The following is a 71,438-nucleotide window of genomic DNA, read 5'->3' as shown; positions in this document are numbered from 1 at the left end:
CTGGACAACTGCAGCTCCCTCCTGCCTGGTCTGTCTCTGGTCTCTCTCTGGTCTGTCTCTGGTCTCTCTCTGGTCTGTCTGGTCTCCGTCAGGCCACCAGGGGCCCCCAAAGCTACCCTCCCCTGACAGCACGTCACTGATCATATATGGGTTTGACTTTCTGAAATGAGTGACAAAATATATTTAACATTTTCATGATTTTCATTTGCTTCCATTCCATTTGGGCATGGGTCACATCCTGCAGCAGAAGGGAAAGTGCGCAGAGAAAGTCATCACTTGTGTGCAGCCAGTGACCTGATGTGTGACTGTAACATATTGAAGAATCCATTTCAAACTACATACTGCAGAGAAATTAAAAGTTGGTATCAAAATTAATCCTCAGCCGACTGATTCAATTCTTCATTGTCAGCAGATGCAGTAAATTGTGAAGCAGCAGATATTGTGACTCATTGCAACAATATGAATTAAATTTAACTGAGTTAACCTGTATCACTGAAGCATACAAACCTGTTGAGCGCTTTCAGAGCCTCGCTGGAGCGTGTTTTGGCTGCTCTGCTCCTCCCACACAAGAAACTGTATGAGCAGCGAGATCAGGGAACAGACCAGGAAGTGCTTTTCTTCTCCAGAGTCTCCACACCTGAACGCCACTGGTAAGCCACACACTCCCAAACTCTTTGACTCAAGAAAGGTGTTTTTCTTTGCACAATAATAACTTCACTTCTTTTGTTCCATGTGTTGTTAGGAGCAGAGCAACTGTTCACACTGCTTGAACCGTTTTGAAGTGTTTTTGTCTATTTTACAAATGTGCTATTTGAAGTGAAACATACATCTTAACATTGGTGCGTGTATTTAACTCTCAGCGTCCTGAAATACAACAGTTTGTTCTGGAGCAGCGACTGGACCACTCCTGCTTCTCCACTCTTCTATGTGAATGTGTTGGATCATTTCCATCCCTGTTTGTATGTCCAGCTCTTTGACAGGACAACAAATGGCAGCAATCATGAACGACGAGGTCTTCAAGGTTTTTACCACTCACGCCACGATCGTCCTCGGGAAGGTTTTACTGATGGGACCTTTGACTGCCTACTACCGCTTCTCCAGAGGGGTGACTGTCTCTCACTTCTTTATCTTCAGAAATAAGTATTGACTTAATGAGTTAGTTATTTTGTAATGGTGCTAGCTCTGGACAGTTTTATCAGTGAGGTTTAATATGATGGTTTTTTCCCCCCCCTCTTCCTGGATTCATTACATGGATCTTTGACCCCTGGTTCAATTTACGTAGCACCAAATACAGAACAGCCATTCCTCGGTGCTTTTAACAGAGAAAAGAGAAAAACCCAACGGATCCTGGTGACTTCTGATGTGCAACAGCAACAATTGTGTATACATGAATTCTCTCTCTATCTTTGAAGGCCTTTGCAAATGAGGAAGATGTGGCCCAGAAGACTGCAGAGGATGGAAAGGATGGAAAGAAGCTGCTGAGGACTCATCCAGATGTAGAGCGAGTGAGAAGGTTGGATGATCGAGGCTGCAAACAGACACAATCCTTCTCTGCTTATTCAATTCAGTCTGTGCACGATCGACGTGTTTCACCCAGATTTTCTCTGGCTTGTTTTCAATGTGCAGGTGTCACCAGAATGACCTGGAGACCGCTGTGCCCTTCGTGCTGGTGGGCCTCCTCTACACTCTGACTGGACCTGAGCTTTCTTCTGCCCAGCTTCACTTTCGCCTCTTCACCGGGGCTCGGCTCCTCCACAGCATCTCGTACCTGGGCGCTCTGCCGCAGCCCTGCAGGGCCCTGTCATGGATGCTGGGTATGGGGATCAACTTCTCCATGGTGTGCAGGGTGCTCTACACAGTCCTGGTTCTGTAGAGACCAGAAGACTTGACACACACATCCACAGCAGGCTGTTTCTTCCTTTATAACCGCTGCAGCTTTTGTACCATTATCCATCCGTCTTTGTAATGAATTTCAGGCTTTGTTGATACAGCCTGTTTTTATTGCAAGAGCAGTCACATTTATCTATTCACACACACAATCATTCACACAGTCTAAAACAATGGTCGCTCATTCATACTGAATGTGTTCAAGCCTCTTTTTCGAATGAAGGCTGTCCTGCCACACCCGCCACAACACCTGGCACCACGCTAGATATTCACCATGACTCTGCAAAAATAACGTTTGTGTAGATTCCACAGCCTGGCAGCTATATGATCAATCTAATGATGTGTTTTTGATGTGATTTGATTTCAGATGTGATCAGTCTGTAACATGTTGTGAAGCTAAAATGAGAAATTAAATGCTTGCTGTCCTTTACCTTTGTGTGTGTTTCATGTTTGCACTTGACGCTAACGCACCAGGCCTGAAGCACCAAACACATCGCTTCGCCTCACTTCATTTCAACGCTCTGATTTTGTTCACATCTAAACCACAGACCCAGAGTGTGACACATTTTAAAAATGACTGAAATGCATTTTCAGCAACATTTCCTCATTTTTCAGTACGTGGCATATTTTTTTTTGTTATAGTATTTAGCGTTTAAAAAAAACGTGTAGTTCACTGGTTCTTCTAAAGAATGAACTCATTACTATGGTGGATTGTGATGAATTTCGATGATTTCATTCTTTATGTATTTTTACCATCTTTCATTCACTTGAATGAGATCAAATTAAGGACAGTCATGAAGATTCCCTCAGCTGGTGGTGAAGACTGATGTTACTTTGAACACAGATGAAAGCATGAATAAAATCAAAACTGTAATTCATTAAATTGAAACAAAAGAGCTCCAGAATTCATTCACTATTCATGTTCACTTCTCTCCATTCAAATTCAGTTTTACGATTCAATGTTTTGTGCCACACATCCAGGACCTGCGCGCTCCAAGCGAGGGAGAGGCCCTGCTGCAATACTCACAAAACAATGGTTGAATGATTGAAAAAAAATCAATCTTGCTGGAAAAAGGCATGACTGATAGTCGTCCTGCTGCTTCTCTCCTCTAAACGTCCCTGGCATCCCCTGGGGGGTTTCGCCCACACTTTGACAACCACAGTGTCAGTGGGGGATTCCAACTTGGCCTTAGTTGTTAACTTATGACCAAATGATTGTTCTTTGTGGGGTTTTTTTTTTTGCAGTGTAAGACCTGTGGTGGACAGATGACCTGCTGCAATACTTATAATACAATTCACAAAACAATGTTTGAGTTCTGGTGCTTCAGTCTCCTTCATTCTGAGTTGAATGTGTCATCCTGTATAAAGTCTGGTTATACATTATAGAAGAGCAGCTGCACGATTGAGCTTCAATCAGCAATAGATGTTTTTGTTCATGAGAGAGAAACTGCAACCTGGAGACTGCACACTACCCAGGTTTTCTACATAATGTATTTCATTCAAAGGCACCTTGTAGAGAACTGCTAATGAAGCCTGGTGACATGTTCCTAATCGTGGCACCCTGACCTTTGTGCTTTGTCTTCAGTGTCTGTCAGAAGGACACGTTGATGTGGTCAGAGAGAGAGAGAGGAAAAAAGACACACACCAATGATTAAATGGGGTGATGTCTGGTTTGCCAAGCATGAAGAAGGGAAACACTGAAGAAAACACCTCAAGTCTAACCTGTTCTTTTCACTTCAGCTTGGGTCAGATGTCGGGGTAGTGCCACACTTAGACAGGAGATGGAGCCCAACATAAGAGGAGGGCCTGAGCTCTAAGCTCCTCCTGTGTGACTCCTACCCTGATTTAAAATCGATCGCACCTGTGTGGTTAGACACTCAGAGAATGCAGTGGAGGAGCTCAGAGATGTTGTTGGTGAGTGGCTTCAGATTTGGTGAACTATTTTGATTTACATGTTAGTGATGGGTTGATGAGGCATCATGAAGCGTTTCGACCCACTGCCACACTGTATTGATCGTGTCGATACTGTGTCACTGAATACTGCCCCCTGCTGGACCTTTAAAATCCCTACAGGCAACCAAGGAAAAAGATTCAACTGACACTGATTTGATGACCGAGTATATACAATAATATAACTTAAGTCTTTGTATTTTATATTATTTCATGTCTTCATCTTAATTTAAAATATCTTTGATATTTTTAGGCACAGTCAATAAATTATGTGAACATGTATCATAACATGAAACTCTAAGTGAACGCGTTGACGATGCTCGGGGACTGGGATTTTTGTTTTTGCACATTTTTATTCCAAAATATAAGTTTTTCCAATGTTTTGAAATGTAGTCTGTTGCGCTTCTTTGACACAACTTCTCCAGCTGTGGAAAACACCAGAGAAACTGTAGTGACAGGTGGAAGAGGTTTGGGTAGTGTGGCTTTTGGTTGTGCCAGTATCGCAAAGGATCCTGGGACCTGGCAATATTGCCCTCTGCCAGGTCTCTCTGCTCCTCCTGGACGGCATCAGCTGTGGCACTTTTGGTCTGCCTGCCCACTTCCATGTCAAGATGTTGCCAAAGGTTATCTAAAGTACAACAAATTGGCATTTTAGTACATGATTTACAAACAACAACAAACATTGAATGCTGAATAACATGCCTGAAGTGGGTGCAGACTGCTGTTGAGAAGACGGTCCTGGCTGGGGCTCAGTTGTGCGTCCGATTACAGACACACATTCTGCCTGCAGTTGACTGACGGCCTCATTGCACTTGGAGGAACTGCGGAACCCGAGTGATTTAAATCTGGGGTCCAGAAGTGTTGCTAGGGTAACACGCTCAATGGCTCCAGACTGGAAGCAGTGTCTGTGACTCCACGCTTCAGCTGGTCATGGAGGTGTATGGCTGCCTGTGTGTGCAAGGTTGAAGCATTACGCTCTAGTGCAACATAGAGCATTTTCATCATCGGGATGACCTTTGACCCCGACACTCGACTCTCTTCAGACAACTCCACTGTGGCTTGATGGAAAGGAGCAAGCACAAGAAGTGTTTCTCCTATGATGTTCTGCTCATCAGCTGTCAGTGAAGTCACATCTGTTCTGAGAGGCCAGAGGTTCCACACTGGTTCCTCTCATCATGGAGCCTTGACAGCATTTCATATGTGCTGTTCCAGCGTGTCGGCACTTCATTGATGAGTTTCAGGGTTGGTCGTCCCGTCTGTTGCTGCACTTGAGCAAGCTTCTCCTTGGCTGTTGTGCTTGATCTAAAGTATGTGACAATGTGCCGAGCTCTGTGTCTAATGGATGTAAGTGTGGGGATCTGATCACATGATTTTCTAACCAATACATTTAGACTATGTGCAATGCAAATTGAGTGCCGAATTTGGAGCTGTCTCGTGGATGCAATCATGTTTGGTGCTGCGTCGCTCACAAGACACTTTACTTTAGTGGTTCTGACCCAGTCCTCCATCGTGCCCCTTTTGACTTGGGCCAAATTGTCAGCAGTGTGATTTTGTGGAAAGTACTGCACACCCAACACAGATGTACACAACTGCATGTTCTCATTAATGTAGTGACAAGTAAGAGCCAAGTAAGCCTCCATGTTCACAGATGTCCACAAGTCAGCTGTTATACTCGCTGCCACAGCTTGCTGGACTTCCATTTTCACTCCTTCCCGTTCCTCCTCATACTTTTTGGCCACCATTTGTTTGATGGTCTGAAAATTACACAAATGAATATATTTACGTTCAAGATTAAATAAATTGGATATATCCACAACTGCTTTAGATAATTTCTCCACAAACCTTTCTGGTTGGCAAAACATATGAGGGCTCAAGGACCTGAACCAGTTCCCTGAACCCTTCACTCTCCACAATGCTGAGGGGCCGGCAGTCCTTCAGGAGGAAGTTCAGCAGAGCCTCATCCAGAATCTGCTTCCTTGAAGCTTGATGGTTACAAATGAAGTAAAGAATAAATTAATAGGAAGTGATTATCAATAAAGGAACTGAGTAAGTTGTAGAATAGCTGTATAGTATGCAGTTAATCCTGGGTGTATCTGGGACTTCATCCTCATGCCGAGCCCTGTAATGCCTCAGCATTGAGGAGGTGCTTTTATTTAAATACGAAAGTTCTGTCGAACAAATGCGACATTTAACCTGCAGAAAATAAGATGAATAGTAAATTAAGAGTCACTTTGAAACGAATTTGAATTCAGATAGATCAAGAGGAAACTCTGAGAACAGGATGAAACAAGAAGGATTAAATTAAATTAAAACAAATACCTTATTTTCCCATATGACATCAAAATGGTCCCACACAAGAAACCTTTCTTTTCACTTGAGGCTGCTCCATAACTCCAGGTGAATTTGACGCTGAACCACAAAAGATCCAAGATTCTTTTGGCAGATGCATCCCGTTGACAGACGCGCTTCCTTATAAACACAGTTTGGCGTCACTGTCAGTTCCAAACAGTTCCTGTATCGGTCACGTGACTTTCTCGAAGCGACACGCGCACCGACGCAGGGTTTGCTTCTAGGAGCTCGACGCGTCTATTGCCGGACCTTCACTACTACATGTCATTTGACCCAATTTAAGGATAAACTCTACTACCATAGTGGTTGGCCTGACCAGTCTGTTTGCAGAGGCTTAATTTAGGCAAAATTCACCGTTACTGGGTGCTGTCTGGTCCACTTGAGATACATATACATATTGTGATTTTATAGTGCAATTTATGTTAAAACAATGAAGGATACAATTACTAACATGTTAAGAGTAATGGTTTTTGGTTGAGTTGGATAAATACATTTACATATAGACTCAAATAAATAAATACGTTTATGGGTCAAATGCATTGTAAAAAGTTAGACTTTGATTAAATGGTTGAAATAAGTACGTTTAGGTACATGATTTAATTGTACAAATAGAAAACATTTTAGGTTGAAACATGGTGGTAGATAGCAGATAATTCAGTTAATAAATTAACTAATAAAAATGATAAGAAGCTCATGGTGTTAGTTCATTGGAAACATTTGAACATAGCTTATTTCTTCCTTCGTCTCTTTTTTGCTTTTTTGTTTAAGGTTTTCAACCTGTTATATAAAAAGTTTATTTTCAGCACTTCCATGCGCTCTCCTGCTTTCATACTGAAGCCAAGTCTTTCATTATAGGGCCTCTGCTGCCATCTACTGATGGATGGTAAGAATGGCATTTATTCGTTCATATCAAGTGTTCTTTTTTTCTCACAATAGGGCATGGGCCAATAGTAGAAAACATTACATTTGTTCACATAGTGTCATCATTTGTCTCTCAGTGTGTATGAGCCCAAATTACATTAATGTCCCTGCAACTTTTCCTGACCGGGTGAATCCAGCATGACTCAACCCCGTCCTTTGTCCCAAATATCTCCAGGAGTTTTGGAGTGTACTTGTCCAGTTTTGACCAAAAGGTTTGTTCCAGATGAGGTTCACTGCGATTACCCGTGTATGTTTTACTTCCTGGTGTCAGGTAGTAAAACGATATTTACAAACTGACAGCATGACTTTGAGGCAGTATCACCTGCATCTCAGCTCAGGACTCAGTGTTGCTTTATGTCTGTTTCTCTTAAGAAAGCTGTAATAAAAAATAAAATGCTATCACGCATTTTTTTTAAATGTGTTTTGTTCTTTATTTTTATTAAGTGGCATGACTGACTAACAAATGTTGCCCTCTCATGGATAAAACAGTGGCGTACAAAATAACAGAATAGGGAGCAAAACAAAAGTGTTGCGTTTCTATTTTTGTTCAGTGTAGATTATTATGCTGCCTCTACTGATGAATCAGAGATGAATCTGTTCTTTAACAAAACAGATCCAGATCCAGTTTTTCAGTGCCTCCACATTAAGCAGAATTAAAGCAACAAGCAGAGTTGTTGTCCCTCAGGTGGCGCTGCCTGTGATCATACATGTGCTTTTTGAGCCTGAGTGGAGCAAGTCCTCCTGATTTGAACTTTGCACACAGATGAATGCATGAATAAAATCTAAACTGTATTTCATTAAATAAATAAAAAAAGAGCTCCCAAATTCATTCACTTCTCTCCATTGAAATTCAGTTTTACGATTCAATGTTTTGTGCCACACATACTGGACTCTGTACTAGGCTAAACTATAAACACAGATGACAAGAAATGGCTTTTATGACCGTAATTACGATTTTTACCTGGCATAAACTCCTCCGATACAAATACTAATTGGAAATACGATGTTCCCGGTGGTCAACTGGCCGGCTGGCATCCTGGTACAAATACCAGGTGGTCGACATGGTATTCATTGAGATATCCATTCAAACCAATAGATTTAATTTCAAATTAGATAATTTTGATTGAGATTTAAAGAATTCAAATTCACTTCCTGCTGGACCAAGGTTTATCCCAAATCTATTGAAAGTTGTTTACCAAGCAGAAATGATGCTGCATTCAAATTAAAATAGGAAAGTAGATGAGAAAACAAGGAGGAAGGAAGGAGTCCAGTCTGCTTTCCTTTATTGCCTCCAGCGGCAGGACAGTTCACCTGTCAAACATTTTCACCTGCGTGACTGGACGTCCTCTTTTAACACCTCCCCGTCACCCACACACCCACTCCATTGCAAGAACCTCCGTCCAGGTGCCCACCACAATAAAATAATGCTACTCCTCATATGGTAATTAAAAAAATGATGGCATGAGAGTGACTTTTGTTTTTTTAATTTTTATTTACAGGTTTCTGAGGCTGAAGCAGGGCACTATGTCTGCGTGATCCGAGAGCCGACTTGTGGCTGGAACTGGTGGATCCGGCCAACATTATCCAGGAAAAAATAGCCTGGATAAACAAGTGGGCTTTGGGCCTGTGGGGTGTTTGTACCCTCATTACTTCTACGACCTCTTTTTCGTGGTCTCTTCCTCCCCTAAAAACAGAAAATACATCAATAACTAAGTTGATTTTTTTTTAAAACAAACTCTTGAGCAGTTTTAGTGACGTCTTGTGAACATTAATGAGTTTAAGGTGAGGAGAGAGTTCATACATAATTGGAGGCGGTCGACCAGCCCGGGTACTTGGCCTCATGCAGCTCAGCTTCGGCTCTGGCTGCCTCATAATAGGGCTCCTGCTGAGGTCGCGATAACGACTTCCACTGTGGACAGATGACAACACATTGTCAGCACAGACACACAAAGACAAGCCAGCTTCTAAATATGAGTAATGAATTTGTATCTCCAACATGTAGGAGCAGACGACTTACCCTCTTTCCCACTACTGTATTCACAGCCGCGCTCCCTGTCAGGCCCAGCTCGGTGGCAACGATGGGCCGCTGCTCTTTTAAGAAGAGCATGTATGCATTAGGCGGTTTTTTGATGTAATTGCCTGCATCGCCATCATCGTTGCCCCGCCTTCGTTTTCTGCAGGCACCAAAAACAAACGTTCAGAGAAGCATTCAGGAAGAGTTCAAACATAAATCAACATGTAACAGGATGCATGGTGTTACACTCTCATCCTCAGAGCCACAAGGGGACAGGTGAACTCACCTGGAAGTGCCGCTGGCAGCAGGAGCAGCAGCAGGAGCAGCAGGAGGAGCAGGAGCAGCAGGAGGAGCAGGAGGAGCAGGAGGGACGGGAGCCACACTCTGAGAGTTGTTGACAACACACTGTAGACAAAGGAAAAGTGTTAAATGCACAAGTTCCACAAGGTGAGAGACTGTTAAGATCAACACCAGGAGACACCAGATCACTTTGATTGATTATGAGGCGACATACACGTGTCGTGAGGTGATATTTAAAGACTAATTAAAGGAGGAAAGGTTAGTTTTTGTGGACTAAAGGGTTAAATAATCCCGTGTATTAAATTCAATGTCATTTGGATCAAAAGTGTCTTTTTTTTTAAAGCATATTTTGTTGTGTAATTAAAAGAGATGTAATTTATCGATCACAATAACCAGCCAAAGTGTTTTCTATGTTTGCTATGTTTACAACTCAATGATCAACCATCAGTTGATGACATTTCATTTATATTTCATCTCCTGAACAGTCCCACATTGCTCTACATCTTTAACTTCTTAACAACTGAAGTCACAGTCCAGAACTACGCCCAGAGCACTGACCTGAGGGAGGACGACTGCAGGGGCTTCAGGCGTCGCCTCAGGAGGCTGGACTGCCTGGTCGCCTCCTTCACCCACGACCAACTCAACGAGTTCTGCTGAGAAGCATTCCTCTAGGAAACCTCTCAGCATGTGGGCAATGTCCGTTCTAGAGATGGAAAGAGCGTTGAACATTAGGATGAGCTTCACAGTAAAAACTGCAACAAGAAAAATTATGCAAACACTGGAACAGTTCTTAACATCAGAAAAGATTGAAGTATGATTTCACAGCAGTATATATATGAACACAACTGATCACAAGTCTAAAAAACATAAACCACAATTAAATAGCTATAGCAACAATTCATGCTGAGTAAAAAAACATTGTTAAATGTTACTTTTCCACTCTCTTAATTAGAAGTTGAATGTATTTGGAGTTTTTTTTAAACTAAAAAGCTTCTCATCAGTGTTTAACTGTGTAAACCATGAAAACATCTCAGAAATTACAACTGGAGTTAAACTGAGAGCAACTTAAATAATACAACATGATTTAAAAACAACAGAATGTAAACACATACTCCTCCGGAGGAACTGGCTCATCCTGGAGGATCTGGGCAGGGTCCAGCGTCTCATATTCTGCCATTCTAGAGATGGAAAAAGCGTTGAGTGTTAGAATGAGGTTCAATCACTTTAAAGCCAAATGTGTTACAAGAATAATGATATATACACTGGAACTAATATTTTTTAACATCAGAAACGACTGAATTTATGATTTCACAGCAGTATATGTCAACACAACATGTAACATTTCTTAATCAGATAAGTCAAACAAAACTCAATAAAGCTCCTTGTATATAAACTTCCTCTGACACCTTGTAACAGTTCAACCTGCTCACAGGCCCAAAAACATGTCAACAGCTCCACCCTGATCACTTCTGATCTCAATTGTTTGTAAAAGTGGTCACACGCCAGACAGCAGCACAAAACCTTCGGAAAATACTCAATCTGTACTCCACTTTTTATAGATAGATGTAGCTGAGTGTTTAAACACAGATAACAAAGGAGATTAAACATAATTTGGACATTAATTAATTAATTTTGAGTGTGGCTACCGCTAGATGCTGGCTAGCATAGCCTCCATAGGGACACTGCCCAGTGAGTTAAAATAGCAATATCTCTTAATTTTTTCTATGAGTGTGTCTGAGTGAGAGAGGTGATACATATGTGTGTAATAATAACAATATTTGTGGAAATAGTATCAGTAATAGTGAGAAAGTAGCCGTAAAACAGCAGGTGTTTATCTGTTGCCTTGGAGACAGCCTCCGGTTCATCGCATGCTAGCTTTAGCAGCTAGCATCAAACCTTGATGGATTTGTATTCTCAAACAAATGTTATTCGATAGTCGAGTGACCAATTTTTAAGGATATTTTAACTTACATCAGTTTTATAGTGTGAAATGTTACTTTTCCCACTTTCTTAGTTAAAACGTGGATGTTTGCATTAAGTGACATAAATTTGCATTAAGTGACATAAGTTAAATAAGTTCAAATTAACTGTAAATCTCAGTGCATCATGACTTACTTTGGTTGTTGAAGGCTGGAGGAAAAAATGGTGTGCTGAGAATCAAGTCTCTATAGCCCGTTTTCGCTCTGCTCGTGTCCTCGACCCAACGCTCCAATGGCTGCAGCAACACTGAATGCTAGCGGGGCTAACAGCTAGCAGCGTCCAATTCAAGTCTAACTGTCGCTTGCAGCTTCCGGTAACTTCCGGAAGCTCCATCAGCGCTGATGTCTCGACAGTGAATGTGTCAAAAACATTGGTTTTCTGTAACTGCAAAGTCAAGCTTATTTGGAGAAAAACTATACTTTGAATTATTTATATTTCTGCCATTTTAATGTTTGTGTAAAAATGGAAGCAAATAAAAAAAAATTCTAATTGTTAAAAGTTTGTTGATGTATATGCATATATTGATAATTATATTCTTTATATGAATTAATAATTATGTCATTATATTAATTCATTATATATAATTATTATTAGGTCATATATGCGAGATCGCGCTGTGGTGTAAAGCGACGCGGGGGCTGGTGTTTCGGATTAACTAGTTTTTGTGTTAACTGGTTCCCTACATAGGATATTCCACCCCAGACAGAACTAGAAGGTCACTAGTTAACAGGGACGCTAGATAATCCGAAACACCTGCGACAAGCGTGACTGAATAAGTTACAGCTACACGTTATTCCGGTCAATGAGCACAACATTATTAATCCCTATGGGTGGGAAAACAAAAGTAAAATAAAATGGAGGAAGAAGGACAGTCAAAGGTTACAGGTAAGACCGTTGTTGGTGATGTTTGCTGGATTGGAGGAGGTTTAACACTGAGTTTTCAGCAAATTAGTTTATTTGTCCTGCTTGCCTTGTATACATGTTGTCTGGATGGTTGGATTGGTTTGATTAATGGAAGTTGGATTATTTAAAATGAATATGTTTCATGAATAGACAGCCTGTGGCCATGAGACCGACTGAGTACCTGCCTGGGGGGAGTTGATACTCTTTGATTGTTCACTGTAAATTGTCTCTCAGCATTTTGACTCTTAACATTATTTTGTGAATATTTAGTAGTACTGTGACAATTGTAGTGTGTATTATACAAGTCTACAATTACATGTGTGAAGTGTATAGCTTGATGCCAACGTCAACACACACACACACACACACACACACACACACACACACACACACACACACACACACACACACACACACACACACACACACACACACACACACAGCTATCTTTGGCATCTCCTCTGCACTGACGGATACAGTGCCAGTCGACGCAGGCAGTGATGCCATCCGATACAAATTGACACCACCACCAGCTGTTGCCCAGCCTTAGATATGTTAGTAGATCTGTCAATTTTATTATATAAAAAAAAAAAAAAATCAATGCATTTGAAAAGATCAGAGAGCTATGCATATTTTTCATGGCTGTCCAGCACTGAATAGATCTAATGTGAAGAAGTGAGACAGCCACAGCAGTCAGCATTCTCTCACATTTAAACCAGACAAGTCCTGCACATCCAGAAGCACAACACGGCCACTTATAAGGTAAGTTTGACTAAACAACCACCCAAACTGCAGCTTATCTACTGTGCTTTGTCTCATTTGTCTCAGGGTCATATAAAAATACTGTGACCACTATTTTCAGCACTTTCATGTGCTCTCCTGCTTTCATACTGAAGCCAAGTCTTTCATTATAGGGCCTCTGCTGCCATCTACTGATGGATGGTAAGAATGGCATTTATTCAATCATCTCAAGTGTTATTTTTTTCTCACAATAGGGCATGGGCCAATAGTAGAAAACATTACATTTGTTCACATAGTGTCAACATTTGTCTCAGTGTGTATGAGCCCAAATTACATTAATGTCCCTGCAACTTTTCCTGACCGGGTGAATCCAGCATGACTCAACCCCGTCCTTTGTCCCAAGTATCTCCAGGAGTTTTGGAGTGTACGTGTCCAGTTTTGACCAAAAGGTTTGTTCCAGATGAGGTTCACTGCTATTACCCGTATACATTTTACTTCCTGGTGTCAGGTAGTAAAACGATATCTACAAATTGACAGCATGACTTTGAGGCAGTATCACCTGCATCTCAGCTCAGGACTCAGTGTTGCTTTATGTCTGTTGCTCTTAAGAAAGCTGTAATAAAAAATTAGCATTGTGTCCCTTTTGTACATGGCTAATAAAAAAAACCAAAACAATGAGCTGATCCACTGAGACATGTCGGACTGTAAACACTGTTTCACATTCAACATATCCATCAGGTTATGAGAGATTCATAAGCAATTCCTAAATATCTGAACTTTTTTTCTTTGAAAACTTTGAAATCACTCTTGATCGATTGTACTGAAGTTTAAAAGTGAAATTGTGATTTTGACATATTAGTGGAACCATGAATTTAATGTTTTGTTTTGTTTTCCAATTGTCACTTAACTATTTAAAGATATTTTAAGATAAAGTTGAAATCTATACTTTTTTTTTTTTTTTTTAAATACTTTTTATTTATCTTTGTTTTTTTAGACATAGAAAACAAACCGCGAAAAGCAATACAAAAGGGGCATCACACTTTTCAGTCAGTCAAAAAAGGATTATCTTCTTTTCTCTTTCTAAACGAGGTCCATTTCCTCCATTTTTGTGTTCAGTCACCTGCTTTGATTCTCAGGTGAAAAGTCATTTTCTCCATTGAATAGATTTCCTCCATGATGGAAGTCCAGTGTCCTGTTCCTGGAACATCGCTCTTTAACCAGTTCCTAGTAATGACCTTCTTAAAAGCAATGATCATTATTTTAAAGAGGTACCTGTCTTCCTTCAAGATTATTCCTTCTGGGAACAATCCCAGACACAGAACCCGTGGGTCCCTGGGAACCTTGTAGTTTAGGACGTCCTCCAGAACACCAACACCGTCATCCCAAAAAGGTTGTAGTTTGGGGCATGACCAGAAAATATGACCGTGATTGGCATTATGTTCTCCACATTGTCTCCAACACTTTTGTTGTGTTCCAGTCTGTTTGCTTTTGATTTGCGGTGTGATAAAAAAGCATGTCAGATTTTTCCAACCAAACTCTCTCCAGCGTTTAGAGCTTGTGGAGCTGTGTTGTGTCACATAGCATTCTCCAGTCATTCTCTGAAATGTCGGTATGTAGTTCATCTTCCCATTTAGATTTTAAATACAGTGAGGTATTACCTTTACATTTCTGAAGACATGCATACAGTTTAGAGACAGCTTTGGAAGGCATTTTCTCATCAGCATCCAGCATCATTTTTATCAGCACACTGCTCTCTGATGATATACATGTTTTTACCTGAGTGTCAAAGAAGTGTCTTAGTTGTAAGTATCAGAACAGGTGTTTATTTTCGAGTTTATATTCATTTTTAACCTTTTCAAAAGACTTAAAATTGTTCCCTTCTGTCAGTGTGCATATGGCTGTTATACCTCTATTCGTCCATGTTGTGAAGGTTTTGTCAGTTTGTCCTGGTATGAAAAGAATTGTCTGGGAAGGCCATAACAGCAACCTAATGTCTCCTTCCAATTTATATTTTCTGTCCAGATTTGTAATGTTTGGGAAACAGTAAAGTTGTCATCTTCCTGGTGTGTGTAGTACTTGTCTCCTCGCCTGGTCTGAGGTGGATTACTGCTCTGGGAGAGCTCTATTTTCTTCCATTGGGCATAATATTCTGGAGAACACCAACACACCATGTATTGTAACTGGGCAGCATAAAAGTCTTCTCTTAAACTGGGCAGTGCAAGGCCCCCCTCCTGTTTCTCAAGTTGAAGTGTTTTGAGTTTGACTCTTGGTTTTTTGCCTCCCCAAATGAATCGTGAGATTTGCTTGTCCCATGTTGTGAATTGGTGGTCTGGTATTCGAACTGGTAAAGAGAGAAAAAGGCACAGCAGTCTAGGTAGGATATTCAGTTTTATTGCCTCAATTCTTGAGCTAAAATCTAAAGTTATTGATAGCCATTTTGATAGGTCTTTCTGTATGTCGTTGTTCATTTTGTTATAATTTGCTTTATAGAGTTTACTCAAATCTTTTGTAAGGAAGACTCCAAGATATTTTTTAGTTCCCAAGTCCCATTTTAATTTATATTTCTGTCTGATAAAGCTATTTGGTGTGTAGTTCAAACACAGAACCTGTGTTTTATTTATATTTAATTTGTAACCAGACTTCAGCCCATTATTATCTAAGACTGACATGAGTTTAGGAAATGTTGAGTCTGGATTCTTTAAGCATGTGATAATATCATCAGCAAATAATCCTATTTTATGTTCTTCTTGTGATATTGTTTAAGTTGGTCATTCTGTCTAGTTTCCTGGGCTAACGGCTCTATGAAGAGAGCAAATAGGGTGGGGCTCAGACAACATCCCTGCCGGGCGCCTCTATATAGTGTGAAACTATCTGTTAAGGAACCATTGATCTTAATTCTGCCGGTTGGCTCATCATAGAGGGATTGGATACATTTATTAAATTGACTGCTGAAACTCATTCTCTCCAACACAGAGAAAAGAAAGGGCCAGCTGACCCGGTCAAAGGCCTTCTCTGCAAGGAGGCTAACTAAGGCTGCACTTGTTTTGTGTTTGTTAATGGTATCTATGAGCTGTATTGTCCTTCTAATATTATCTTGGGTTTGTCGGCCCTTTATGAAACCTGTCTGGTCTTCATCTATCAGCTCTGGTAGTAAATATTCCAGTCTTTTGGATGTTATTGAAGTAAATAATTTGTAATGGACATTCAGAACAGAGATTGTCGGTACGACTCACAGTATTCCTTATTTTGACCTTCCTTGGGGAGAACAGATATTATGGCTTCCCTCCAGGAGGGGGGGTCTTAGCACGCTTGAGTGTCCAGTTCAATGAGTCCAACAACAAGGGGGAGACGTCCTGCCTGAAGGTCTTCTACCATTCATTAGGGGATCCATCACTCCCTGGACTTTTGTTAGTCTTCAGTTTACTGATGGCTTTGTCCAGCTCTTCTTTTGTTATTTGAGAGGTTCGATCTGTGTTTTGATTATTACCTATAGAGGGGAGATCCCGTTTTAACAAATATTTTTTAATATCTGCTTTGCTTGTATTCTCGGGTGAGGAATATAACATTCTATAATAATCTTTAAATATTTTTTAATACTGTCTGGTTCATGTGTTATTTCATTGCTGGATGGTTCTCTGATTGTGTGTACTGAATGTTTGATTTTTTGTGTTCTGAGGCGCTTTGCCAGAATCTTTGTGGCTTTGGGTCCAGATTCATAGAATATTTGTTTTGTAAATCGTTGTTTCTTTTCCACCTCCTCAAGTACCATAGTGTCTGTCTCTTCTTATTTTTTTAAATTTCTTCAACCAGTTCGTCACTATGGTCTGTTTGTTGTTGTTTTTCAAGTCTCCTTAACTGTTGATGTGATTTGTTTTATTTAAGCCTTTTAATTTTATTTATTTAAGATGTTCTTGAGATCGGATTACCTCTCATTACTGCTTTGACAGTGTCCCAGACTATATTTGGCTCAACACTGTTATTTCCATTATGTTAATGCGTTCTTTAATTTCTCTCTTTAGATCTTCCACAGTAGTCATATTGTTTAGAATTCCTAAGTTCAGTCTCCATAAAGTGAAATCTATACATTTTAATGGGAAAAGAGATGTTCTTTTTAAAAATATACTTGGCTTGAATACCATTGTGAGATACATTATTACCTTTACCAACAAAAGTTGGGTGACCAACAAAGTTCTTAGTTTTATTTTTACTTTTATTTGTATTTATTGATTTATTGATTTAAATAGACATGATAAAAAGTATGAGGATTTTAACTTCCAAAACAATCTCTGCTCGTATTTTTCTTTACCTCTATCTGTAGTTGAAGATGAAGATGATTGTGTATGTTATAATCATTGTTTATTACAGTAATCATCTATAACTGTCATGAAGCATGTCGAGAGGGCAAAGTTTCATGGTGGATATTTGTACTAGTCTCTGGCGCCATCGTATGGACAACAGCATTCAGGGGCCATTTTTGTCTTCCAAATTGATTCTTTTTATTAAAAATTGTCATGAAATATTTGTCGATGCAGTCAGGGTGGCATCAGTAGCTGCATCAATATTGTGATAATAATAACAGTATAGGTTGTTGACATGTAGGTGAAGGCAAATTGATTTACATGATAGCACCATTCAAACACAAAGCAATCCACATTGCTTTACAAGGACATATAGAAAATACATTACAATGAGATTAAAGTAGAAAAAGACCACAAATAAAGTAAAAACTTAATTGCGATAAAGGTGATAAAATAAGTAAAATCTATTGTTTAATGGAAAGCCTGAGCAAATAATGGTGTTTTAAGGCCTAATTTACAGGACATGAGTGTGTCAACCATTCTTAGGTGTTGGGGATGTTTGTTCCACTGATGAGAGAGTAGGAACCAAAAGTTACTTCGCCTTGTTTCTTCTGACTCTGAAACACTGAGTAAACCTCTTTCTGAGGACCTGGAGGGTCTGGATGTTTCATTGTCAGTTCACATCGATGACATCACACTGTCAGGATACATACTTCCACCACCGTCACCATATCACCCAGTTCACCTCTCCCTCTCACGCAGCAGCACCGCCACTCTCGTCTACACCCTCAACACCACCCGCCTGGAGTCCTGGACAACTGCAGCTCCCTCCTGCCTGGTCTGTCTCTGGTCTCTCTCTGGTCTGTCTGGTCTCCGTCAGGCCACCAGGGGCCCCCAAAGCTACCCTCCCCTGACAGCACGTCACTGATCATATATGGGTTTGACTTTCTGAAATGAGTGACAAAATATATTTAACATTTTCATGATTTTCATTTGCTTCCATTCCATTTGGGCATGGGTCACATCCTGCAGCAGAAGGGAAAGTGCGCAGAGAAAGTCATCACTTGTGTGCAGCCAGTGACCTGATGTGTGACTGTAACATATTGAAGAATCCATTTCAAACTACATACTGCAGAGAAATTAAAAGTTGGTATCAAAATTAATCCTCAGCCGACTGATTCAATTCTTCATTGTCAGCAGATGCAGTAAATTGTGAAGCAGCAGATATTGTGACTCATTGCAACAATATGAATTAAATTTAACTGAGTTAACCTGTATCACTGAAGCATACAAACCCGTTGAGCGCTTTCAGAGCCTCGCTGGAGCGTGTTTTGGCTGCTCTGCTCCTCCCACACAAGAAACTGTATGAGCAGCGAGATCAGGGAACAGACCAGGAAGTGCTTTTCTTCTCCAGAGTCTCCACACCTGAACGCCACTGGTAAGCCACACACTCCCAAACTCTTTGACTCAAGAAAGGTGTTTTTCTTTGCACAATAATAACTTCACTTCTTTTGTTCCATGTGTTGTTAGGAGCAGAGCAACTGTTCACACTGCTTGAACCGTTTTGAAGTGTTTTTGTCTATTTTACAAATGTGCTATTTGAAGTGAAACATACATCTTAACATTGGTGCGTGTATTTAACTCTCAGCGTCCTGAAATACAACAGTTTGTTCTGGAGCAGCGACTGGACCACTCCTGCTTCTCCACTCTTCTATGTGAATGTGTTGGATCATTTCCATCCCTGTTTGTATGTCCAGCTCTTTGACAGGACAACAAATGGCAGCAATCATGAACGACGAGGTCTTCAAGGTTTTTACCACTCACGCCACGATCGTCCTCGGGAAGGTCTTACTGATGGGACCTTTGACTGCCTACTACCGCTTCTCCAGAGGGGTGACTGTCTCTCACTTCTTTATCTTCAGAAATAATTATCGAGTTAATGAGTTAGTTATTTTGTAATGGTGCTAGCTCTGGACAGTTTTATCAGTGAGGTTTAATATGATGGTTTTTTCCCCCCCCTCTTCCTGGATTCATTACATGGATCTTTGACCCCTGGTTCAATTTATGTAGCACCAAATACAGAACAGCCATTCCTCGGTGCTTTTAACAGAGAAAAGAGAAAAACCCAACGGATCCTGGTGACTTCTGATGTGCAACAGCAACAATTGTGTATACATGAATTCTCTCTCTATCTTTGAAGGCCTTTGCAAATGAGGAAGATGTGGCCCAGAAGACTGCAGAGGATGGAAAGAAGCTGCTGAGGACTCATCCAGATGTAGAGCGAGTGAGAAGGTTGGATGATCGAGGCTGCAAACAGACACAATCCTTCTCTGCTTATTCAATTCAGTCTGTGCACGATCGACGTGTTTCACCCAGATTTTCTCTGGCTTGTTTTCAATGTGCAGGTGTCACCAGAATGACCTGGAGACCGCTGTGCCCTTCGTGCTGGTGGGCCTCCTCTACACTCTGACTGGACCTGAGCTTTCTTCTGCCCAGCTTCACTTTCGCCTCTTCACCGGGGCTCGGCTCCTCCACAGCATCTCGTACCTGGGCGCTCTGCCGCAGCCCTGCAGGGCCCTGTCATGGATGCTGGGTATGGGGATCAACTTCTCCATGGTGTGCAGGGTGCTCTACACAGTCCTGGTTCTGTAGAGACCAGAAGACTTGACACACACATCCACAGCAGGCTGTTTCTTCCTTTATAACCGCTGCAGCTTTTGTACCATTATCCATCCGTCTTTGTAATGAATTTCAGGCTTTGTTGATACAGCCTGTTTTTATTGCAAGAGCAGTCACATTTATCTATTCACACGCACAATCATTCACACAGTCTAAAACAATGATCGCTCATTCATACTGAATGTGTTCAAGCCTCTTTTGACTCTGCAAAAATGTTTGTGTAGATTCCACAGCCTGGCAGCTATATGATCAATCTAATGATGTGTTTTTGATGTGATTTGATTTCAGATGTGATCAGTCTGTAACATCTTGTGAAGCTAAAATGAGAAATGAAATGCTTGCTGTCCTTTACCTTTGTGTGTGTTTCATGTTTGCACTTGACGCTAACGCACCAGGCCTGAAGCACCAAACACATCGCTTCGCCTCACTTCATTTCAACGCTCTGATTTTGTTCACATCTAAACCACAGACCCAGAGTGTGACACATTTTAAAAATGACTGAAATGCATTTTCAGCAACATTTCCTCATTTTTCAGTACGTGGCATATTTTTTTTTGTTATAGTATTTAGCGTTTAAAAAAAAAGGTGTAGTTCACTGGTTCTTCTAAAGAATGAACTCATTACTATGGTGGATTGTGATGAATTTCGATTGCATTCTTTATGTATTTATACCATCTTTCATTCACTTGAATGAGATCAAATTAAGGACAGTCATGAAGATTCCCTCAGCTGGTGGTGAAGACTGATCCTAACTTTGAACACAGATGAAAGCATGAATAAAATCAAAACTGTAATTCATTAAATTGAAACAAAAGAGCTCCAGAATTCATTCACTATTCATGTTCACTTCTCTCCATTCAAATTCAGTTTTACGATTCAATGTTTTGTGCCACACATCCAGGACCTGCGTGCTCCGAGCGAGGGAGAGGCCCTGCTGCAATACTCACAAAACAATGGTTGAGTTCTGGTTGAGTCTCGTTCATTCCAAGGCTGTGTCATCCTGTATAAAGTCTGGTTGTACATTATAGAAGAGCAGCTGCACGATTGAGCTTCAATCAGCAATAGATGTTTTTGTTCATGAGAGAGAAACTGCAACCTGGAGACTGCACACTACCCAGGTTTTCTACATAATGTATTTCATTCAAAGGCACCTTGTAGAGAACTGCTAATGAAGCCTGGTGACATGTTCCTAATCGTGGCACCCTGACCTTTGTGCTTTGTCTTCAGTGTCTGTCAGAAGGACACGTTGATGTGGTCAGAGAGAGAGAGAGGAAAAAAGACACACACCAATGATTAAATGGGGTGATGTCTGGTTTGCCAAGCATGAAGAAGGGAAACACTGAAGAAAACACCTCAAGTCTAACCTGTTCTTTTCACTTCAGCTTGGGTCAGATGTCGGGGTAGTGCCACACTTAGACAGGAGATGGAGCCCAACATAAGGGGAGGGCCTGAGCTCTAAGCTCCTCCTGTGTGACTCCTACCCTGATTTAAAATCGATCGCACCTGTGTGGTTAGACACTCAGAGAATGCAGTGGAGGAGCTCAGAGACGTTGTTGGTGAGTGGCTTCAGATTTGGTGAACTATTTTGATTTACATGTTAGTGATGGGTTGATGAGGCATCATGAAGCGTTTCGACACACTGCCACACTGTATTGATAGTGTCGATACTGTGTCACTGAATACTGCCCCCTGCTGGACCTTTAAAATCCCTACAGGCAACCAAGGAAAAAGATTCAACTGACACTGATTTGATGACCGAGTATATACAATAATATAACTTAAGTCTTTGTATTTTATATTATTTCATGTCTTCATCTTAATTTAAAATATCTTTGATATTTTTAGGCACAGTCAATAAATTATGTGAACATGTATCATAACATGAAACTCTAAGTGAACGCGTTGACGATGCTCGGGGACTGGGATTTTTGTTTTTGCACATTTTTATTCCAAAAAATAAGTTTTTCCAATGTTTTGAAATGTAGTCTGTTGCGCTTCTTTGACACAACTTCTCCAGCTGTGGAAAACACCAGAGAAACTGTAGTGACAGGTGGAAGAGGTTTGGGTAGTGTGGCTTTTGGTTGTCCCAGTATCGCAAAGGATCCTGGGACCTGGCAATATTGCCCTCTGCCAGGTCTCTCTGCTCCTCCTGGACGGCATCAGCTGTGGCACTTTTGGTCTGCCTGCCCACTTCCATGTCAAGATGTTGCCAAGGGTTATCTAAAGAACAACAAATTGGCATTTTAGTACATGATTTACAAACAACAACAAACATTGAATGCTGAATAACATGCCTGAAGTGGGCGCAGACTGCTGTTGAGAAGACGGTCCTGGCTGGGGCTCAGTTGTGCGTCCGATTACAGACACACATTCTGCCTGCAGTCGACTGACGGCCTCATTGCACTTGGAGGAACTGCGGAACCCGAGTGATTTAAATCTGGGGTCCAGAAGTGTTGCTAGGGTAACACGCTCAATGGCTCCAGACTGGAAGCAGTGTCTGTGACTCTAACGCTTCAGCTGGTCATGGAGGTGTATGGCTGCCTGTGTGTGCAAGGTTGAAGCATTACCCTTCTAGTGCAACATAGAGCATTTTCATCATCGGGATGACCTTTGACCCCGACACTCGCCTCTCTTCAGACAACTCCACTGTGGCTTGATGGAAAGGAGCAAGCACAAGAAGTGTTTCTCCTATGATGTTCTGCTCATCAGCTGTCAGTGGAGTCACATCTGTTCTGAGAGGCCAGAGGTTCCACACTGGTTCCTCTCATCATGGAGCCTTGACAGCATTTCATATGTGCTGTTCCAGCGTGTCGGCACCTCATTGATGAGTTTCAGGGTTGGTCGTCCCGTCTGTTGCTGCACTTGAGCAAGCTTCTCCTTGGCTGTTGTGCTTGATCTTAAGTATGTGACAATGTGCCGAGCTCTGTGTCTAATGGATGCAAGTGTGGGGATCTGATCACATGATTTTCTAACCAATACATTTAGACTATGTGCAATGCAAATTGAGTGCCGAATTTGGAGCTGTCTCGTGGATGCAATCATGTTTGGTGCTGCGTCGCTCACAAGACACTTTACTTTAGTGGTTCTGGCCCAGTCCTCCATCGTGCCCCTTTTGACTTGGGCCAAATTGTCAGCAGTGTGATTTTGTGGAAAGTACTGCACACCCAACACAGATGTACACAACTGCATGTTCTCATTAATGTAGTGACAAGTAAGAGCCAAGTAAGCCTCCATGTTCACAGATGTCCACAAGTCAGCTGTTATACTCGCTGCCACAGCTTGCTGGACTTCCATTTTCACTCCTTCCCGTTCCTCCTCATACTTTTTGGCCACCATTTGTTTGACGGTCTGAAAATTACACCAAGTGAAACCAAACACAAATGAATATAGTTACGTTCAAGATTAAATAAATTGGATACATCCACAACTGCTTTAGATAATTTCTCCACAAACTTTTCTGGTTGGCAAAACATACAGCTATGTTCAAAATAATAGCAGTGTTGTTAAAAAAGTGAATAAAGCTCAAAATCCTTGTAATCTTTTTTTATTTTCTTTCATTACGAACGCTGCACATGGTATTGCACAACAAATCATGAAGAAAAAGGTATCAATATTTAATTACTTTACAGAATATGAAGGAAAAGGTGATATCTCTGTGTTAAAAAAAATAGCAGTGTCGGCATTTCTCATTACAAACTCAAATATTTACTGAATAAACTGAAAAAATATTAACATTTAGCAATCCTGACAATTAGTTAACTAATATTTCGTTGAATAACCCCTGTTTTTGATAACTGCTGCACATCTGTGCTGCATGGAGTCAACCAACCTCTGGCACCTCTGAACAGGTATGCCAGCCCAGGAAGATTGGACAACCTTCCACAATTCCTCTGCATTTTGGGGTTTTGCCTCAGAAACAGCAAATTTTATGTTGCACCACAAGTGCTCAATTGGATTAAGGTCCGGGGATTGGGCTGGCCACTCCATAACCTCAATTTTGTTGGCTCGCTTACTGGTATGTTTGGGGTCATTGTCCTGTTGAAACACCCATTTCAGGGGCATTTCACATTCGGCATAAGGCAGCATGACCTCCTCAAGTATTGTGATGTATCCAAATTGATCCATGATCTCTGGTATGCGATATAAAGGCCCGACACCATGGTAAGAGAAACAGCCCCATATCATGATGCTTGCACCACCATGCTTCACGGTCTTCAGAGTGTGCTGTGGCTTGTATTCAGTGTTTGGGGGTCGTCTGACAAACTGTCTGCGGCCCTTGGATCTAAAAAGAACAATCTTACGTTCATCAGTCCACAAAATGTTTCTCCATTTCTCTAGAGGCCAGTCGACATGATGTTTGGCAAATGCAATCCTCTTCAGCACATGTCTTTTTTGCAACAGTGGGACTTTGCGGGGGCTTCTTGCTGGTAGATTAGCCTCACATAAGCGTCTTCTAATGGTCCCAGCACTCACAGGTACCTTCAGACCGTCTCTGATCTCCCTGGAGCAGACCCTTGGCTTAGTCTTTGCCATTCTGACTATCCTTCGGTCCATTCCAATGGTAGTCTTCTGTTCCCTTCACGTCTCTCTGGTTTGTCTTTCCATTTTAAAGCATTGGAGATCATTTTAGCTGAGCAGCCGATCATTTCCTGCACTTTTTTATACGTTTTCCCCTCTCCAATCAACTTTTTAATCAAAGCACGCTTTTCTTCTGAACAATGTTTGGCACGACCCATCTTTCATCAGTTTTCACAGAGAATTGCATGCACAACATGTGCTGGCTTCATCCTTAAATAAGGGCCACCTGATTGACACCTGTTTCTTTCACATAATGAATGATCTCACAGATTGAACTCCACACTGCTATTTTTTTTAACATGCCCCTTTTATTTAATTAGTCAATTACACAGACCCAGGAGTATTCATATCATCAAAGTTGGGTTTGTTGGTTCCTCTGACTTTACTACACCTGCTGGTAAATTATTTTCCATTTATTATTATGTTTTATACCAAAAACAGTGATTTATCTGGTTAGTCATGTTGGACTGCTATTATTCTGAACATAGCTGTATGAGGGCTCAAGGACCTGAACCAGTTCCCTGAACCCTTCACTCTCCACAATGCTGAGGGGCCGGCAGTCCTTCAGGAGGAAGTTCAGCAGAGCCTCATCCAGCATCTGCTTCCTGGAAGCTTGATGGTTAAACAATAAGTAAAGAATAAATTAATAGGAAGTGATTATCAATAAAGGAAGTGAGTAAGTTGTAGAATAGCTGTATAGTATGCAGTTAATCCTGGGTGTATCTGGGACTTCATCCTCATGCCGAGCCCTGTAATGCCTCAGCATTGAGGAGGTGCTTTTATTTAAATACGAAAGTTCTGTCGAACAAATGCGACATTTAACCTGCAGAAAATAAGATGAATAGTAAATTAAGAGTCACTTTGAAACGAATTTGAATTCAGATAGATCAAGAGGAAACTCTGAGAACAGGATGAAACAAGAAGGATTAAATTAAATTAAAACAAATACCTTATTTTCCCATATGACATCAAAATGGTCCCACACAAGAAACCTTTCTTTTCACTTGAGGCTGCTCCATAACTCCAGGTGAATTTGACGCTGAACCGCAAAAGATCCAAGATTCTTTTGGCAGATGCATCCCGTTGACAGATGTGCTTCCTTATAAACACAGTTTGGCGTCACTGTCAGTTCCAAACAGTTCCTGTATCGGTCACGTGACTTTCTCGAAGCGACACGCGCACCGACGCAGGGTTTGCTTCTAGGAGCTCGACGCGTCTATTGCCGGACCTTCACTACTACATGTCATTTGACCCAATTTAAGGATAAACTCTACTACCATAGTGGTTGGCCTGACCAGTCTGTTTGCAGAGGCTTAATTTAGGCAAAATTCACCGTTACTGGGTGCTGTCTGGTCCACTTGAGATACATATACACATTGTGATTTTTATAGTTCAATTTATGTTAAAACAATGAAGGATACAATTACTAAAATGTTAAGAGTAATGGTTTTTGGTTGAGTTGGATAAATACATTTACATAAAGACTAAAATAAATAAATACGTTTATGGGTCAAATGCATTGTAAAAAGTTAGACTTTGATTAAATGGTTGAAATAAGTACGTTTAGGTACATGATTTAATTGTACAAATAGAAAACATTTTAGGTTGAAACATGGTGGTAGATAGCAGATAATTCAGTTAATAAATTAACTAATAAAAATGATAAGAAGCTCGTGGTGTTAGTTCATTGGAAACATTTGAACATAGCTTATTTCTTCCTTTGTCTCTTTTTTGCTTTTTTCTTTGAGGTTTTCAACCTGTTATATAAAAAGTTTATTTTCAGCACTTTCATGCGCTCTCCTGCTTTCATACTGAAGCCAAGTCTTTCATTATCGGGCCTCTGCTGCCATCTACTGATGGATGGTAAGAATAGCATTTATTCGTTCATATCAAGTGTTATTTTTTTCTCACAATAGGGCATGGGCCAATAGTAGAAAACATTACATTTGTTCACATAGTGTCATCATTTGTCTCTCAGTGTGTATGAGCCCAAATTACATTAATGTCCCTGCAACTTTTCCTGACCGGGTGAATCCAGCATGACTCAACCCCGTCCTTTGTCCCAAGTATCTCCAGGAGTTTTGGAGTGTACGTGTCCAGTTTTGACCAAAAGGTTTGTTCCAGATGAGGTTCACTGCGATTACCCGTGTACATTTTACTTCCTGGTGTCAGGTAGTAAAACGATATTTACAAACTGACAGCATGACTTTGAGGCAGTATCACCTGCATCTCAGCTCAGGACTCAGTGTTGCTTTATGTCTGTTAGTCTTAAGAAAGCTGTAATAAAAAATAAAATGCTATCACGCATTTTTTTTAAATGTGTTTTGTTCTTTATTTTTATTAAGTGGCATGACTGACTAACAAATGTTGCCCTCTCATGGATAAAACAGTGGCGTACAAAATAACAGAATAGGGAGCAAAACAAAAGTGTTGCGTTTCTATTTTTGTTCAGTGTAGATTATTATGCTGCCTCTACTGATGAATCAGAGATGAATCTGTTCTTTAACAAAACAGATCCAGATCCAGTTTTTCAGTGCCTCCACATTAAGCAGAATTAAAGCAACAAGCAGAGTTGTTGTCCCTCAGGTGGCGCTGCCTGTGATCATACATGTGCTTTTTGAGCCTGAGTGGAGCAAGTCCTCCTGATTTGAACTTTGCACACAGATGAATGCATGAATAAAATCTAAACTGTATTTCATTAAATAAATAAAAAAAGAGCTCCCAAATTCATTCACTTCTCTCCATTGAAATTCAGTTTTACGATTCAATGTTTTGTGCCACACATACTGGACTCTGTACTAGGCTAAACTATAAACACAGATGACAAGAAATGGCTTTTATGACCGTAATTACGATTTTTACCTGGCATAAACTCCTCCGATACAAATACTAATTGGAAATACGATGTTCCCGGTGGTCAACTGGCCGGCTGGCATCCTGGTACAAATACCAGGTGGTCGACATGGTATTCATTGAGATATCCATTCAAACCAATAGATTTAATTTCAAATTAGATAATTTTGATTGAGATTTAAAGAATTCAAATTCACTTCCTGCTGGACCAAGGTTTATCCCAAATCTATTGAAAGTTGTTTACCAAGCAGAAATGATGCTGCATTCAAATTAAAATAGGAAAGTAGATGAGAAAACAAGGAGGAAGGAAGGAGTCCAGTCTGCTTTCCTTTATTGCCTCCAGCGGCAGGACAGTTCACCTGTCAAACATTTTCACCTGCGTGACTGGACGTCCTCTTTTAACACCTCCCCGTCACCCACACACCCACTCCATTGCAAGAACCTCCGTCCAGGTGCCCACCACAATAAAATAATGCTACTCCTCATATGGTAATTAAAAAAATGATGGCATGAGAGTGACTTTTGTTTTTTTAATTTTTATTTACAGGTTTCTGAGGCTGAAGCAGGGCACTATGTCTGCGTGATCCGAGAGCCGACTTGTGGCTGGAACTGGTGGATCCGGCCAACATTATCCAGGAAAAAATAGCCTGGATAAACAAGTGGGCTTTGGGCCTGTGGGGTGTTTGTACCCTCATTACTTCTACGACCTCTTTTTCGTGGTCTCTTCCTCCCCTAAAAACAGAAAATACATCAATAACTAAGTTGATTTTTTTTTAAAACAAACTCTTGAGCAGTTTTAGTGACGTCTTGTGAACATTAATGAGTTTAAGGTGAGGAGAGAGTTCATACATAATTGGAGGCGGTCGACCAGCCCGGGTACTTGGCCTCATGCAGCTCAGCTTCGGCTCTGGCTGCCTCATAATAGGGCTCCTGCTGAGGTCGCGATAACGACTTCCACTGTGGACAGATGACAACACATTGTCAGCACAGACACACAAAGACAAGCCAGCTTCTAAATATGAGTAATGAATTTGTATCTCCAACATGTAGGAGCAGACGACTTACCCTCTTTCCCACTACTGTATTCACAGCCGCGCTCCCTGTCAGGCCCAGCTCGGTGGCAACGATGGGCCGCTGCTCTTTTAAGAAGAGCATGTATGCATTAGGCGGTTTTTTGATGTAATTGCCTGCATCGCCATCATCGTTGCCCCGCCTTCGTTTTCTGCAGGCACCAAAAACAAACGTTCAGAGAAGCATTCAGGAAGAGTTCAAACATAAATCAACATGTAACAGGATGCATGGTGTTACACTCTCATCCTCAGAGCCACAAGGGGACAGGTGAACTCACCTGGAAGTGCCGCTGGCAGCAGGAGCAGCAGGAGGAGCAGGAGCAGCAGGAGGAGCAGGAGGAGCAGGAGGGACGGGAGCCACACTCTGAGAGTTGTTGACAACACACTGTAGACAAAGGAAAAGTGTTAAATGCACAAGTTCCACAAGGTGAGAGAGTGTTAAGATCAACACCAGGAGACACCAGATCACTTTGATTGATTATGAGGCGACATACACGTGTCGTGAGGTGATATTTAAAGACTAATTAAAGGAGGAAAGGTTAGTTTTTGTGGACTAAAGGGTTAAATAATCCCGTGTATTAAATTCAATGTCATTTGGATCAAAAGTGTCTTTTTTTTTAAAGCATATTTTGTTGTGTAATTAAAAGAGATGTAATTTATCGATCACAATAACCAGCCAAAGTGTTTTCTATGTTTGCTATGTTTACAACTCAATGATCAACCATCAGTTGATGACATTTCATTTATATTTCATCTCCTGAACAGTCCCACATTGCTCTACATCTTTAACTTCTTAACAACTGAAGTCACAGTCCAGAACTACGCCCAGAGCACTGACCTGAGGGAGGACGACTGCAGGGGCTTCAGGCGTCGCCTCAGGAGGCTGGACTGCCTGGTCGCCTCCTTCACCCACGACCAACTCAACGAGTTCTGCTGAGAAGCATTCCTCTAGGAAACCTCTCAGCATGTGGGCAATGTCCGTTCTAGAGATGGAAAGAGCGTTGAACATTAGGATGAGCTTCACAGTAAAAACTGCAACAAGAAAAATTATGCAAACACTGGAACAGTTCTTAACATCAGAAAAGATTGAAGTATGATTTCACAGCAGTATATATATGAACACAACTGATCACAAGTCTAAAAAACATAAACCACAATTAAATAGCTATAGCAACAATTCATGCTGAGTAAAAAAACATTGTTAAATGTTACTTTTCCACTCTCTTAATTAGAAGTTGAATGTATTTGGAGTTTTTTTTAAACTAAAAAGCTTCTCATCAGTGTTTAACTGTGTAAACCATGAAAACATCTCAGAAATTACAACTGGAGTTAAACTGAGAGCAACTTAAATAATACAACATGATTTAAAAACAACAGAATGTAAACACATACTCCTCCGGAGGAACTGGCTCATCCTGGAGGATCTGGGCAGGGTCCAGCGTCTCATATTCTGCCATTCTAGAGATGGAAAAAGCGTTGAGTGTTAGAATGAGGTTCAATCACTTTAAAGCCAAATGTGTTACAAGAATAATGATATATACACTGGAACTAATATTTTTTAACATCAGAAACGACTGAATTTATGATTTCACAGCAGTATATGTCAACACAACATGTAACATTTCTTAATCAGATAAGTCAAACAAAACTCAATAAAGCTCCTTGTATATAAACTTCCTCTGACACCTTGTAACAGTTCAACCTGCTCACAGGCCCAAAAACATGTCAACAGCTCCACCCTGATCACTTCTGATCTCAATTGTTTGTAAAAGTGGTCACACGCCAGACAGCAGCACAAAACCTTCGGAAAATACTCAATCTGTACTCCACTTTTTATAGATAGATGTAGCTGAGTGTTTAAACACAGATAACAAAGGAGATTAAACATAATTTGGACATTAATTAATTAATTTTGAGTGTGGCTACCGCTGGCTAGCATAGCCTCCATAGGGACACTGCCCAGTGAGTTAAAATAGCAATATCTCTTAATTTTTTCTATGAGTGTGTCTGAGTGAGAGAGGTGATACATATGTGTGTAATAATAACAATATTTGTGGAAATAGTATCAGTAATAGTGAGAAAGTAGCCGTAAAACAGCAGGTGTTTATCTGTTGCCTTGGAGACAGCCTCCGGTTCATCGCATGCTAGCTTTAGCAGCTAGCATCAAACCTTGATGGATTTGTATTCTCAAACAAATGTTATTCGATAGTCGAGTGACCAATTTTTAAGGATATTTTAACTTACATCAGTTTTATAGTGTGAAATGTTACTTTTCCCACTTTCTTAGTTAAAACGTGGATGTTTGCATTAAGTGACATAAATGTGCATTAAGTGACATAAGTTAAATAAGTTCAAATTAACTGTAAATCTCAGTGCATCATGACTTACTTTGGTTGTTGAAGGCTGGAGGAAAAAATGGTGTGCTGAGAATCAAGTCTCTATAGCCCGTTTTCGCTCTGCTCGTGTCCTCGACCCAACGCTCCAATGGCTGCAGCAACACTGAATGCTAGCGGGGCTAACAGCTAGCAGCGTCCAATTCAAGTCTAACTGTCGCTTGCAGCTTCCGGTAACTTCCGGAAGCTCCATCAGCGCTGATGTCTCGACAGTGAATGTGTCAAAAACATTGGTTTTCTGTAACTGCAAAGTCAAGCTTATTTGGAGAAAAACTATACTTTGAATTATTTATATTTCTGCCATTTTAATGTTTGTGTAAAAATGGAAGCAAATAAAAAAAAAATTCTAATTGTTAAAAGTTTGTTGATGTATATGCATATATTGATAATTATATTCTTTATATGAATTAATAATTATGTCATTATATTAATTCATTATATATAATTATTATTAGGTCATATATGCGAGATCGCGCTGTGGTGTAAAGCGACGCGGGGGCTGGTGTTTCGGATTAACTAGTTTTTGTGTTAACTGGTTCCCTACATAGGATATTCCACCCCAGACAGAACTAGAAGGTCACTAGTTAACAGGGACGCTAGATAATCCGAAACACCTGCGACAAGCGTGACTGAATAAGTTACAGCTACACGTTATTCCGGTCAATGAGCACAACATTATTAATCCCTATGGGTGGGAAAACAAAAGTAAAATAAAATGGAGGAAGAAGGACAGTCAAAGGATACAAGTAAGACCGTTGTTGGTGATGTTGGCTGGATTGGAGGAGGTTTAACACTGAGTTTTCAGCAAATTAGTTTTTGTGTCCTGCTTGCCTTGTATACATGTTGTCTGGATGGTTGGATTGGTTTGATTAATGGAAGTTGGATTATTTATCCAATCCAATCCAATCTACTTTATTTGTATAGCACATTTTAACAACAAAGCGTTTCCAAAGTGCTTCACATGAGACTGCACATAAAAACAAAACTAAACATTCCAACACTAAATAAGTATAAAACCATAAAATAAAAATAAAAACCGATTAAAAACTACAAACACATTAAAAAACTACAAATAGGAATAAAACAATTTAAAAGAATAAATAGAAATATAAAAATGCTTAAAAAGCAATAAAATAAATAAGAACAATAAAAGACACAGGGGACCACACGACTCACGCGGTGTTAAAATACTGAGAATAAAAGTGGGTTTTAAGACGCGATTTAAAACAGTCCAAAGTGGGGGCTGTTCGGACGTGGAGGGGCAGAGCGTTCCACAGCTTAGGGCCGACAACAGAGAACGCTCTGTCCCCTCTGGTTTTACACTTGGTCTTTGGACCCACGAGCTGGAGCTGGCCCTCAGACCTTAGAGCGCGCGAGGGTTGGTTAATTTGGATGAGATGTGTGATGTACTGAGGGGCCAGTCCATTCAAAGCTTTAAAAACAAACAACAAAATTTTAAAGTCAATTCTAAAATTAACAGGGAGCCAGTGCAAAGATGCAAGGATTGGGGTAATGTGTTCTCGTTTTTTGGTCCCTGTTAAAAGTCGTGCCGCAGCGTTCTGGACTAACTGCAAGCGGGAAAGTGCTTTGTGGCTAATGCCCGAATAAAGTGCGTTGCAGTAGTCCAGACGAGAAGAAATAAAAGCATGCAGGACTTGCTCAAAAAGATTAAAAGATAAAAACGGCTTAACCTTTGATAAAAGTCGAAGATGATAAAACCCCGATTTTAAAACGCCATTGATCTGTTAATCAAATCTAAAATCACTGTCTATGGTGACGCCAAGGCTGGTGACTTTGGGATGCAAATTATTTTCGAGTGACCCCAAGTCCGTGAGGGCTGATCCAAATACCATAATTTTGAATTTTCCCTCATTCAGTTTTTAAAAATTCTGGGCTAACCAACCCTTAATGTCACCTAGACAGTCGAGCAGGGGCGTCAGGGGGCTGTGGTCATTATTGGCAATGGGCATGTAAAATTTAAAGTGAATATGTTACATGAATAGACAGCCTGTGGCCATGAGACCGACTGAGTGCCTGCCTGGGGGGTAGTTGATACTCTTCCATTGTTCACTGTAAATTGCCTCTCAGTATTTTGACTCTTAACATTATTTTGTCAATATTTAGTAGTACTGTGACAATTGTTGTGTGTATTATGTAGGTCTGCAATTACACGTGTTAAGTATAAAGCTTTATTTTGAAGTGAATGTTAACTATTTGGCCTATTGATGTTTATTTTATACTATTGTGGTAGAAGATCATTTATCTTAGTTTTGTTGCTTTAACTTGTACAATGTGTAGATTAATGCAGAATCCCCCTTAAAGACAGGAATTTTATAATTGTGTAACTGCTTTAAATGAGACACTGGACATTACAATGTTTAAGATCATCGCGAGTTAATTTTAATTTTGTGTATTACTGCAACATCACTGCAGTTATGAAATAGGAATATGGGCTGATGACAATTTTTGCTTGAAAACTTAAAGAGCTTTTTCTTTACAGGAGCAATTGTTGAATATTTTGGAGCTCCAGGCATTGAACCAGAGGGATCTTTCCAGCTTCATGGACCATCCCATTCTTCCGGACCTTCTCCTGACCAGGAAGCAGTAGGACCGTCTTCATCTGCAGATTTATAAGGTCAGTGGCCTGTTTTTGGTACAACCAGTATGAGGTACAATACAAAAAAACGAGCCAAATTTTTCTCAAGGCTGAAGCTCGTCAGGACCTACCAGAGGTCAGAGGTCATCCAGGGACAGGGTCGCTTCACCGGTCCTGCAATAATCACATCAACCATGAGATGTGTGGTATATGAGGACATCGTTGAAGACTTTGCAAGTACAAAAGCCTGGCAGCAGACATTTTGAAGGCAATACATTGTGACTTTAAATAAAATGTGTTAATTCATGATGTGACTAAATATATTAAGTGCTATGTTATGAGACTGATTTTTAGTGTTGTCAGGTTTTCATTGTTGCACTTTAGATTAGATGTTGCTTTTATTTTATGACAAGTAAGCAATAAAGTCTTAAAAACACTCAGTATCTGTTTTATTTATTGAGGTATGAAGGAATGTTGCTTTCCTTGTATTATAGTTTATTTCATCAGTTTAACTTGCCTGAGTGGCTCAAAATGAGCTTTTTAATTTTAAAATGTGAAGTAATCAAAGGAAAATCTAAAGGATTAGGAATCTCCCCATTATAGTTTGACAAACCAAGGTTCCCTAAACACCATCTCACTCTATGGACGAGTGTTTGCCCTGTCATGGATCACTTCCCTGCCTTCCCTGCAGAGGACATCGTCTAATTGTTATTCCTGTGTTTCTTCTGTGTGGAGTTTACATCTTATTACTGTGCCTGTGTGGAGTTTGTGAGGTTTTTCTTCCACAAACCAAAAATGTAAATTTCAGGTTTAATTGATTTGTTCTCAAAGTGTGTGAGGATGAGATCCCCTCCGGAATTCAAACTTTATTTCACGCCACCAGGCCAAGTGACAGTTCGGGAGTGTGAACAATAATGGGAGTCTTTTACGGCAGATGAGATATTTTAATATTGCCGACTCAGCAGAGGTGTGGAGGAACGATGCTTCATGCTGATGCTCACTATCGTATCACAACTTGCTGACAAAACTGCAACACCGGACAACCTATGATAGTAACTAGTAATAATTATTGCAATTGCGACATTCACAAGATTGTCTTTGAAAAACAGTCCTTTAAAATGTTTGATGGTTTTAGAACTGCTCATTGTTTCCAAAATGACATTTTTTTCATGTTTTTCAGACTCTGAAGAGATCGAGGAGAGGAAACAATCAAAAGCTGCAGATGGACTTTGAGGCAGTTTCACCTGTATCTCAGCTCAGTGTTGCTTTATGTCTCTTACTCTTAAGAAAGCGGTAATAAAAAAAAAAATCTGTGCTTTTGTGTTTTGTTTTTCTTCTCAATTAAGTAGCTTGGATGACTAACAAATGTCGCCCTCTCATGGATAAAGCGGTGGCGTACAAAATTGCAGTATAATGTACACATCATTGCTATGTGGAAGCTGTTCCAAACAACACGTGTTTTGTCCAGAAGATGGCAGCCTGCAAGGCAGATGAGTCAGGCACGAGTCTGGAGTTTGAAGTTGTATATGATGGAGCTGTGGGAAGCTGTCGTCTCCAAAAGGCTTTGATATGAAACTTCATGAATGCATCTTGGCCTTGAGCCAATTGTGCATTTGGTCCATGGGCTCAACATGTATGTGTAGAATACAGTGTTCCTCGCAATTCACGCTGCAACGAAACTCAGTTCAATTCAAAAGTGAGTTGGTGTGAAAAAAAACAACAAAGGTCATGCAGATGTGAAACATGACGGACTCAGCTGGAACAAAAAACTGATTTCTTTCCTCCCCTCGGTGAGTGAAGCTTTTGCAGTTTGGGCAGCCGTCCAACAAAACAATTAGTAAGTATGGGAATCCCAGCTCTGCTCTCGTACACACCCCTCCCTCCCTCCCTCCCTCCTATCTCTATCTCCGTCCTCTCTCCCCCTCTCTGCAGCTGGCCCCGGGAGAGGGGCGGCCAAGTTTATTTTCTCCACGGTGGTCCCTTTGGGGTGGCGGCGAGGCCCCTGCCACACTGCCGCTGATGTATTAGGTGAGGGTCCTTAAAGAGATGTTGGGGGGACTCTTTTATTACCGCGGCAGTCAATCTTCCTGTTTTCCGTTAAAGGGTACCTCATAGTGTCCCGTGTCCATGAACAAAGTCAGGTGACAAGTGTGTGAAATTTGTCAGCAAAGCAAAAGTACAATTTGATTGCTGTCAAGACACAAAGATAACAGGAACACTTCAGTGGCAGTGAGAAAAGTCCAACAAAGCTACAGAAACTTTAGTTAATTGGATTACTTTTACTTTGTAAAACTAATATTTTTGGAGATGAGGCATCAACTGCATTAGAAACATTTAGATCATTTCCACTGGATAATGAAGCAACATGCTGCATTTTAATTTTGTTTCATTGAACTCCAGTGGGAAAATCAAAGCCTGTTCTCTGGTTGACCTTTAGGTCTACGGTCCGGTTCCCATGAATGATAATATGATTTACTTTGCTTTGGAGAACTGAAACCCTGACACAGCAACACAGAGGTAATGGGTATAAAATGTAATAGCTGCAAAGTAACTGGTGTGGCATTCACAAACTCTGTGCAGCAGCATAAAAGAAAACATAAAGGAGGAAATCTGCAGCTCAAAATACAGTAATCTCAGGAATTACTGAGTGTAGGAATTACTCTGGAACTGTGCAAAGAATCCCCCCGGAATTAATAAAGTATTTCTATTCTCTTCTATTCTATATCAAATTAAAAACAGCAGTTTCCCCCCAATGATAGATAGATAGATAGATAGATAGATAGATAGATAGATATCAATAAAAAATAAAATCACTATTAAATATTGTTCTTTCCTTCTTTTTCTTTCTTTATTTTACGGTAATTTATTATTTATCAAACCAACTCACAAGTCACAGATGAGAGAGAGAGAGACAGAGAGAGAGAGAGAGAGCGAGAGAGAGCGAGAGAGAGAGAGAGAGAGAGAGAGAGAGAGAGAGGCCGTGTGTCAGACTGCATAAATAACTGTCTGTAGGATGTAAACACAGCGGTCACAACCCGAGCAAATTAAAACAACTTGGTCTGGGCGGGATTAAAGCTCCAGATTTCAGGTTTTTTTTACCACTTCTAAAACACCCACGGTGCCATTTGACCTCCGCCTGCATCTCTGACCATCAGTCAGAGCATCTCAATCCTCAACAGTCAATCCGCTAAAACCACATCTGACGCTAATCTCAGAGTTTTATTGCAAAAAGAAAACAAAATACCAAAAACCAGGTAGAATAAATTATAATCGCATCAGGCCCGGGCGTTTATGATGCCACGAGGAGTTAACATGACTTGTTTAAACTCCAAGAATACTGGCACATGTTTAGGTTTCAGCTGAGCTTTGAAGGTTTTATTTATGTATTGGCAACCGCAGGCACCGTTATCAGACCCAACCCTCGGATTTATCGGCTTTGTAGGCGCGCAGGTTCTGCTCTTGAAGGGGATAAGAATGGGGGAAAGGTTAAAGCAGGGTCCCACACAGGCACAATCAAACATATCCACAAGACACAAGGTGTATTACAAATATATTTATCAACATTTGTATTCTGTACAATAACGCCAGACCGTGCGTAATTTCCATGCGCGAATCTGTCCATTAAAAAAACAAAAAAACAAAAAAGGAGATCGAGGCTATAAAAAGCAGGTAAAATTACAAAATATCTTTGAACCAGCAAAGATAACCAAAAAAAAAAAAAAGTATTTAAATTAAATGTTCCACTTTTTTTTTTCTTTACGGGAACGAAGGAGAAAGGCAGGACGCACTCCCTCCGTTATTCCCACTCAAAGTCAGCACGTTTCTCTTGGAAATGCATCGTTTCCTTTTGCAGAAGACAAAGAGATGCCGGTTGTATCAGGACGCCGTGGTCCCGCACAGCCTCGTCGTGCTCAGCATCTCCTTCAGGTCTGTCTCCGGTTTACCTGCGACCATGAAAGGCCACGTCTGCAGAAGAGAAGGATGCAGAAAATTAAAATGTGCATTTAAGGGTCAGTATTTGTGATGCATGTGATGCAAGCCTTCTTTTTTTTTAATGAGAGCAAATTAAACACACCTTATCGAATAAAATCACTCCATGCGCATTTGAGATAATTTGACATTAAAACGTATTTACACAAAAATGACCATCTTGATAATTGCGAAATTAATCTAATACTTGGTAGACTTAGTTTTAAGGTGTATTTTTTTTATTCATTCAGTGTTTCATAGTATTTCACATTAATAGTCGCATTGAAAAGGTGCACGGAGTCTCTTGGGAATAATGTGGCACACTTTTTGCAAATGCACAGGACGAGATCGAACCACATAAATTGGGAAAACGGTCTCTTTCATCTGAGCTGCATATAAAGTCAGGTTGTCATCAAGTCGGTATGTCAATAACCAGAGCAGCTCACTTCCAAGCACCAGTCTGACATCCCTCACATTATATAGAGGCTTTGAGTGAGGCCTCGAGAGGCGCTTACGGGCCAAAGTCTAGTTAGTTCAGCTAAAACATCACAGCCGCAGCTTATTTCCCTTTATTACAACAAAGCGACACAACATAGAAAATCTATCCGCATACGTGTGTAACGACACATGAACTTTCTCACCAGGTTCACAGGGTGTATATATCCATTTTCGTATTTGTCGTTGGCCAGTATCTGCCGGAGGTGCGCGATGTAGCTGGACGCGAGGCGCAGCGTGTCCAGTTTGGAGAGCTTGGTGTCCGACGGGACCCAAGGTAAGGAGGTCTTCAGCCGGGAGAAAGCTTTGGACAGGACGCGCATCCTGGCCCTCTCCCGGGCGTTCGCCGCGTTCCTCTGCACCTGCTTCCCCCCCTCCTGTTGCGCCACACCCTTGGGCGCAGTTTTGCGGGACGCGCTTTTGCGCTTCTTGCCCGACGCCTCTCTGCGCTCCTCGCTGGCGCCCGCGCCCTCGCAGTTGGAGGAGCTCTCCTCCGTGCTCTCGTTGGAGTCTTTCCCGGAGGAGCCGAACTTCAGGATGCCATCCAGAAGCTCGTCGTCAACGTCGCTGAGAGAGCCGGTGGACATGGTGAGCTTCCTTCCCCACCCCCCCCTTTTGGAGCGGCCTCAAATCATGGGAGCGCGCTGGACTGGACAGGGGACTGGGTCAACATCAAGCTGTGCGTGGACCGAGCAGAAAGCTCCACTGTTTTTATCTCCGTGACCGGGGAGGGCGTTACCTCGTGCTGGGAGGAGACTGACCCATCGTGAAGGTTCCTCAAGGTTTCCAGCGGGACCCCGAGGGACCCCGGGGATCCCGCCCCTCTGCAGGATGCACGAAAGGTATTAATCACAATTGAATCCAACAAATATTTCGAAGAAATTGAGACGATTTGCATTTATGTGATTTCATTAGATCCCATTTGCATCGTTTCCCGGATTGGCTTAATACTGAGCAGAATATTGTGAAAATTAATAAATAAATAAAACAGAATGATCCACACTTGCTCTGTGGCAGGGGAGTTAAGTGTAAGGCCTGTGGGTCAAAAATTGCCCGCCAGAGGCTCCAATCCGGCCCAGCCAGCAAATTTGAAATATTCCAAACAAAACAAAGATTTTTTTTTTTTTAATTAAATGCCTTAACATCAGCGGACACAACACAACGCTGAGATATCGGTGATGCTGCAAATAAAAGCTTGCAAACTATAGCACTAGCCTCAAAGCAATGCTGTCAGGGTGAGTTTGTAAAAACATGCTTAATGCAATACGTTTTTTGGACATATCACTGTATTTTGCACCGGAGGATTTCATGAAAATTTGATTCATGTTGAAATCATAGTCATTTGTGGCAGTAATCGTTTGGTTTTGTGAAAATATCGACATTCAAAGTGGTCAGTCATCTGTCAACATAAAAAACCCCAACTTGAATTAATGCACCAATCTACCATTAATTATGCAGAATCAAGGTTTAATTTTGCATTAATTGGACACAAAGGAATTCATTGTTGTTGTTGTTGTTTTATTGATCATTCTTTGGAAAAAATTACCATAAAATGTTCATGTGGTTGTAATAGAAAATTCAAGGTAATCTTTAATTGTAATTACACTAGAAGGAAATTCAAAGAAATATTGTGAAACCCACAGAAGTCCAATGCGATTATATGAGTGTCAGAACCTTTTTTGCTCACAATGTCAACAAAACTTTCAGCACATCGTGGTCGTTAACAGAATAAAGTGCAAGGACAGGGGGGGTGTGGGGGGTGTGGGGGTGTGGGGGGTGTTCACTTCTCAAATGGCAAACTGGCGCCTTGGTCCCCTCTGATGTAACAGATACCCGGCACCCACAATCCCCTGTTTGGCCTTCCACATCATTCCACACCGATGCTCCAAGCACCGGTCCGCTCAGGGCCAAGTCCAAACAACCAACGTCTCCAGAGGACCTGAGTGGAAAAAAACCCTGGTCTCCCCCAGGAGAACGTTTATTATCATCCTACTTCTTGTTCACTTCCTCTTTGCATCGAAAGTTGATTGTGAGATTCAAAAGTTCTTGGCTGGATTTTCTGTGTGTGTGTGTGTTGGTGTGTGTGTGCACACACACACACACACACGCACACACACACACACACCCACGCCATGTCTTTGCCTGCACAGCTGAAGTGTGCGAGGATAAGAGGTGTGTCTCCAGAGAGCTGACCTTTAGCCTTTCTGCTTCCGGTGTCACAGTGCATCCAAACACATGTTATCCAATTCATCAGAAATGCTCCAATTATAATTTAGGTGCATCTCTTCAAGTGGAAAAGGAAAGAGTCACGGTTAACTTTAATGAGCTGCACTGGAATGGACGGTGCATTTTGGGAAGGGAAACCGATAAGGGCTGATAATGGAAGGAAAAGAATAAGATGAATGCAACGCCACATAAAGAATAGGAGAAGGGGAATAAATAGGTGAGTAAATGGAGGAAGAGACAAGAGACGACTCCAATGGCTTAATCTTCTGGGTGGGCTGAAATTCAAGGCACTTAGTGGAAAAGTAATAATAGAGTCTGTTAGATTGATGATCACCTCTGAGATACATGCATCCAGAGAAACAGAGAGAATCGGGGAGAGGGAGGGAGGCGGACGAAAATAGTGCATGAAAAACACTCGCACGGGGCTTTTTCTCTCCCTGTGCGTCAATAAAACCCAGATCCTGACGTAATACAATCATAACTATCACTGTGTTCAAGGAATGGCTTTAATTCTCACAGAGAAGCTGCTGTGAGTCTACTCACGCGGCCACATTCAGCCTCTGTGTGTCTGAGTGGGCATTTCCCTCTGACAGCCCTTCGTGCGGAAGATAAAACAACGTATCCTAAGTGTTAAGGGGACCTTCTCGTTTCCACACCAAGCCGTGACGTGAAGCAACAGGTGGGGAGGGCGCATGAAAAACGTGGGGAAAGACAAAAGCGGAGACCCTGGCAGTTCTGGAGGGACACGGTGCTAATTAGCCGGTCCGGGGCCAAAGGTTAGGCTGGCGGTGTGATGTCACCACAAAGGGACGGGATCCAGATGTTGTTCGCTGGGCCACCGAAGGGGACACCTGATGCCACGGATCATTATATCTCACACACGCACAAGAGCAGGGCACTTTAAAAGTGCTCAGTCATTTAAAATCACGTGCATTTTACAATTCTTAATGAAAAACTGGGTCGATGGGGGAAGTTCCAGAGCATATTTGCCTTTTACCAATGTAAAATGATGACGCGTGCACTCTGAATATACTATTTAACAATTCAATTACATTTTGTTTGTATAGCACCAAATACAAGGCGGTGATTTAATGGCACTTTTTACAGAGAGCAGACGTGGAAAGCGGATGGAAAGAGAAGACAAACAGACCGACAGGGATTCAAATCCTGGATAGTTTAGGGGTTAAACAGCATCATTATAGCTGCCTATGTAAATAAAAACATTTCTTATTCCTTTCAGCAGAACTTTTACATTCACACCAAGTTTTAGTCAGCGTTATCTCCAGTACTAAATTGAATGTGGCTTTTTTTTAGACAAGACTTTTATTGAAGGCCAGTTCTTTCCCCACTTTGGGTAATATTTATGAAAAGCCATTCGAGGACAACAGATGAACGAGGAAAAAAATAGGGACGATGCATCAATACAGTTTTATTGACTGACAAAACATTCCACTTGTATTTTTGTGCCTCGAATAAATAAATGAAAAAGGAAAAGAAAAGAAAGAAAAGCATGAAACTGCTCACGTGGTGGCCTTTACAATCAGTAACTGTAACGATGGAGTGGTGAGACTGAGGGCGAGAAAAACATCATCCATCTATGTCCAAGCACTCCAGTTCCCTGTCCCTTATCACAGCTACACTCCCCCGGCGCGCGCGCGCACGCACGCACGCACGCACGCACGCACGCACGCACACACACACAAATCGGTTTTCTACTTCAGTTCAAGTACTTCTAAGAAAAGAAAAGAAAAAAAAAAATCAAAGCCAAATAAGAAAAAGCGAGGTTGCAGAGAGTGCACAGATACAACGGGGAGTGGAGAGATCAGGGGCAAAAGGATGTGGCGGTCAAAATGAGCCATAAGAGAGAATTATGAAGATGTTGATGGGGAGTGGAAATATCTTATTCTATTTCAAAAGGACTCCAACCCTTTGATATTTAGTGACAGGAACATCCGGGAGGAGACAAGCAGTGATTCCTCAGAGTGATTTTCTGTCACAGTGAAGGGTAACGACCTGGAAGTCTTGTCCTTCCAGTCTGAGAGCTGGACTACGTTGATTTCCCATAAAGTGAGTGGAAATGCACACACATATGTGCACAAAACCGTGTGTGTGTGTGTGTGTGTGTGTCTGTGGTTAGGTGCACTGTGTTGCACATGATGGATGAGTGAATATAAATGGAGGAAAGGCCGTGGAAGTGGTGGAGATTGTGCTGTTCCCCTCCAGCTCCTCATTGACCAATCAGGGAGGTGCAATGCAAAGATGCGTCTCCACATTCTCATCTACAGGCAACTTGGAGTCACCAGTCAATCTCAGGTACACAGAGAAAACACACTGACCACTGCACCACATTGGACCTGTACAATTAACTAAACAGACGTAAACATTTCTTTCTCCCTCAACAAACAGCTAAAGTGTTTTTAAATATCGCGACCAGACTGAGACATGGGCCTTTAATATTTTGGTATTTCCCTGTTCTGCTGTCACATATCAGCCAATATTAATTCTACTCCTGCTTAAATTATTATGACTGTGTATTTAAGATGAGTCACTCAAATGTAATGGTACAATGAAGATTAGTAATCAATCTTTTGAGATATGTTTTGTTTGAATTTGTCGCTGCAAGAAAACCAGATCCAACGAAGGAAAACAGATTCAACCTGAGCTAAAAGTAATTTCAATGTCCCATCACATCACTTACAGGTAGATATTTGTCAAGTGGAAATAAAAGTCACATATGAACCAGCCCAAGAAAAACAAATAGAAAATCTATTAAATAATAACAGAACTATATATATCAAGATTGACCTCCATACTAAAAGGAAAACAACAGATTTTCATATTAACACCAATTCCGGGATTATAAATGGAATATCCAGCAAATACTGAATATTAATGACTCTGCACACGAACAAGTGAGCTAAATGTACAAACGTGAAAAAGCTGAATTGGCCGGGTGCCCAGAGCCGCCTGTCGGAAGTAAGTGAGACATGATGCAGCTGCAGTTTGAGTGTGTTTATGTGTGCGTGTTTTTGACTACAGTATTTGACACTTTTTAACCTCTGCTGCAACCTCTGCTCTGACTTGTGGCCTGCTGATTGGATGAACAGATAGCAACCGTGTGTGTGTGTGTGTGTGTGTGTGTGTGTGTGTGTGTGTGTGTGTGTGTGTGTGTGTGTGTGTGTGTGTGTGTGTGTGTGTGTGTGTGTGTGTGTGTGTGTGTGTGTGCCGGGCACTGTGGTGCAGTGTAGGACCCTGGTCTGGTCTCTGTCACTCTGATTGAGGCTACGATTTATAAACACAGAGACGCTCAGTTTTCTATCTCGCACAGTGGTACCATTCGGGTGGATGTGTGTGTTTGTGCGTACGGTTGGATCTTCCAACAGGCCAGAGCTCACGGTACCCCACTAAATCCGTCACTTTGCTCATTAGTCCCCCCCTTCTTCCGCTCTCTAACCCATATCCCCTCCTGCCCAGACCCACTCTCCACTGTCCCCAATGCTGACTCCCTCTCTGTTTTTCTTTCGCTTCGACTCAATCCAGTTCAGCCAAAACAAATAGAGCCAAACAAATAACCTATTGGGAAAGTTACAGCCACACATTTAACCCTGTTAAAACTTTTAAACTGGAATTTTACAGAAATGTCCAATTGTTCTACTTCAAGGTGTGACTCTCTGTCTCTCTTTGAGAATAAATGTGTGAAAATGTTTATAACTGATATTGTTAAATATAGTTAGATATACTTTACAGGGGTACATGGACTTCACTGACCAAAAAAACACATTTTCCCTGCTTCGGAAGTCTCACAGTGTTTACGATGGGAGAATTGAACCAGCAACCAGCTCTAGCAGCTGAGCCACAGCAGCTCATTTTAGCTGAGGATCCACATTAAGCCTCCTCTGCTCCACAGTGGGCCAATGGAATAATGGCGAAGTGATGATGAATCTGAACGTTTCCATTGGTTTTGACACAAAAAGGAATGTTTGAAAAAGTTGCCAGTTGAGTGAAGGTGTTTTTAAAAAATCTGAACCCAATTCAGATGTTCAACAAAACTATGTGCACTTTCAACATTATGGCGTTTTAAACTGTATTTTGCACCTAATGTCCAGAGAACATTCCCTTTAAATATAGTAATCCGTCAAATGATTTGATCTTTGATCTTTATGGGACAAATCTGCCGAGGACTTATCATCCTTTTTACAACCGTGTTTATCTTCAGGTTAATGATGGTAGAAGCCTGTGGCTTCTGAGGGTGAATGATTTGTATATATTATACCCTTTGTGTGTACTTTTTGTAAACTTTTTGCACTATTTGACACTTTGATTCATCTACCTATAGTTATCTCTTGTGTGCTTTAATTTTCAATATTATTATTAATATTATTGTGCAGTACTAAGAACCTCTCACAGCAGATTATACTGTGTATAATTGTTTGTGACAAATAAAACGACTTGACATGGACTTGATTTCTGAATGAATAATTAAGAGACTGTATATTTTATGCGATACATTTAAGTTAATGTTTCTGACTTTTAAAGTTTGCAGTGTTATCCTGCAGGCTTTGACACTCCCGTGTACTTGTTTGTGCCAAATTTGCCGAGTGTGAGAGTTAAAATGTTAATTACCTTATAGTAGCAATGCTTTATTGATTCCAGACCAGTTTGCAGCAGAAAATTGATTTCAGCATTAAAAGTCTGATAAATGCTCCTTAAACAATTAATATTCATGGTTTGCTCTTTGCAATTTAGCTTCAGGCCTCCAAACAAATTTCAGACTTTAATTAACAATAAAAAAAAAAAAAGAGAGAGAGATAGAGATGACCTGTGTTGATATTGTTTCTCTGAAAATGAAAACATCTCATTCTCCTGCGTCAGTCTGATCTCTGATTGGTGTTTGTAAATGTAGCGAGATGTGATGTCAGAATTCTCATTACACACACCTAATTAGGGGCGTGACGCTGGACTGTCACTGGCGTGATTCACACCCGATTTGTCAGGCTGTTGTTAACACGAAGGGCGACGATAGAGAGGGATGATAAACAGTGCTCCGCTCTCATTGGCTGGATCGGACCCGGAGCTTTGATCATCTTCCTCCTCATTACTCTTTGGAAAGCTGCAGGTGTGTGTTGATATAAGTGGAATTTCTTTGGCTGTGGGTTGACTAAAGGTGCTCGGTTGTTACCACTGGGAAAAGAAAACTTGTGTTTATCAAGCAGAAAGTGCTCTCGTATCAACACTGTTCATCTTGAAGTGCAGGATCTGTGTTTTATTCTGACATAAAACCCCAAATGTTCTTTCTTGTTTTTTTTTTACTCAAAAGAGAAAATGATCTCATCGTTCCCTCGCTCATAGTTACACACTCACAAACACACTCCCGGAACACACACACATTTTCTCTATGGCATTTATTAGTAATTACTTCAGCTCCTGGTGCAAAGGGAGACAGAGCACTATCAGAACCCAGGAAGACAGATATGGGACGTCCCTATAGACACCATGCAATCAGACATTTTGCATTTATGTATTCCTTTGTATGGCGCTCTGATGTGGGGGTGTCAGCTTGTTCTTGTCTACAAGAACAAACTCCAGACGCGAGTCAGATACACCCACATAACCTGCCGATATCCCCTGATAAAGCCTGCAGGGTTGCTGATAGCCGGGGACGTGTTGACTGCCACAAATGCAGGGAACCCTTTGGCCCTTCCTGGGCAAAGAGACATTACGCATATCCCTGTCCTCCCCGGTTGAATCGCTTCCAGGCTGCTGCTATCTCCTTTTCCAGGACCCGCAGGGAACTGTCCCCCCCACCAGGCCCCTCGGCGGTCGGCCTGGTGCAAAGGGAGGAAATCTGTGCAAACACCACACACTTGACTCAAGTGTACAATCTCCAGCACACACCCAACATGACACGCACTGAGAAAGTTCTCTTTTAATTTTCTCGGTTTATTTCCATTCATAGTTGAATTCACTTGGTTTACTTCCACTACGGCAAGTTATTATATTTATATTCCAATGAGCTTGATTCATCTGAGGACACCGATTCACCGAAGCCAAAGGGTCTGCAACCTTTTCTCTTTTCCCCCCAAATCAACTTTAACTGGAGCCACAAGACACCTTCAAAATGAGGCTGACACGGCTAAAAGCATCGTCTGCATAGTTTTGATGTTCGTACAAAAAGCTGCATTCTTAGATTCAATTACAAAATCGGATGGGAAACATTTATCACATTTTCAGTTGTTTTTGGACCTGAGTTTAGCAGCTTCCCTCTTCTTCTTCTTTGTTGTTGTAGAGTTTGTTTTTTTACTACTTTCACTCTATTTTAAGCAGTTTTGCATGTTTTTTCCTCACCTTTAAGCTTTTTTTCTCTTAACAGCGCTAGTCATTTTGTTTTTGTTTTTTAAAGCTGTAGTTTTTTTAAAAGCTTAGTATCCCCCCCATTTATGTTGGTTCTTGCTATTTTCCCTATTATTGTTATTTCTTAAATCCCCGTTTAGCCAATGAGCCCTTTTGAAAATGACTGGTGTGTAAATGAGCTAAAAATAATCCAAAGTGTATATTTATGTATAATTTTGTGGAAGCTCCAGGGAGCCACGACAGAGGGGCTAAAGAGCCACATGTGGCTCCAGAGTTGCAGGTTGCAGACCCCGGTCTTAAACCACTATAATCATAATTTAAACAATGTATTCAGCTGAATTCTAAACACTTATGGCAAATGACATTGATACATACATTCATTTGTCTTGTTCACTCTTGAGCTTTCTCTGTAAGTAATCTGAACAATGAAAATTCACTTTTTATTTATGATAATATATATATATATATCAATATGAAATAATTTCTGTGATAATGTGTGGTGAGGCACATTGATTTTGTGCATGCTTGTAATAGATCAGATCACACTTTAGCGACAGCATCATTTCAAAGGGTGTCTAATTGTTTTTCTGAACTCATCTCGTGTAGTCTAGAAATATAAAAATAATCAGATTTCCACTATATCAAATGAACTGGAAAGGATAGAAAACATTGAAAGACAAGCAATATGTCATTTTGTGTGTGTGTGTGTGTGTGTGTGTGTGTGTGTGTGTGTGTGTGTGTGTGTGTGTGTGTGTGTGTGTGTGTGTGTGTGTGGATCGTTAACCTTAGCAGCACCTTCTCACACCTCATTTCAACTTAACCACTGTTTGTTCAAGCGCGTCTATCAGTTGTCCCCGAGGGACTCGGACATAAAGCTACCGGAGACTAACAGGAGATAACTGAGAGGTGAGATGTGACCTGCGATAAACCTGCCCCTGACACTCACACACACACACACACACACACACACACACACACACACACACGCACACACCATGAAATCTCTAGAGACACCCCAAGATGCCGAACCCCAGGTCCCTTGGCAGGAAGGAGACACTGTGTGTCTCGTAGACACTTAAAGGCAGAGGACAGACAGAACATCATTACACCTTCACCATGTGATCACAAACAGATGTCTGCTGACTTGGAGCATCAAATTATTCAATCACTACGCTGAATGTTGTATGTTCTTGCGTAATTCTCCGATGATCCTTTCACCTTATTCTAACCTCCCCAACTTGTTTTCTCTCAAAGTTTCAGGATATTTTGTGATTTTCCTCCCATGTTTTCCTCTGCATTGGACCAGTGACTTATACCCTGCCTCTCGTCCAGTGACAACTGAACGAGGTCCTTCGCTTCTTGATGGTTGGTGAAGATAAATGACTGCATTATTCCTTTTCCTTTCTATATACATAAACGCAGCTATAAGAGCTCTTTGCTTACACCTTACGCTTGGATGAACATCACTCATCCTTTTGTTCATGACCAAAGTTGATGTAGTGACTGCATTACTGCTACCTTTTCTGGCTCGCAGCCCATCAGACCTTAAGATACCTTCAGTAAATTCTCTTCCTCTTGGGGGCAGATTCCCATTTACACCACGTTAGCAGTCGAAACGCTGCAAGTTTCAGGATGTCAAAGCTACGAGCCTGTATTTGTGACTGCAAGACAGAGAAACAACTATGATAAACGTTCTATTTCTTCTTATTTTAGTTTATTATTCCAGCTGAGGTATGATCCCTTCCTGGGCCGAGCTCTGAATCAGTACTTCACGTCCAGTCTGAAGTTAGTACCGAATGAGTGAACTACAGCTAAATAGCTTTCTTGCATGTTGTCAAGTTAAAACCAGAACACTTGCCGTGTTGCAGTTTGATAAATTATTTCGCCTTCGATTGCCAATTGCTTGTTTTTAATCTTCGCCAGAGGGTTCTGCAGAAGAGAGCGGCCATATTTGTTGTCCTCCCTTTGCTCCTGCTTTTTCTCAGTTGATAAGAAGTTACATCCAGGATTGTAACAAGAAGTACTGTTTTTATACTTCTCACTGGCAAAAAAAGAAAGAAAGTAGTAGTTTCCAAAACTGCATGCTTTCAAAATACACAACTACTCACATATATATACAGTAAACACAAACATATGGTCATTCAAACCTCTGGCAGGGCTCCAGTGTCCCAGCTGTTGTCCAGGTGTTTGATACACATTTACTCTTGAAGCTATTTATTTTACAGTGAGCGCTTGTGCATCCTTTTAGCTGAGAAGTGTGTCTGATTTCACACATTAGGAGGCGGTACGTGTGGCTTATACGGCATATTACGCACTCATTACTGTCATCACTGCTTTTCTTGATTGTAAGATTTGTCGCCACGGTAACGTCTTAATCCAACACAGGATGTTGAGCCAGGATTACAGTGGAGATATTGAATCTTTGTCGAGCAAAAATGAAGATTTAACCAAAGGCATCTGGACTCTTCAAAGACTGACGGCACCTCAATCTGTTTTCTGAGCTTTTTCGCGACACTATTTTTTCTTCTTGGTTTGCGAATAAACACAGAGCAGATCCATCAGCTAAATGGTGGTCCTTATCTATTTCTTTCCCCCTGCATGCTAATTTAAGATAATAAACCTTGCGGATCATTTCTCTGCGGCTCCAAACTCACCGTCACCTCTGCTCCTCTCACACTCACACACACATGGCCAGATGGAGCGAGAGCTCATACACTCTCTCTCTCTCTCTCTCTCTCTCAGCGCAGCTTTCCCCCCCGAGGCGGCAGGTGTGTGTAAACAGTGTGTGTCTGTGCATCACGGAGTCCCACAGACAACAGTGTGTTTTAAACACGCTTTCAAAATTATTTTTTTTTAAGTAGTGTCAGTGGCATTTGAATACACATAAAACTGCATCTTTTAAACATATGACTCCACACACATGCAGAAAGGCGAACACGCACACACACACATACACATACACGCAGAGATTCATTTCTCTGTATGTCTAAGCTTAAACCCCTCGTTTATCTTCGCTCCCCGCCTTAAACACAGGTGTTTGGAGAGCGTACAGATGAGAGTCTGATCCCAGACATCATGGTGTTGAGTAACTATGCACCTCTTTTTCTGTTTCTGCCTCTTTCTCGTGCATTTAAAACCATTTCCCACAGAAAAATCCCCCCCTCTGCTGCACGTATCACAAACACACCGACTGCAAACGCGTCTTTTAGTGGCCCACTCACCAGCCCAGTCAATTCACAGATATTTATTTAACTCAGAGACAGAGAGTCTCATGAGTCGACCGGTCCCAAGATTTTTATTGAGCAAGAAGATAAAAAGGCGAGTTCTGCTCTGTGTCCATTAAGGCTAAAATGGCCAGAAGAGCGTCTGATGAAATGGAATAAACTGTTGTGGTTATCCCCCCCACCCCCCCACCCCACTTCCTCGGCCTTAGCCTGAGAAATTGAGATGAGCTTATGGAACTACACGATACTAAATAGGCCTAAAAATCATTCACACAAATTCTCCACCCACACACACACACACACACACACACACACATGTCCTGCTCTTTGGTATTGCCCATGTCTGTATTTATTCTTAACCATAACAGAGCCGGCCGATAATGGCTGATGGGACAGTCGTAAAAATAACCTGGCACAGGTCTGTTTGGATTAGGTCTCTTCTCTTCACCCTCCTTCTCCACCCCTCCATCATGTTTTTTTGCTTATTGCAATCTTCTTTTCCTACCATACATGAGACATGAATCAATTCATCAATGTATAGGTCCATTAATCAGTAGTATGCAATGGTAAAATTCTCTTCTTTCTCTATTAGTAAGATGATCCTTATTTATTTTGGAAGAACATGAACTGTTTTATCAGCAGAGAAAGAAAAAAAAAAGCAACAGGGGCTGTTTATTTTCCCTCCAAACTAGTCCCGTTGTTTGCACAAGATATAAGATGCTTGTCCAAATATGTTTGAAACTGAGCATGAGGGGAAAAGCAAGACAAACAGAGAATAAAGATATACTATACATCATCACCAGAACTCCCCTCAGGGGGATTTGAACTCACAGACGTGAAACCACACATACGTACAAACACACACAAAGAATGTCAATATGAATGTATTTATTTGTTGATATAAAGAGTTTTTTTGTAAAAAAAAAACCGGCTGTAAAGCAGGGGTGTTAAACACATTTTAACTAAAGAGTCACATTCAGCCCAATTTCATCTTGAGCGGGCCGGTCCGGTAAAACAGTACCATAAAAACCTTTAAATATAAACTTTAAAGTTCTTCTTTACTGTGGCGCCGAGGATAAGTGATTAAAAAAAGTGTCTATATTTCTTCCGAAAAAGACTACAATCTCATCATAAAGACAATTTTCATGGAACCTTTTAGTGCAATATAAAGTGAAATGTCCAAAACAACTTGAAAAAACTCCTATGTCTGTAGCATTATGCATATTTTTACAAACTCAGGCTGACAGCATGACTTTGAGGCCAGTTTGACAGTAATGACCCGGACTGGAGCCTCTTCGGGGCCGGTTTTAGCTCTCGTGCTTTACGTTTGACACCCCTGCTCTAAAAGATTAAATAATGAATCAAACTATAACGTGTTATCGGGGTACAGTTTGAGGAGGATATTCATAAAGCCCCTCTGCTCCTCACATCCCCACTAATACCATGTTATGTTTACAGCAGGAGGGGATAAACTTTATCTCCCGTCCATGGTGAACAAAGAAACGTCAAATAAATGTCCGCGGTAATCTGATTAAAGCACTGCTGCCAACTCTAATGAATCTTCAGTGAAACTTGGAGAATACACACACAGCACATACTTTACTCTTGATAAGTTGTACTTTTTTATCAATCTTGTATGAAACTATAAAGATCTGTCTCACAGTTCTCTGTTTTGGGATAATTTACTGCTTATCTTGTGGGTACAAGCTGCCTTGAGTTCCTTTAAGTTTAACTGAGAATACCCCCAGTTTAGAGGGTATTTTCTGGGGCTTCAGGGTCTCTTTGTATTGAGTTTGCATGGTACTTTGGTTAATTGGTGCCTTTAAACTGTTGTTGTCTGGTCCAGGGTGTAAACAGTGCAGAGACATGGATACAAACTATATGTAACTGACCCCTTACCTATGTTGCATTCAATTGCAGATATCAGTGACTTGCAAAATTAAATCTTTTGTTTCCCAGATTCCAACAATCTTACGTGAGACACTTTTAATAAACCTGGAAACAATAAGAAATCCGATAACAAGACAATGGATAACTTCAGTAAACCCCTCTGAACTCCAGACCAGGACAAAGTGGGGCTTTAAAGTGCTGATCCTAATGTCTGATGACAACGGGAGGAGAATATTTTACATCTCTGCGGAGGATGGGGGAATACAATATATCTGACACAACTTTATTGGCTCACTCTTTAATGACTTCCTGCTCAGAGTGAGGCTGATGGAAATGGAGAGAGTCGAACTCAGAGAGAAAAGTTTTTATTTTGTTGTTTTGTAACTTTATACTTTATATCTCTCTTTTTTTGTTGTTGTTGTGGTTCTGGGGCTCTCTTTGAACTGTATGTGCTTTTTACCTCAACTCACTGTATCTGCTGCTCACACTGAAGGCTGATTTCTCATCGGCTCCTCTCCAGCCACCACTTCCATTGTCATTCAAAGAGACTATAAAGTAAATGCCTCTTCAACATGATAAGTATATAACCTTGTCCATGTATCCCTCAGCGTACCTCTGTCTCTCTCCGGATGGCTAAGATGGGGTTACTAATGAGCGAATGTTCTGATGATGAAGCCTTTTTCCAAGAATCTTTTCTCCCAAACGCCCGTGGCCTTTGGATGACTCCCCGAGGAGACCATTAATTTAGATATCTGTGTGTTCGTGTGTGTGTGTGTGCATGTGAGTGTGTGTGTGTGTGTGTGTGTGTGTGTGTGTGTGTGTGTGTGTGTGTGTGTGTGTGTGTGTGTGTGTGTGTGTGTGTGTGTGTGTGTGTGTGTGCAGTGAGGGGGGGCATGCCTTGTGTGTGCATTGCTCAAACGCAAGTGGGAGACCTCGGTTGCTTTGTTTCATCACAAACAGACACAAGTATGTTTGAAAGCAGATCGATCGGAGAGCGTGTGTGTGCGTGGATTTGGACAGGCGACCATACCGCACACCCGCCTGAACGTTACTCCCCAAATCCTAAACGCCGAAACACAACATGCCCTTATCACATATCCTGCCTTCCCCTGACATCATTCTGCACCTTCACCCCAACTCGCTCCCCAAATGCCACCCCAAAACATCCTTCTGTGTCAACACTTCCCACCCCCATTCCGCCCACCACCATTCCACCCTTCCACATATGCACACACACATTAAAAAAAAAAAAAAAAAAAGGCAGCCTCTCATCTGTGGGATTTGCATTCAACCTGATTCTCAAAATATACACACACAGGATACATGAGTACCGTGATGCATTCTAACCCAAGCACATACACACCATCTCAAAGACCAAACGGGCATCTAATCGAAGCAAATACCGACGACTCCCTTTCCCACATGAGCAGTTTGCTGCTGTGATGCAGACGAGCTCCTCCACGATCTTACAACCGTTTGTTTTCAGAGCGCTTTCTTTTCTAGAGAGGGAGGAAGAAGCCACTTCACAAGGCTTACTGTGACTCCTTCCATAACCAAACACTGGCTGTCGGGTCTGTCAGCCGCATGCAGGGCGCCGACAACTGGGGCTCCAGGCCTCCGTCTTTCTGGGAGGAGAAAACGTACTGCTTTTACATTTTCATCTGTGAAGAAACACTAAATAAGTGTTTTTAAACTGGCCTTTGTGTCGCACTTTACGTTTTGTCTGCCAATAGTGCGTGCATTGTTTGTAGCCTAAACTTTGCTAACTAAAGCGCTTCTTAAGAAGTTGTTAATGAGTTATTTTGGTATGTACAACACCCAGTATTTTATATGCTTCCCGTACTTGCACCTCCCCAAAAGAAATTGGTGGAGCAATTACTAATATTATAATGGCCAATAATGTACTATGAGCCAGGCATGTAAGAAATAATAATGGAATAATTAAGTGTGATGAAGCCAGTATTGCAGTAATTTGACAACAATGTAAGAAAATGCGAATTAAATTAAATTTCCATCACTGTGGCGTCTAGTACATATTCTGCAATGCCATTCACTATAATACGTTCTGCTAAACAAGCTGAATAAAAACTGCGAAAATAAATCTTTTATTTCTATGATATACAGTCCTATTAATATATTTTGCATAAGTGACTGCAGCTGTAACGTTTTCAAATGATACTTTTCGATAAAATATTTTACTGTCAGCATTGTGACAACATAAATATAAATGGGATATTGTATTACACTGGGTTCATAATATTGGCTTAATTGCATTTCAAATGACTAAAGGTGTTACATCAGTGGCCATGATTACATTGTTGGTTGCTACAAAGGGTTTTGCCAACTTTTACAGACACTTAAGTTATTTCTCCACCAGTTTTAACCAGAAAATGTTTCCTTTGAACATTGTGTATACAATTGTTTCAATGTGTGCAATTTCTGGAAATCAAAACAAATACTGTGTGGACTTTGCTAAAAAGAAATGTTGGATTTAATTCAAATGCTATCAGTGGGCCTCATATTTCTTATAACTCAAATATGTCCCCAAAAGTACTGAATGAAGGATTTTGAAAACAAGTTAAATTCTTCTATTTTAAACATGGATGCAAGATATGAAGTTTCAGCCCAAATGAAAGCAGGTTTAGATCCAAAAACGTGGCAGAATTGGAATGAAAATGACCTTTTAGACAAAAAACAAAACCCCTGGTGTTTGCAGCTCATTGCATGTGTTGACCTACCACAGACTCACATGTCATCGTGTTCCCGCTGCATCATTATTCCACCTTTCTCCCTTAAATAGCAGGTGTTTTCTCTGTGCACTCCAGTTGCACTACATAACGCTGATGGCAATGTCATCCCTTTTCAGAACCAGTCTAAACATGGCTCAGCGGGGAATACCATAACATTTTTGCAGGTGTGTTAATGTTACAGCTGTAAATCTGGCACGGCGAGAGCGGGACTGATTGTCTGGCCGCCTGAGCTTCATCTCACCTCCCGGAGATGTATTATCTGTGGAAAACATCTTTTTGTTCAATTTTTTTCTTCTTTTGGTTTCAGTTATTTTGCTCTACTGTTATGTTCCTTCAGATTAAAATGAGTGTCAGACTGGACCACCAGAGGCGGCGGCCATGTGCTATTACTGCTTCATCAATCCTCATTTTCACCAGGAGAAGAAAGAACTGTTATTGGGCTTTTTGGATTTAACGAGAAAATGCATGTGAACGTGTCTACAAAGCGTCTTGTAAATATTTCCCGGCGGTGTCAGTAAACAGGTGACCGTGAGCGCTGGAGGGCCAGCGCTTTTGGCCGTGCCACTGATGCCTGCATGGCCGACTGGTCCCCGTAAGGACGGCGCTCATGTAAACAGGCTGGGCCGTTCCCACGTCTCTGTTTACACTGAGAGACCCCGGAGCAGCACTACCAGAGGATTCCCTCCATACGGCTCGCTCACACACTATCCATCCCCGCCGCACACACAAACACTCACCTTTAGTACATGCAAGAGACCTATAGGGAATTACTAAATGTCCCCCGTCCCAGCTTTTCGTTGCAGCGCGTCTGACATCGTCATTCTATTGTGTTTTGGGTTTTTGGGGAGGTTTTTTTCCAGAAGAGAAAGCGGTAAACATTTGAAAGTTTCACACAGAGTTCCCACGAAGCGCGCGCTGACATGTCTCAGTTTTACAACACTCTTCGCAAAGGGAGAAGGCTTTCACCTCGCTCCGGGTCCTTTTGAAATGGGCCTGTGATGTACGCCCAACATAAACACAACGCTGGGGTCCTAACAAACAGGCAGCAGAGAGTGAGAGAGAGAGAGAGAGAGAGAGAGAGAGAGAGAGAGAGAGAGAGAGAAAGTGCTCTCTCCAGCAGCATATCTCTGCAAACACGCATCTGCCGACATGAATCGCTCAAGAAAACATGTTTTTGGAAAACAATGAAAAGTCCAAAGGGAGGAAAGGATGTTTGATGAGATTTTCATGGAGATTCTTCTGAGATTTTGGGCTAAGTTATCTGACCTTGTAGTTACTATTCAAAGAAAGCCAAGATCGTGTGGATAAAGGGAGGGCAATCATTTTTTATTTGAGTCACAAAATAAACTACGACTGCTGCGGAGGGATCATCCTTAAGTTGAACTCCACTCTATGAGAAATATGTCACCAATCAAGTTATTGTATTGTTGTGCGTTTTGCCACAGCAATCTATTCCCCTCAAACTAACCAGAAAACGTTTATTTTAAATGACACGTCAGAACACAATCATTCTTTGTCTGTGTTTTTTTCTGTACTGGGAGCCTCCATTCTGTCAACTGTCAACAAAGCATTTGTATTAAATGTATCCCAAGCATTAATTTTCTGTCGCTGTCTAAGCGCTCACTGACGGCATGTGGCCCACAGACCTTTCCCCCATCAGCAGTTTTTCCTCGGGAGCTGAACCTTGTCATGAGATTGTCAGTGGTTGGAGTCTGCGTCGGGTCTGACGGCCTTTTGCATGTTTTGTTTGTGTTTTTCCCCCCACAGTCCAAAGACTTGCACTTGAGGTTATTTGGTAAAAACGCGTGGGTGTTTGTCTCCCAGGTCCGATGACCTGTCCAGTGTGTAACCTGCCTCTGTCCATCACCAGCGAAGTTCATAGGAAGCTCCAGTACAACACAGCCCGACAATTCAATAAAGAATTACCGGGGGGGAAAGAAAAGGATGGATAGAATTATAACCTCCAATGATCCTTGTTGAATGTTGTTTCATCCAACATAAAACATCTGAATTGGGTTCATGGTTTTGTTTTGTGTTTATTGAAGGGAAACGGAAAGGCTTCAACGTCCTAATTGTTTTAATGCACATTGTTTACGTCTACAATTTTAATCAAAACTATATTTACACACATATCACAAGAAGGATTAAACAGTAATTAATCTTTCACGCTACTGGCAGGCACGCACACACACAGTTACAGAGATGGACAGTCTATTTATTCTCTGACATATTTGCATCTCTTAAGGAGTAAGTGTTTTCATCTGTGGGTTTACATGCTGGATCGTATGACCTAATGAGAATAAGAGCATTGTTCCCCTGGGAAGAAGCTGCCCCGGTGATATGCAGACCAGCAAACTGTAAACATACTCCTGCGCCCTGCGTCAGCCGCCCCACAAACACATGCGCACCATCAATGCGAGTGGTCTGACTTTCCTAACCTGCTCTAAATCTAAACCTTTATAGTAAACAACTCGGGACATCTGAACAAGGCTCTTCTGCAGAATGGATGTGAACTACCAGGCGATATTTCAGCAGGAGAAACCCCGGAGGATTAAATGAAAGCAGGAAAGAGACAATTTGGTAACCAGGGAGGAAGAACAATAACAACAAGGCTGAATCATGAAGAAGTTATTTTTCAGTTTGGTTTGGGAGCGGGCCAGGCGGGAGAAGTGTTTGCAGCGGCGGAGCTTGGTTACAGCATGCAGTGCAGGAATGCTCAAGAGCAGGCAATAAGTTATGGATATTAACGCACGCAAACAAATATGTGCACGTACACACACATGGGCCGTGTTCAGTCGAGCAATTTTATCTCGTAAAGATAAAACGTCATGCTTATCAGTTCGGGACATGCAGGAAGGGTTTGTGCAAAGCTGCATCAAACACAGCAGATGAAACGAGCCCAAAAAAGTCAAACCGGTGCAAATGTTCATGACGTCATTATGGGGCTACATAAAGTTAACAGTTTCTGTAGAAAGAGAGCACGCGGACACGTCAGAACAACAATCGCCGATGATGTTCATTCATGAGTCACGGGAGCGGCTGTAATTTCTCTGGTTGATAACGCAAACATTCCCAGCCGCCTCTCACATCTCACTCCTTCTCTTCTATTGTTGGTTGTCCAGATTTCCCTGAGGAGCATTTACTGTTCCAGATGTGCTCATTTTCCTTGGAGATGTCACTAATCCCCATCGTTTTAAAGGGAATACATCATAAATACTAAAAAGGTTACATGCGGTTGTCTTAAAGCTGCGTTAACACAAGCTTGTGAAATATATTCATTCCAATGACACATATTTGTAACAAAGAAACTTTTAACCTTCACTTACCAAATAACATTGATAGTATTTCGACTACTCCTTCATATTTGTTTGCTCCAAGTTTTGTGGCAAAACCATGACGATGATGAACTATTTCAGAATGAGTTCACGTCTCCAGAAAACAAAGAAAGACATTGAAATCATACATAAGGAACAATGTGTTTAGAAATATGCGTCATTCTCACTTTCAAGAAAGAGATTTTGTTTCGGGATCAAACTTGAAGAAATGTTTTTCATATAAACAATCACTCGACTTTCCACTTTCACACTAAATATACAATTCTTTAAAAAATACAACTGTTTAAGCTTAAATAATGTTGATTTAGATGTATTTTTTAATGCCTGAACGATGAACTGATTGTACTGATTCAGCTTAACTAACTTCAAATGATACACTTTAAATTAAATAAATAATAAATAATATTTGGTTAAAATAAGGTGTTACTAATTGAATCCGAGCCCCGCCCCAGCATGCTACTACACCCCCTCCATTTACCTGGGGCTGGGGTTACAAACGTTAAAACCACATCATTTCAAAATGTCCTTTACTTTGAAAACCGAGAGTTTGACTCTGCTCTTCGATGTTACTGTAAAGTTCACAATAGAGCGACCATAAAAGTCTCTAAGTGGCTCGTTTCACCAAACAGAAACGGGACGGCTCACCACGGTGGTGAGGACTGATGTCAAGTTGATGGGAGGGGTATCACTTTTATTTAGCTTTACAGGCCTTTGCACTGGACCATACGTGATTGGAAAAGAACAAATCTTGTTTATTTATTAGACTTTATTTTCATTGGCCATATTTGCTGTATCGAGTTTCAAACTGAATAGGTCTATTATATCATCTATTGTTTTACTTAAGGTTTTAGTACGAGTCATAGCATCAAGAAGTATAATTGTATAATGTTAAAAGTGATGATTTTTGCATTTTAGTCATCTGATATTTAAAAAGGAATAGTTTTTGTCACATTATTCATCTTGTCTTTTTCATGTCAGAAAGTTGTGACTGAACCAGTTCAATTGCCAAGTTAATTTTAGTTGATTTTATAGTAAATTTTTGGAATTTCTGCTTAAACTATTTACGGATCTGTCAGCCCCCCAATGTTAAACTCATTCCTACTCATTCCTACACCCTTGACTAATGGTTTACAGTTTGCGAATCACAGAATAAGAGAGACGTTTATGATGTGTGTTTTATCACACAGCCTGCACTTGTGTAAGTTTGATATTAGGTTCGTTATTTGTATTTATATAATTATTCCAGTTTGATTAAGAAAAATAAAAAATAATTCTTCAATAGCGTTATTGAGCTTATATTTTGAAAGTGATGGGGGGAAGTTCCGGTGTCTTTCATTTTGGAAAGACATAAAGCCGGAAGTTAGCATGTTTGCTGCTCGCTTGTCTGCGAAGGAAGCGGTTTGTCCACAAATTCCTTCATTTTCCGGGCTAGTTTATCAGAGTAATAGTACAGTGCTTGCTAAAAAGGCGGCGGAAGACCTTTAGCGAGCGTTTCGGACTCACGATATTGCCAATAAAACGCAAATAACTGTGTAAATGAAGGAACTTCCACGTCCTCAGTGTGGCGGCTGCTAGCTGTTAGCAAGCGGAGCTAACAACTTTTCATTCATTACTGCCTCTTTGTTGCTCGCTAACGGGGAGCTTCACAACATTAGGCTCAGACGTCGTATTAATGCTTTATTTCTACATGAATGCCGGCTATATAGGTAAACAATCCTCGTCGCGCCTTCTGATTCTGTGACAAGTCGCATTGTTGAGCAGATTTGCTAGCATCGTTAATAAATATCCCTTCACAGAGACGCATCGACATTAATGCAAGAAACATTTAATATCAGTGGGATTCACATGTTTTCATGGTGATTGATTGAATTTGTGCATTTATTTATTTATTATAGTTATAACGGAGCCGTTTAATTACGATGGTTGCTGTCAGTAGAATAGAAATACTGTATGTAATCTTTAAATAACACGACTTTCAATAATAGTTTCCTCGTTGTATTTTATATCTTTGCAATTCATAAATCTCCCCATCTAACACCCCCCAGATTAAGTAGTCTTTGGTGTTAACTCCCCTCCTCAATATTTTGGTTGTTTTTGTTGATCCATAGTGATGATGATCTCCTAGTTCACCTTAATTGTTTGTGATTTGGTTCTGTAAAGTTCTGGAGAAAGTTGATGTTATTTGCACTTTAGGAGTCGATTGATATCCAGGAAGCCAGTCTTTGTTTCAGACTTGCATGCACTAGTAGTCCAGTTTTTCTTCCACGGTCCAAAAACATGCATGTGAGGTTAATTTGTGCCCCTCGGTGTGTGAATATTGTCAACCTTTCACTTACTTTAATTTGAACTGCCCTGACATTAGGCATAAATATTGCATTTCTTAGCTGCTTAAGTGTTCTGCGAAGTCTTTTAAAAATGACAGTGTTATAGTTTGTTTTTCTGACTTACAAATCAAACAAAACCCTTGTCCTTTCCTTTGCCCCTCTGCTCAGTTGAGTCTCCTTGTCCTCCATAAAATGATGGTGTCGAAGCCTTTAGTGATGACTGTGTGAGAAGAAAGCCTCCAGTGGTCCTCCTGCCACGCCACACACTTCCTCATGGATTCCAACAATGACGAGGCTCTTGATATTATCATCACCAATGTGGTGGCCACCTTCAGGACCAGGTGTCACCTTAACCTGCGCACCATTGCCTTAGAGGGAACCAACGTCATCTACAAGCCTGAAGTTGGGGTGCGGATGCTGAAGTCTCAGAAGATTTTTGTTTTTTTTCATATTCATATAATGGGTCAGTTATGGCTGATATTTTTGTCGATGGATTTGCTTTCAGAAAGTCCTGATGAAGCTCCGTAAACCCAAGATAACAGCCTCAATCTGGTCCTCAGGGAAAATCATCTGCACAGGTGCAACAAGGTAAATAATCTCCACACAAAAATGAATACCTGGACACACAGACACAATCTATAATTTACCATAAAGATCTAATTGTTGTCAAACCAAAGCCGCCCTGCCAGAGCCTCTTGGCCACTGAACTTTAACAACCTTGATTTATTGGACTCAATGAATGGAAAGTGCCGTTTGTTTTTTCCTATTTCCTATCACACATTGCTATTTTTCTCACTTGCTACAGATAGATTGCTGACATGAGCAATGGAAAGTATTATTGATTGCAAGTCAAGCTACTGTGTATTAACATTTCGCTTGTACTGCTGAGGAATCACTCCGATGGTTGCCGTGTGTGTTTTACATGCCGTTCTATACATGTGTAACAGTTGTGTTGCTGCATTTCAGTGAGGATGAGGCCAAGCAAGGCGCTCGCAGGCTGGCACGCTGTCTGCAGAAACTAGGCTTCAAGGTGAGAATGTGCAGCTACTGGCTATCTGATTTATTGCAGAGAACACATTTCTCTTTAAAACCTGCAACAGAGACACGTCTGACAGTGTGTCGAAACCGAAGCATCAAAATAAAGTACAGCGAGTGCACCTCACTCTAGTCTTGAGTACATGATGTGAAGTAGAACCGTCTCTTGAGCCGATCCGCCTTTTCAGGGGCCGCCACAAGTTGCACTGTATACTTTGCGAGTTTTTACACCCCTACAGCCTCGACACCTAACCTGATGCACCACCAGAGACGCAAAAGACCGAATATAAAGAAACAATTGAAATGCGTTTTTTTTAGCCCATACCAGTGATTGGCAGCAGTGAAAATTAACCTTTAAAGATCCTGCACTGAATCCAGAGGACAAGCTTGTCTTTAGTTTTGAAAAGGAAAATAGGTGTAGCTATCTAAACATTAATATTTGTCTTTCTGTCTGTGTGTTTAGGTTCGATTTTCAGCCTTCAAAGTTGTGAATGTGCTGGCCGTATGCTCCATGCCCTTCGCCATCCATCTTATCGATTTCACAAAGAAGAACCGGCCCATTGCCAGGTAATCCAATCCTCTGTGTCTTTAGGCTGACGAACTGTTAATAGTGGCTGATAATTTCAAATCAGTGTTGCACGGAGCCATAGAAATGTATAAAACTGCGCAGTCAATGCTCCTGGTGGGCGCCACCATGGTAAATAGGCGCTGTCTTCACGAAGTGGCAAAAAGCCACTCGCCATCATCGTTACAGTGAGAGGAAGAGTCTTTATAACCATCTGGCTCTTGACCGCTCTGCTAAATCATCAAAAATGAGCCATAAGCTCAGGTTTAAGGTGTGAAGTGCAATTAGGACTCACACTTCTCATTCTTTGTTGTTATATTAACTGCTATTTAACACATAAACAATGATAAAGAAACAACAAATATACACATTTATTGCCAAAGGAGGTATTTTACATGTAACTATAAAATAAAAGTGTATATAAATTAGTTGCACATCACAGAGGTTTCACAATAACAGTCGTAACACCAATGGCTTTTTGAAGAATTTCTATGTTTTGAAGTTCCCTGACCTCCGAGCATGAAAGAGACTAATTACTGTCATCAGCAGTTCAGTGATGCTCTGCCCAACTCCCTCTATCTCTTAAACATCAATGCTCATCGAATTAGATCAGTTCAGAGTAATTGTTTATTTAAAAAATAATAATATATTAGTGTAGCACTTTTTGTTGGGCAGTCAAAGACGCTTTACATAGAGAAACACAAATAAACAAAACTAAAATGAAGGGTTTATAGAAAATCCAGTTTAATTTATTTTGCCAACGATATGACAAGAGCTTCAATATGATTCAATATAAAACCCTAAAGTGAACAAATGTTATCATGGGTACATACAAGAAAGAGTAACTGATTATTTTTCATGTAGTCACGCGTGAAATGTGATGGACGGACCTTTGAAAATGGATTTGTTCAGCCAACTTCACTATGTTGCTTGACCACCTACTGGAGGTTAAAGCTCATTAACAGTCTCAAACACTTGGTCTAGAGTTTATACTGGCTTGAAAGGATTTTTCTGTGTGCTTGTGGATGTCGACCCCTAGTGGTGGGAAGCATGAGTCTCTATTCTTGATGCTGCTCGTCAGACTAGAAATTAATTATTGTCAGAGGCTGATGGACGTAGAACACTATTTACAATCCTAACAATATGTTTACATGTGTTTTCCTACGGTATCTATGTTGATTCTACTTAACCGTGTGTGTGTGTTTGTGTGTGTGTGTACACCAGCTATGAGCCTGAGCTCCATCCTGCTGCTACGTACAGGATCAAACATCTAAAGGCGACCATACAAGTGTTCTCCACTGGCAGCCTCACTGTTACAGGTATCTCCTCCTCCATACCCAAACTTTCACAACCTCCTTCACATGCAGCTTAAAGGATTGAGGTCATGTTGTCACAATGTCTGTTCGCACCAGAAAAGAGGTTTGCCTATAACCCAATTCCTTGAAGAATTTCAGCCTGCGACGAAATAGTTTAACCCCTTTTTTTTTAATATGGTGCACTGAAATTTCAAGTGTCACTCGACGCACACAAGGCCATCTTGCTCTGTCTCTTTAAATGGCACGGTGCAAAGATTACTATCCTCGGCACCAGGTTTAAAAGAAACAAAATCTGTTTCTTCCGCCAGATTGTCTGGGAGCATGTGCAGAAAAAAAAAGCCCATCAAAACATGCAGAAATGTCAGGAATCGTGTGCCGTTACTTTTGTTACCGGTTCGTGACGTGCCCTTCAAAAGCAGACGGGATTTTATGTGGCAAAGCGGCAGGCGCACACACACACTCACAAAGTCTGATCCCTTTGCTGCCCTGTTACCTCAGGACCAAATGTGCAGAATGTGGCCACGGCGGTGGAGCAGGTCTATCCACTGCTGTTCGAGGTTCAGAAGCCGCGCTGCAAGTGAAGGGGAACCAGCCGAGAGAAGTGGAGGCCGATGAGGACGCACCTTATCCTGTGGACGGGTCTGCTTGGTTTTATCACTACATGGCCACAGTCACACACTTCTAACACGATTGACCCACTGGAATTTGATCTCAATCTTATAATGACCCTTGTTGGAAGTTTCCCAAAAAAAAAAAAAAAAAAGTCCTTTTCACCAAGTTTTAATGTTGCCGTATTTGGATTCTTGTGATTTTTAACAGCCCGAATTCTGCAAACGTCTTCCAAGTTTGATCATATTCCTCAGACTATGGACTCCTCCTTACCTGATTGACTCAACCTCACTCTGCCTTTGCGTTTGATGTTCTGGTTTGTTTTTTTGCATGGGCAAGGAAAGATCTGTGTAACTATTTTAACGCTTAATGCAGTGGCGGCCATTGCGAAGACTCAACGTTAAGCTTCATACGTAACACTGTATGCAGAAAGTTGTTCCGTTTGGCACTTTTTCTTTGGAAGAATCTCCGTCCATACCCTTGTTTTTACACTAAAGACTCCTCAGCATTACCCTTTTTGTGGCTCAGAGTGAAAAAGGCAAGTGAGACTGTTACAAGTGTACACAAAGTAAGAGCAGGTCCTCGGCCAGGAACGTGTACGTGCTTGCAATATTCTTCCCCCCCCCATTCGTTAATTTCCGAGTTAATAATACTTTTAACATGAGTGTTTCATCAGTGGGGGGAATACAAAGACATTGTTCCACTCCATCACTTCCCAACATTTGTACACACTCGTTTTTCTTATACTTCTACAACGTGATTAGTTTTTTTAAATTGTTCTTCCCAGAACAAAGTCCCCGTTCATTCAAACCGAGACATTCATTGGGGAAAATGACAGAATTGTCGGCACATTGTTCAAAGTTAGCCGCATAACGACGTGAACAAACCCCTAGAAGTTGAAGAAAAAAAAAACAATCGTTGCTGCCTGTCAGAAAGGTTTTTAACAAATCAGTTTAGAGACTTTTTACAGCCACAAAGTGTTCAGAGGCCACGTCCAGAACATTTTGCACCGGCAGCAAAACAAAGCAAGTCAAAGATTGACAAAACCCCCGGAGGGACGCGGAGCGTTTTTTTTTTTAATGGAACGACGACTCCCGGCAGGTTGGTTTGGGCCGAGCGTGCATAGACGCAACACATGGGTATGTATATATTGAACGCATCTGTCAGGAAGGATGTCGACAAAAAAAAAACTTTGATATGTTGTATGTGTGTGATGGAGTACTTTTTGAACCCGTGTACGCAGATATTGTGACACAAATTTTTGTATTTTGTATAAAAATAAATTGATGGTTTAACTGGCCAACACAGAAACACGCATCTGTTTTATTTGCTGCTTTCAGTGAAAGTATGTTCCCAGTTTGTGCACACAATCTTCCGTAAAACACTTTTAATGTCACTTAGAAAGAGTCTCAGAAGAGATTAAAAAAAAAAAAATGCAATTTCAATAAGTCAGGAAAAAACAAAAAAAATCAAAATTACTTAACAATTGTCATTTTGCAGAACTGGTACCAGTACAAACATTTCCTCAGTACTTTTTACACATTTTAATAAGGTCAGTATCGGATGCATCGTTCAAACAAACCACTGCAGACATGTTGTCCTGTCAATCAGATGGTATCCGCCCACAAAACACAAACAAAGGCACAAAGAGCTTTTCCTGAGAAAACTGTGGTTGGAATCTGTCAGATCACAAGTTTGAACATGTCTTAAGTTAAAAAAAAGATAGAAGCAGTCCCTTCGCCATTCACCAAGAACAAACGAACCACAAAATACGGTTTTAGTGTTGATCGTCAGCTACGTGTTGTAAATCCTGTTTAATTACTAATAGCTTATGTAACCACAGCGTTGGGGGAGGGGGGGGGGGTGTTCACAATGTAAATGGACTTTACTAATATTACATCACTTTACTGCCTTGCCTCAACGCACTTAACGTGATCTTAGAAAAGATTCGTCACGTTCACACATTTGGACAGGCCATCACAGTGACACACACACACACACACACACACACACACACACACACACACACACACACACACACACACACACACACACACACACACACACACACACACACACACACACACACACACACACACACACACACACACACACACACACACACACACACACACACACACACACACACACACACACACACACACACACACACACACACACACACGAGGAGACAAATGCAAAATGCATAGGGAGAAATAATGAAACTGCCACCGATTTGTTGAAACCTCTTTAGTTTGTGAGTGATCAAGGAAGTGAGCCGTCTAAAAACACTTCACTGTAATTTTATTATACTTCACACCATACCTGATGTTTTAATAATAAAAAAAAATGTTAAAAAAAAAAAAAAAAAGACAGCAAAAGGATCTGCATGACAGGAACCAGCTGTAACTGCAGGAAAGATCCAGATGTGGAGTCGTTCTTGATCTTTGCACCCGACTCTTCACTGAGGTAGAGTTGCGGTGCGTTAAAGGAGCTTGGCGTTTGCCGGAGTCTCTGTGGAGGCGCTGACGGTGCGAATCAGGCTCGGTTGAGGCTGAACCTGTCTGCAAATCCTCACCTCAAAGGTTTTCCTAGAAGGAAATAAAACATCTCGTCAGTTGCATAAAGTAGTAACATCCTATCAGGTATTACACTGGTGAATTTCCCCGCGGGGATGAATAAACTGCCTAATCTAATCAGTTACTCACTCACTTCTTGGCCAGCTCTTTGGATATCTCCTCCAGAGTGCGACCTTTGGTCTCGGGGACGCAGAGGATGACAAACACCAGCAGAATGAAGCTCATAGCAGCATAGAGGAAGATTACATTGGGAACGCCGATCTTTTCTGGAAGACAACATCAAATGTCGGTGAACATGCAGGTCTTCAGTTGTGTTGATGAGCAACTGTCAAGGAGGAAAGTTAAGACTTCATCCCGGGAAGAGGGTAACTTAAAAATCTTCATCCGACATGAAGACAAATTTACAAAAAGGTGTGGAACTAATGTGTAGAAATTATAATGCGCAGGTTTTTATGTCCCAGACCGGAAGTGAGAATTTACCAACCCAGCACAGCGATAAGAACTCGGTTTGATGAAGGTCGTAATGAAACCCCCCCCCCCCCCATGTGTGAGCAATGCTCCTCCAACTAAACCTGAAACTTGTTAAACTCGTCACCTGTAACAGTGAGGAAGGTCATGGAGATGAGGAGGTTCGTTGCCCAGTTCACAGCCGACACCACGGACACGGCTCTGCCCCGGACTCCCATGGGAAAGATCTCACTGAGAACAACATACACCACTGGAACAGGGGCGGGAAATGAAAAAAAAAAAAAAAGTTTTGTACAGTTCTATCTCGTGATGTCAAGTTGAACACAACCCGCGAGTTTGTAGGACTGGGTACTCACTTGGCCCGAGGCTGATGGAGAAAGCCGCCACGTACACAAGCAGGCTGATGAGCGACGCCCACTTCAGGTAGAAGGACACTTCAACACGAGTCTTTTCTCCCCTCGACCCCCGGCCCCCGTCGTCGTCGTCCTCCTCCACGTCCGTCCTCTCCACCTCCTCGCTGCCCCACCGGCTCGGCAGAGTCGCAAGAATGTCCCGGCTGTCCAAGTCCAGAGACGTCCCGTTCGAGTCCCACTGCACGTGCGTGAGGTTCAGTGTGCCCGGGCTCTTGCACAGGCTCGTCAGGTGCGTGTGGCTCTGCAGCGTCAGCGTCCCCAGCGCCGCCAGAGACACCGCCATCGTGACGGCGCCCACGCACAGGAAGCTCTTCGGTCCCAGGCGGTCGACCAGCAACACGGCCGGGATGGTGCCCACCACTTTGACGATGCCGAATCCCGTGGAGGCCAGCGTGGCCGCGGCGTCGCTGTCGAAGCCGACGCTGCGGAGCAGCGGCGAGGCGTAGGAAAGGATGTTGGGCTGCCCGGTGACCTGCTGCAGGAAGACCAAGACCACCCCCGTGAGCAGCCGGGAACGCAGGTTGGCCTTGGTGCTGAAGAGCTCGCCGAAGCTATGCTCCGACTCCTCCTTCAGCCCGGCCTGGATGTCCCTCAGCTCGGCGTTCACTCGCTCCGTGGCCCCGCCCCTCAGCCGGGCCAGCACGACCCTCGCCTGCTCCACGTTCCCCCGCGCCGCCAGGAAGCGCGGGCTGGGCGGGAGGAACACGAGCGCGCCCATCTGCAGCAGCGCCGGCGGGATGACCAGGCCGAACGTGTACGCCCAGCCGTGGGGCACGGCGGCGAAGGCGTAGCTGCAGCCGAATCCCAGCATGACGCCCACGACCAGCATCAGCTCGTACAGCGTCACCAGCAGGCCCCGCCTCTCCCTGGGCGCGATCTCCGCGATGTACAGGCACGCCGCCGTGCCCGACAGGGACGTCCCCATGCCCACGATCACGCGGCCCAGCGTGACGGCGACGAGCGACGTGACGACGACCAGCACGACGGTGCCGCCGGCCACCATGGCGGCGCTCAGGAGCAGCGAGCAGCGGCGGCCGTAGCGGTCGAGGACGGGCCCTCCGGCCAGGCAGATGAGGAGCGCGCCGAGCAGGTGGGAGCTGACCAGCAGTTCCTGTTCCCTGCAGGAGAGCGAGAGGAGGCCCCGCAGCTGCAGCAGGACGCCGGAGGTCAGGCCCATTTCATACCCCAGCATCAGACCGCTCAGAGAGGCCACGACGGCCGCCACCGCCACCAGCCAGCTGCAGCCTGACGGCGGGAACAGAGACACGGAGAGTGGGAGTCGGGGGACAACATGGCAGGTTTAACAAAAAGACAAATATTCTGTCTAATCTCACATCTGTGGCTAAACATCTGGACTAAAAACATTATTGACTTTCCAGTTAACAATAGAGTCTATTTATTTTATTACCCTTTATTCTGCTTTTTTATGCATATTTGAATCCATTTGTTTTAATGTATTTTATCGCTTAAGATTCTTAATCGCTTCATTTGAATGAATTGGCCTTACAGTTCTATTTTAAAGTGACACTATGATTTACCAAGACTTTAGTACACATCGTCACTTCCACACAGTCCGGGATGTAACAACCCCGAGCTGGATAAACCAGTACAAAGACAGATTAATGGATGTATCTTTCAGCACATGTTAAATCTAAAACTGTAGCCAAATTCAACTCGTGCTGTCTACTTCCCTGCACAACCGCGAGTATCTGTATTTATTTGTGTACGCTCAAGCTTCGTAGTGAACAGGACAGTGAGTTTTCGAAGGTCCGTGGTGGAATTGGAACAAACACTTTTCTACGAAGCCAACCTCATCAGACTGTGTTGACAAGTCTGTACAGTGGACGTCTTTGTGAGTCTGATTCAACATTATTATTGTGTAATTGGGTTGAGTGGTTCCACGAGGAGAGATGCAGAAAAAGTGCACACAAAAAAAAAAAAGTCAAGTCATTGTTTCTGAACATGCTTTTGTGTGTGCGTGCGTCTGTGTGTGTGTGTGTGTGTGTGTACACTTTCTCACTGCGGAGCTCACACAACCGTGAAGCTTTAGTGGCGCTGACTGCGTGGAATGAAGAGGTCAGAGGTTCAAAAGATGAGCGGTGACTTGATCTTGTGAGCGGTAAAGATTCTGTGTGTGTGAACATGTGAGTCTGCTCGATCGCCACAATCAGACTTGACAAGGGAACAAATAGAAAACGGAAGGAGCTTATCGTACGCAGATGTGATCACATACGCGCCCAGGATTGCCGCGATATTGACACGGGCTGTAATAAACGTCGGCAGCGACTGATTGTTCTCACGGCGCAGCTTCACGGTGGTCGCCGTCGACCACGTGATTCCGTCGAAACGGTGCATTAAGGAGCCGCTACTTGACGCGCGGCATACCGCTGTTTATGCAGCTGTGCATTTGTACGGGCGCTCGGGGTCGCGCTTGTGAGACCTTTTGTCATTGTTTTAAGTTTTGCGTCGAACATTTAAAGAAGACCAAAGATACAGCTGCGAACTGTAGGGTCCGACAGTATATTTTCATTGGCTGCAGAGTTGTCCCGCACCCTTTCTAAATGAACGACTCGGTCCGCTTCATCGTTTTACTAAAGCAACGTCGGCTGCTATAATTTCAATATCAAGATAATTGCTTCCATTTTTTTTTTTCCTCCTTCAGTCACACTGAAGCCTGTCAGCACTGCACCTCAGTGCCTTGTCAGTCCTGTCTCTTTCTCATGCAGGGTTGGAAACAGTACAGTATAAAATAACAGAGAGGGAGGGGGGGAAAAAGAACAAAACATATTGATGACAATAAAACCATGAATCGAGTGCGGAACGCCTTGTGTGTGCCACATAGGTCAGCTTAACCGGACAGAAGCATAAAAGTAGCGATAAATCACTTCTGACTTCGTCATAAAGCACCGACAGATAAAGTGAAGGCGTTAAAACTCGTTTCTTTTCCTCGTGTCACTGATCACCGCTCTCCGAATCTCTCTTCAGACAAAGACGCTAAAGAGCATGTTCGGCGAGTTCCGCGTACTTTCCTTGCAAAAGTTCAAAGAATCACTGCATTAAAAAAATTTTTTTTATTATTTAAACTTTTTACAAATTTATTTAAACTTAACATTCACAAGTTTCACTTCAATGTCATATGTATTGCTTTTCTGTACGAGTGTGTCTCCCAACAAATGTAAACACACGTGATTAAATTACACACTGTGCCGTTTGATTAGGAAGTCAAACATAAGCGGCGGTCGAAACACTCCAGGACTTCCTCATCGGCATCAAACAATCACCGACTGTTTGAGCGGATAACGCGTGTTATGGATCTGTTTGTTTACCTGCTGTTTTGGGTGGAGTCAGTCTCTGGGTCTCAGAAGAGACATTGCATGGGAGATGAGAGGTCATCCTCTGGGCCTCACTGCTGGGGTCCATCTTCAGCATCCACCAATCACAGAAGACCTTGATGAAATGGGGGGGAAATAAAAGTGATTTAATTCCAAAAACGTACAAGAGACTGTGCATAGATTTTTCCGACAAAGCTTTTGGTATGAGATGATTCTCAACTCCAATCAAAGCTATAATAATAGTCTGACTCACTGATATTAGTCCATTCATAATCAGAACAAAATTATTTTTTTGTTGTCGTTTTTTTTTTTTTGTTCTTGTCTGACCACCTGTCTGCCGTCCTGGATCAAGTTTCCAAATGAAATCCCAGTGAGGGAAGCAGACTGTGCCACAGAGCTGTTTGGAGTATTTGCACGTCCTGTCCCAGGCTCCTGCTCTCAATGACTGTTCGCCTCATGCGACCACAAGCTGGTGACCCGGTCCTCACTAGTGCAGCATCTCATGACATGTCAATATTATACCCAGTCCAGAACTGGAACTACCTTTTCTTTATTTTTTTCTGCAACTTCAGCAAGGTGATTCCTGCAGCGGCAGGAGCCTGTTCTTTTTTTTTTTTTTTTTTAACCATTGCAGACGTCTATGGACGCGTGCACGAGTTCAAACTGCTCCCGGAGTTTGTGTCAGCGGTTCGCTCCTACCTGACACCCCGGCTGTGTCTCTGTTTTGGGCTCAGATCCGATCTTTTCGGGCCATCCGCTCCGCGCTCCACAGTTTTGTCCCACTTTTCCTCTGATTCCTCACTTTTCCCCGAGCTCGTGGCGGGCGGCTGCGCGCACTCCGCTTGTTTTGGTTGAGGCCTTCGGATAGCCACGCCCCTCTCTCCTCCGACATTAGCCAATGGGATACGTGGGTTTGACGCGGAACTGCCACGCCGAGTTCCTATTGGTGGAAGCAGATCCTGCTTGCAGAGGCTGTTTAAAAACGCAAAATGATGAATTCCTGAAGTTAAATATTTCTCTACTGAACCTTAGTGGCGTTTTCTAT

General features: G+C 41.8%; 5 protein-coding genes across 7 annotated transcripts; 3 read left to right on the top strand and 2 right to left on the bottom strand.

Moving 5' to 3' along the window:
- Positions 1-226: 226 nt before the first annotated feature.
- Positions 227-2,302, top strand: LOC308143321 (microsomal glutathione S-transferase 1-like; the record flags this gene model as incomplete). The annotated part of the gene is made up of 5 exons (XM_080514061.1): positions 227-255; positions 525-650; positions 970-1,105; positions 1,413-1,513; positions 1,627-2,302. 5 exons carry the CDS (start codon positions 227-229, stop codon positions 1,871-1,873), a joined length of 639 nt encoding a protein of 212 aa, XP_080370187.1. The 3' UTR covers positions 1,874-2,302.
- A 16,828-nt stretch (positions 2,303-19,130) lies between these two features.
- LOC308142993 (microsomal glutathione S-transferase 1-like) lies at positions 19,131-20,140 on the top strand. Its single transcript, XM_080513628.1, has 3 exons — positions 19,131-19,236; positions 19,544-19,635; positions 19,749-20,140. Exons 1-3 carry the CDS (start codon positions 19,132-19,134, stop codon positions 19,993-19,995), a joined length of 444 nt encoding a protein of 147 aa, XP_080369754.1. The 5' UTR covers position 19,131; the 3' UTR covers positions 19,996-20,140.
- Positions 20,141-37,381: 17,241 nt separating this feature from the next.
- Positions 37,382-38,563, bottom strand: tcf21 (transcription factor 21; the record flags this gene model as incomplete). The annotated part of the gene is made up of 2 exons (XM_080514296.1): positions 37,382-37,478; positions 38,123-38,563. 2 exons carry the CDS (start codon positions 38,561-38,563, stop codon positions 37,389-37,391), a joined length of 531 nt encoding a protein of 176 aa, XP_080370422.1. The 3' UTR covers positions 37,382-37,388.
- Positions 38,564-59,110: 20,547 nt separating this feature from the next.
- Positions 59,111-64,918, top strand: tbpl1 (TBP-like 1). Of its 2 annotated transcripts, none has more exons than XM_080514069.1 (7): positions 59,111-59,150; positions 60,245-60,484; positions 60,582-60,664; positions 61,043-61,106; positions 61,575-61,678; positions 62,901-62,995; positions 63,491-64,918. In XM_080514069.1, exons 2-7 carry the CDS (start codon positions 60,350-60,352, stop codon positions 63,571-63,573), a joined length of 564 nt encoding a protein of 187 aa, XP_080370195.1. In that variant the 5' UTR covers positions 59,111-59,150; positions 60,245-60,349; the 3' UTR covers positions 63,574-64,918. The 2 variants fall into 2 exon arrangements, with proteins under 2 accessions (XP_080370195.1, XP_080370194.1); XM_080514068.1 differs by having other exon boundaries at positions 59,122-59,458.
- A 976-nt stretch (positions 64,919-65,894) lies between these two features.
- On the bottom strand, positions 65,895-71,210 carry slc2a12 (solute carrier family 2 member 12). Of its 2 annotated transcripts, none has more exons than XM_080513675.1 (6): positions 71,093-71,210; positions 70,388-70,508; positions 67,005-68,306; positions 66,776-66,898; positions 66,314-66,446; positions 65,895-66,192 (listed from the first exon to the last, which is right to left on the bottom strand). In XM_080513675.1, the coding sequence occupies exons 2-6, from the start codon at positions 70,488-70,490 to the stop codon at positions 66,087-66,089; spliced, it is 1,767 nt and encodes a 588-aa protein (XP_080369801.1). In that variant the 5' UTR covers positions 70,491-70,508; positions 71,093-71,210; the 3' UTR covers positions 65,895-66,086. The 2 variants fall into 2 exon arrangements, with proteins under 2 accessions (XP_080369801.1, XP_080369802.1); XM_080513676.1 differs by having other exon boundaries at positions 66,070-66,192; positions 66,310-66,446.
- Between the last annotated feature and the right edge of the window lie 228 nt (positions 71,211-71,438).

The sequence above is a fragment of the Blennius ocellaris genome (genome assembly GCF_963422515.1).
Source record: "Blennius ocellaris genome assembly, chromosome: 18".
Classification (NCBI taxonomy): Eukaryota; Metazoa; Chordata; class Actinopteri; order Blenniiformes; family Blenniidae; genus Blennius; species Blennius ocellaris.
This window is presented reverse-complemented; position numbering and strand designations above follow the sequence as displayed.

What these genes read in the sequence shown, in the direction of transcription:
- LOC308142993 (XM_080513628.1), top strand. Translation starts at nt 19,132, where the DNA reads ATGAACGACGAGGTCTTCAAGGTTTTTACCACTCACGCCACGATCGTC. An exon ending in ACTACCGCTTCTCCAGAGGG is followed by an intron (nt 19,237 to 19,543) that starts GTGACTGTCTCT and finishes CTATCTTTGAAG; the next exon opens with GCCTTTGCAAATGAGGAAGA. An exon ending in GATGTAGAGCGAGTGAGAAG is followed by an intron (nt 19,636 to 19,748) that starts GTTGGATGATCG and finishes TTCAATGTGCAG; the next exon opens with GTGTCACCAGAATGACCTGG.
- tbpl1 (XM_080514069.1), top strand. Translation starts at nt 60,350, where the DNA reads ATGGATTCCAACAATGACGAGGCTCTTGATATTATCATCACCAATGTG. An exon ending in ATCTGCACAGGTGCAACAAG is followed by an intron (nt 60,665 to 61,042) that starts GTAAATAATCTC and finishes GCTGCATTTCAG; the next exon opens with TGAGGATGAGGCCAAGCAAG. An exon ending in TGGCAGCCTCACTGTTACAG is followed by an intron (nt 62,996 to 63,490) that starts GTATCTCCTCCT and finishes CTGTTACCTCAG; the next exon opens with GACCAAATGTGCAGAATGTG.
- slc2a12 (XM_080513675.1), bottom strand. Translation starts at nt 70,490, where the DNA reads ATGCTGAAGATGGACCCCAGCAGTGAGGCCCAGAGGATGACCTCTCAT. An exon ending in CTCCATCAGCCTCGGGCCAA is followed by an intron (nt 66,899 to 67,004) that starts GTGAGTACCCAG and finishes CCCCTGTTCCAG; the next exon opens with TGGTGTATGTTGTTCTCAGT. An exon ending in GACCTTCCTCACTGTTACAG is followed by an intron (nt 66,447 to 66,775) that starts GTGACGAGTTTA and finishes GTTGTCTTCCAG; the next exon opens with AAAAGATCGGCGTTCCCAAT.